Consider the following 72,089-nt stretch of genomic DNA (forward strand, 5'->3'; position numbering starts at 1 on the left):
ATGTTGCAATCAAGACAAAAAATTTAAATTAATTTTTATCCTTGATTTGTTTTCCACCATTTAAAGCCTCATTTTTTCCCATTTTTTAACCTCTCTCTTCACACTAAAACCTCCATATGGTGGGTAGTGAATTGTTTTTAGTGAATCTATATTTTATTGCAACAAACTATTTACTATTATACAAAATTTATTACATGTTATTTCAATTCAAAGTCATTTAATTTCAAGTTATATCACACATACACTTTACACGCCTACATGCCACTATGTCAAAAACACTTGGTTCAAGACCCCATTGAGCAGAAGCTCTAAATTCAGCTCTGACTTAACACAATGATTAAACTGATTAAGCAACAAAACAATCTATTAGTTAGGTAAATATCGATGGGATAGACATCCAAATCACACCCATCAATCACTATATATCAAAACATGGAAATTGGCCTAATAGGGAGCTTAAAAGCCTCCAACATCGAGTGGTAAGAAACCAATGCACAAAAGAAACGCATGAAAGGGGTAAGGCTAAGACTGCAAATATTGACGGTTTCACACGAGGCTCTCAATTGTTGGTTAAGAATCCAAGTCCAAAATTGACACCCACTGGACTAAGGTACCCATAATGGTCATTCTTGTAAGTAAAATGACCTTATATGCGGTTGTTCTAGGGAGAAACCACACCTCTCCATACCTTCACTCAACCTTGCTCACAAACTTGATCATCCAAGAGCTTGGTTGTCTAGAAGACGTCTTGAATCAAAGTTTAGGATTTGTGATATGTTATAGACCTTATAAGCTATATTCATTTTTATTTGTTAAGACGAGATTGCTTGAGCATTATATCTTAGGAAACCACACTGCACCACTGCACATATTTTTATGTCTATTAATTGTTGATGAAAAAATAATCAAATCAATAGTAAAAAAACTATGTGAAATGGTGCAATGTGGTCTTCTAACCATAAGGTAATGTTAATATAATTCAAGCAATCTCATCCTAACAAAGAAAGAGACAACATAAAGATCACCTATACCTCAAACAAGTCATAAACTACATTTCAAGAAAGTCTTCCAAACAACCAAACTCCCAAAAGTTAGAGCCACAGACAATATTGAGTAGGTATGAAGAGGCATGGTTACTTCCCGCGACTACCACTTATAGGGTGGTTTTACCGACAAGAAAGGCCACCATGATTACTTTCGTCCAATGGAGGCACGAGAATCTCAACTTTTGAATGTCAACTTCGACCCAAATTCCCAACCAATATTTGCAATCCAAGTCTTTCCCCTTCACAAGATTCTTTTTCACACCAATTTTTAAAATCTAGATGATGAAAAAAATAAAACTCTCCATTAAACCACTACATTTCAATGCATAATGATAGATGGGTGTTATTTGGATGCCTATCCCACTGATCATAGAACACAAATAGTGCATTAATCAATACAAATTTGAACTTGAAACTTACTTTCTAAAGATTCTATTTTTAAAATTTGTTGGTCATCTATTACACATTTATGTGATCTAAAAATACCATCTATTATACACTTAAGATATGCGATAAAAACAAACAAAAACAAAACACACCAATTCTTTCTTTAAAAAAAAGAATACAAAGTTAATAAAAATTAAAAAACAAAAAAACACAATTTTTTTTTTAAATCATCAAATTAATATATTAAATTTCCTCTATAAAATACATTCACATAAAGGTATTTCATTGTTATTACATTCTTTATAGATTTAAAATTTATAAAGGAAATAAATAATTATTAAACATATTCACATTAAACAATTACAATATAATGATCAATGAATGTATACTTTACTAAAAGTCATAATAAAGAAACAATAAACATAGATTAAAACTATTTATAAGAACAAAATATTATTTTAAAATAGTGAAAATGTGATGTACTAGTTTGTTAAAATATAAACAAACTAACTAGTGGCTAACATGATTAAACATTGAAGAAGTCTTCGAGATTAAAATATTTATAAGAACAAAATATTATTTTAAAATAGTGAAAATGTAATGTACTAGTTTGTTAAAATATAAACAAACTAGCTAGTGGGTGACATGATTAACGTTGAAGAAGTCTTGAAAATGTAATATTACAAAAATTAGATTCCTCAAATATTTTAGAAGTGTTTGAAGATGAAAAAATATTATTATTAAAATTTGTTGTATAAGTCATAGGACCACCATAGTTACCATATGGAAAATGAAAAATATGGTTCATCGATGTAGTATTAGATTAATTCTATCTCACCTATATTATTATATATGTAAATATAATCGATGCACTCTAACACATTAAACTAATCTCTAATGTTGGAAAGTTAAATTCCCGTGTTGATTTTGATATTGATAATTGATAGTAGTTTTTTCAAAATTTGAAATTCAATATGGGGCTGGTTTTAAATTAGCCATTTTTTTTTATAATTCTACAATGGAATTTTTCTCTAAACAAATTCTTTTTGTTGTTTGTTTACCTCCCAATAATTGATAGTAGTTTTTTCAAAATTTGAAATTCAATATGGGGCTGGTTTTAAATTAGCCATTTTTTTTTATAATTCTACAATAATTTTTCTCTAAACAAATTCTTTTTGTTGTTTGTTTATAATGGTGTATATATATATATATATATATATTCTCTTCCCCTTTAATAAATGTTACATTATTAATCACAAAGCAAAATACTTTTTGTTTTGTATTTTTGATTTCAAGATTTTATTTTTTTATTGCTCTCTTTTAGATCTATAAGTTGTCAGACACCGCGACAACGACTCAGGTCAGGGGTTGTCTTTATGATTTTCAGTTCTTCATTTTAGTTGTATCTCAACAACAGGCTATAGGGTACATCCTATGGAAATGAAATGATGAAGGATAAGTTAGGGAGTGGTCTAGCACTTGGTTAAATCTAGCAAGATTTTAAGGATTAGATTGAATTTATATATTTGAGACCAATGCCTTATGGAGTCAACGCTCTTGATTTATAAATTTAAAACAAAGTATCAGGTGTTACTAACCTATATGGAATGCAATTCCTAAAACCTATGTGAAATGCAAAGATCTTGGTTAATTTTAATTAAATGTCTAATCTAAGTATGACATTTGATCTTTATCTCTATTGAGCCTAAAATTTGTAGTAAGTGGTAGAGAGAATTCAAGGTGAAGCACACGAATGTGTGATTAACGATCCCTCTCCTTGAAACTTAACATACTCGGTGCCTCTGATGTTGCAGAGACTGTGGCTCTGATGCCTGCAAGGTCACCATTTTAAATACTAGAAAGGCTAAACTTTTCAAAAAAGATGAAAAGATGTTTCTATATCTCTATCAACCAAGCTTATGCTTGGAGGTAAGTTTTAAGATGCAATACTAGCTTAGGATGATATGCAAGGTGAAATTAGAGAATGGTTCCTCAAGTGAAATTGCTAATTTTTCGAGTACTTATTAACAATATTAAAGAGGCAATCCCAACTATGAAAATAAATGCCAAAGTGCTAACAATAGATATCGAAAAATGTAATGAAGATGAAATATATTCAATCAATCTCTTAGGAACAATTACCAAAGAACCAAAAGCTCTTTCAATAGCCAGAATCATAAAACCATGAACAATTAAAACACCTGATTACTTAGCCAATGAGATTATTTTGAATATTCTCAATATTGTATTTGCCAATTCTCAAGCCAAAACTTTAGACGCCAAATGTTTGTTTCTAATTAGCTAAGATCCACGATATGCTTTAACCAAATGGCAAGAAAGGAAATTAAAGCAGTTATTTACTTTCAACAATTGTGAAATCATTCAAATGATATGCCAATGCAATTTCCAAAGAAGCAATGAGGTATGTAAATGCTATTTCAATACAATATGTCAATGCAACATTTAGTGTCTCATAGTCAATTAAGGAAAAGAAGTTGCCCAACTAGGTTCTTAACCAATGCTAATACTGAAACCACTTGTGCACTTAGACTTCGAGTGACACAAACGAGCATGTTAGGAAACAAATGAGTTTATGACTTCATTGAATAATTTATCTCTTAAGCAACCAAATTTATTAGAGCATGAAAATTCAATGTTTTAGATTATGACATTAGCAAGTAAAATAACAATGAACATTGTGTTGAAAACATTCCATATTTGCCTAAATCCTTTTCTTTTCTTAGATCATATAGAAAATAAGGAGAAATATACTTGTGTCACTAATGTATTTTAGACATCAAGATGCAGATGTAACAACCATTAAATTTATGAAATATTTACCAATTGAGATCATACTTAACTCATCCAAGTGACTTGTCAATATATTTAACAATATGTGAATGATTTTATGTTGGTTTATATTATCTTTTTCATTGTCATAAAATGATTGGCTCGTTGTAGGTAAACAATTAGTAGAGAAGGTTAGATGATGCAAACCATTGAGTCTTGGGGCTAGAAGGAGGTTGGAAATTAGTCCGCAAATTTTCCAAGGTTTGAGATACCTGTAGCCACTGCAATTTATCCAAACTCTGCTCGAAGCAAAAATATTAGCTCATGAAATTATATGACCCCAAAATTTATTGAAAAATCAGTTTAGAAAATTATATGATTGTTCAAAGGCCTAAGAGAGGCAGATGAGGGCTTTGAGGCCTTAAAAGTCACAGCAGTGAGGAATGAGGGCGTTTTCAAGCCAGCAACCAAAAGAATGACCCGATAGGGCTCACAGCTAGGGTTGGATAAGCCTGCAGTCAAAGGTGGAAGGCCTAAAAGGCCATGACAGAGAGATCTAAGGGCAAGGAAGAGGATGGAAGGGCTTGTGGCCTAGAGATCAAAGCCAAAAGAAGTTGTGACAGGCTGACAAAGGTCCAAGGGGCTTGACGGCAAGCTAAACAAGGGTTGTGTTAAGTTGAACAAAGGAAGAAGGGATGTTGCAAAGGTTATGGAAGAGAGAGAGGCAACATTGAGGGTTTAAAGGTGCGAGGGTGAGCCTAGGGCTCACGGCAAACAAGGAAAAGGGTAACAGAAGGCAGGTAGGGGTGTAGGAGGCTTGATCGCAAGATAAACAAGGGTAGATCCGAGGGTTGAGGATTAAGAATGGATTCCACAAAGAATATAGAGACCATGGCAGAGGTATAAGTAGCCTTTAAGGCTTAGAAAAACAAAATTTTCTACAAAAGAAAAATCCTTGCCAAACAAATTAAAATTTGATGAGATTTGACTTTTCTTTTCAAATGGTCAAAAATATTCTTGAAGCTTTTTCCAAATATTCAACGTTGAGCAGGAGGATGCAAATTAGAGGGTGTATCTTGCCTTCCTAGGCCTAGATCCACCACTAGAAACCCTTGAAAAAAAATGAAACCCTTGAAATCCTTGATAATTCTTCAAATCTAGTTTAAATCTCACCTGCAAAAATCAAATTTCAAAAGCCAAAATCCAAATATATACAAAAATAAAAATTAAACCCTAAAAAACCTTAGTTGTAAACAAATATTAGAAACTAAAATTATTTACAAAATTATCATATCTAAGAAATTTACACAAAATATTACAAAAATACATAGATCTACTAGATCTGAGAAGTATGAGTACAACTCTGCTCCCAAATCAATAGAAACAAACTCTTATTAGGCAAATCTATCGAATAAGCACAATACAATTAGAGATAAATGATTAAATAAGAATTTTTAGTTTTGACCCATGATCAAGATCTCTGCAAAACAAACAATTTTAAGATAGATCTCAAAAATTTAACAAAATGGTCTCTTAAGTCTCTGGAAATGGAAATGGAAATTGGCTGGTCCAACCAAAGACTTCCCCTCATGCCCAAGATATGAATTCTGATTAGATCTCTACACACATTAAATATTTAGCTTCAAAAATGAGTAAATACACGTTAAAACCTTCAATATCTAGAGATACCTACTAGGTCAATCAATTTAGAACGTTTTTCTAAGCCCAATACTTAATTCAAGATACATATGCAAATAGACAATTCAACTTATCGCTAATGAAACGAACAACTTATAAAATTTAATTCAATAGAGAATTCAGGCACATGATTAAAAAAAATATTACCAATAGACAAAAGAGGAACACCATCATAAATAAACATCAAAGTCTTTTCTATTAATTCCAAAAAAATATTACAATAATAGAGCTTGACTTTCTCAAAAAAATTAGTAACTTGAGAAGAAAATTACTCCTAATTTATAATTAAAAACAAATGACTCCTAATTTATAATTAAATTCTCCAAAAAAAGATTTATCTATAAATTAGGAATCATTCTTCTCAAGTTACAATTTTTTTTTAGAAAACTCTGAGTCAAGCTTTGTTATAATATAATGATTTTTTTGGAAATTTTTTTTTTGTAAGCTATGGTAGTTCCTTCTTTTTCTATTTATAAAACAAGTTGTTCCATGTACAGAAATTTGGTGGCCTCAACTTGCTCAAATGGGAAACCAAGTCTGTTATATGCCATCCAGTAACAAAATTTTACCAGTCTTTCAATCCAAGCTAAATAAACTTCACATCTAGAAACACTATTCAGGTTCTGAACTAACATAAAACACAAGAAAAGAGAATGTTATCCGCTAAAAACCCAAAACTAGAAACTAGAAAACTATTCCTTTCTATCATCTTTATCATATTCTCCAATAGCCGGTGCAGCAGCAGAGTCGCCTGGCACTGGAGACAGCTTCATCAGATGTTGTTGGATCTCATCCAACTTACTGTCTTGCATAATCAAGATGATTTGTAGATTTTTCATGTCCTTTTTGATAGTGGGCATACCTTATGTTATTTCTGCCACCTCCCCCACCACCTGCTCCAGTGCTCTAGCTAGTAAACACTTCATAACCCAGTACACGTGCAAGGCTTGCCTGTATAGCGTTTTCCTGCCTCTGGTGTGCCTTGGGTCGGGGATTATATCCCCCCATTCTTCCATCTCTGGCTCAAAATCTTCTTCCATGACGTTATCCTGCATCTCCTGGATTAGCTGATGAATGTCAGCATCCGTCCCTTCTCTGTATGCGCGAGCTGCTTCATGGAAAATCGTCTTGATAGATTTTCTGCCTCTTCTATGACCTGCCGGTGTCGAAGTTGTAGGATCACTTTTAAACGGTTGGCTTTGGCGCCCTCTGCCCCCACGACCCTGGCCTCTACCCAGGCGTGCCATCTCTTCCTTTACTGACTCCTGCTTACAATTGTCAACAAAAAACGTTAGCTTTCTAGGAACTTTGATCTTCTCATAAGCTAGCATGTCCTTGTCTCTTAGCATTCCTTCCCCACTCCAGCCTCCCCCATCACTCTGGAGAATCGATGGTCTCTCCCCCCCTGGACTAAGGTTGGTGGTCAAGCCATCTGCCATCCTGTCCTTCTCATGGATTTCAGCCTTAGTTTTCCAGGGCTGGCCCTTTGCCCTGCTAATACATTCCCCAGGCATGCCTATGCTTTGTTCCTCTCGCTGCCTCACAACGCAGTCCTCAGACCCGCCCAGACACAGCCCCTCCCCTGCGTGTCCCAGCTTTCCCCCCTCCTCCAACATACTATGTGTAACAGAGTGAATTGCAGGAGGTAAGCCAAAGGAAACATACCCGGAATTGAGCTCGGCCACAGAAGATCTCGTCGCTCGCGCTGCCCTGTTCCCCTCCTTCGCTGCAATCTGGGCTCTCTTCCTAACCTTGCCACCCTCATGTACCCCTTCCCATCTACCCTACGTCCCATCCCACTACTGTCGTCGTTCTTTCCCACCTCTCCCCCCATACTTCTGCCATTATGCTTCCTCGACATTTTCATTTCATTAGCCATCAATTGGATTATCTATTGGTATGTATCTTGCATTAGATATTGGGTTTAGAAAAACATTCTATCTTGATTGATCTAACATATATCTCTAGACCTTGATGTATATCTAGTCCCTTTTGAAGCCAAAAATTTATTGAATAATCTAGCAAGTATCTCTAGACCTTGAAGATTTCAATGTATTTGGTCCCTTTTGAAGCAAAATATTTAATTTTAAGTGTGCGGAAATCTAATCAGCATTCAAAAAGCCTTTGGGCACGAGGGGAAGCCTTTAGTTAAACTAGCTAACTCCAAAGTCTAAAGACTTAAGAGCACATTGTATTAAAATTCTTAGATCATAGAAATCTTGATCATGGGTCAAAATTTAAAAAAAAAAAAATAAAAATTATTTACTCATTTATTTCCAATTGCAAATAATTTTAATTTTTTATCCTCGTTTGCAATTAGGAATTTTTTAGGGTTCTGAAATTCGAATTTTACATAATTATTCTTTAAAAAAAATTCAAGGGTTTCTAGAGGTGGATTTAGTTTTTATTAGATTTGAGATATTAATTTAAAACTAGCCAACTCCAAAGTCTAAAGACTTAAGAGCCCATTGTATTAAAAAATTTAGATCATAGAAATCTTGATGATGGGTCAAAAAAATAATAATAATAATTACTCATTTATTTCCAATTGCAAATAATTTTAATTTTTAATCAAAATTTGCAATTAGGATTTTTTTAGGATTTTGAAATTTGAATTTTACAAAATTATTCTTTGAAAAAAAATGAAGGGTTTCTAGAAGTGGATTTAGTTTTTATTAGATTTGAGATATTGAATTTTTTTCTTTAAATAAAATTATAAATTGGATTTACATGATAAATTTGCAATATGAAATTTAGTTTTCTCAAATAAAATGATAAACCACAAATTTTATTAATAATAATTAAAACTTAAATCAAATATTAACCAAAAAAAATTATAATTATAATTTAAATCTCAAATTCCATTAACAATTTTAAATGAACAAAAATTTAAAATCTAAATTATAAATTTTATTAACAATAAAAATAAATTAATATCTATGATCAAACATTAATAATAAAAGAACAAAATTTTAAATTTAAATTATAAATTCAATTAAAAAAAATTAGTATCTTAATATTGCAATTTTAATTATCACACTAAGAATTTATTAAAGATGAAAAAATTATATGATTTTGATTATCACAACAAAAAATTAATAAATTAATATTTTAATATTGTAATTTTGATTATCACACTAAGAATTTAACAAGGCCGCATACCTAGTGTTCCCGGTTGCTTAGTTTAATTATTGAGCTTGGGTTGCTTAGTTTAATTATTGAACTTTGAAATTAGTTTAATTATTGAACTTGGGTTGCTTCGTTTAATTATTGAACTTTGAAAAGTGAATGAGTTCTGACATTTGAATAAGGGCTACAAAGTAGCTTCTCTCTTAGTTTAAATATAATTAAATTAGAGTGAATAACAATAAAAACATACAACTTTATAAAGACATAAAGCTAAGATTTGTTTATATCAATGGATTGTAGATTTGATTGAGTAATTTTCATTTTATTATAAAATAAAAAATATTATATTTTCAACATTTAATAAATGAGATAAATTTATTAAAATATAAATATAATTATATTTTTAAAATTAGAATTATATTATTTTTTAAAATTTTATTATCAATGTGTGAGATTTTATTTAATAAATAAGATAAATTTATTAAAATATAAATATAATTATATTTTTAAAATTAGAATTGTATTATTAAAAAAAAACTTTTTCGCTTTATTTTTCTCTTCCAAAAAAAGATATATCTCCCCATAACACATTCATATCACAAAACATTATATTTGATTTTATATCTTTATCCCCAATCACACGTAACATTATAAAAATATAAAAAATAAATGTGAATGAAGATGGAGTTGAACAACCGTCATAAAAGTAGATTAATTGTCACATGACTTAGTCATATGCTATATTAACATGTTGTATTAAGATAATTAAATTTCTCAAATTCCATTTTTTTTAATGTTCGATCCTAATAATGCATCGGCTCAACAAACTAGATTAGGCTATTCCATTGTATTATATAAAATTTTGTCATTCAATAATGTAATCCTATTGATAACTCTACAACATAGAATATAAGTTAAGCATCTAAATCAGCGTTAATTTGCTTTCGAATTCTTCTAGATCTGCTAAAATTAAAGGTTATGCAAACACCGCCATACGAGATCGTATTAGCAAAAATAAGATTTGAAATTCCATGTCATGTTATTGATTCACAAAACTTGATCACAAAGGGTATAGAGTTATAAAACAATAATGATACTTGAAAATTGAAAACTCCACAAATACATGTTCACCAATTTTGTACAAGGGCATTTAGATTAAATAACTCTCTCTAATTAATGTCTATTGACTAGACATTGACTACTGTAATCTGTGAATTTCATTGCAATTGGAAATTTTCTCATCTAGGTAGGTACAAAATAAGCACAAATCACTGGCATAAGAGTCAATAACTAGATTGAAGGCACAAAATCAGGCGAGAAGATTAACTTATAATCAGAAATCACTTGAATAAGAACACATAACTAGATTGAGGGCAGAAGATGAGGCAAGAAGATTAACTTTATAAAATAGTATGTCATATGAGTTATTTCAAAGTAATTTACAGGAGTACCTAATGGTATCACAATCACGAATAAAATTTTTGTGTACATTTAAAATATTTCTTTTTTAACCATTATAATTAAATTTGATATTTGTATAATTTACGGGAGCGGTGAAGGAGCGTTACTATGTAAAAACATCACATTCAGTTATCACATTTAATCTAAGCATGTAGAAATTTTGCAACCTCTATAACTGTGTAAAAGCGACCTCTGTAACTATGTAAAAACATAATATAAAGAAATTTTCTTTTCATAAATAAAGTAAGATGATGTAACAAAATACATGAAAAATATAACAAGCATCTGTGGAAAGAAATGAAACAGAGCAAGGGCTAGAAGCCTATAAGCAGAAGGTCGTAGCTCAACATTAGCGTTAGAAATCAAAATAAGAGTATAGGTAGCATGTTTTTTTTAGTTTACAAAACATAATAGAAAACAGGAAAAATGCAAATAACTATTATTTATAGACCCCAAATTGAAAGTGGAAATTTTCAAAACATATATATAATGAAGAAGTTATAAATGTTGTTGTTGTAATATCAGTATCAAAAAACAATAATTATTTGTTATTGGCATAGTATTAGTAAAACCATTTTTATTGTTTTATCAAGTTTGGAACCAAAAAGTTGAAATTGTTCACTATCATGTTCATTTTCCTTTCAGCATTGGGCTCTTAAGTTCTATGATATCACGAACTCTTATTTTGAACAATGGCCAACCCTGCAATAAGAGAAATAATAAAAAACGCTTATTATGCTTGTATAAATAAAAAATTGAAAAATGTTGTTATATGACTAAACACTGAAAGTCAAAGAATGAAGTTGTTACCTAGGGAGACAAGACAAACTTGCTAGTTGAGACTATGGCTGAGTTTCTTTTGCTTGTTGTTGTGGTCGGTATCTAAAATCTCATTGTCGCCATTTAGAGTGAAGATACCCTGAACTTGGAGATTGTGCAACATATAAATTGTTGTTGTTTTTTTCTGCAAATATTCTTGGTAAGACATTTGAGCTAATGTTGGCAACAACTGCTTTAAAACTAGTCTGTTTCTAAGGCAACATCGCAATGTGTTGTTATCAGGAGTTCTTATAATGCAGTTGATACAATGCAGAAAGAGAAGCAGAGTATTTTGTTTGCATTTAGTGCAAAATATTGACATATCTTCTATCATTACAGTTGATGAGATTGGGCAATTGCAAAGTGCACACATAGGTTCAAATGGTGTGGAATATGCATTTGCAACCAGAAGTGTTCCTTGCACCTGCTAGAAAAGAAACTAGTGAGCAAATGTATAATGGAAAATAAGTAATTGTGTAATTAAAAATAAGCAGATTATTGGATATGTGCGTACTTGGTTTTATCTATCAATTAGTTTTCTGAGATTCTGTTATATTTCAGTATTTAAATTTGTGATGAATGTCGCCTGTGTTGTACGAAATGTTTTTTCCTTGAGCACTTTTCTTTTGGTTATGTTTTTAAAGAGCATAATCGGCATTTATGCATTTTGCAGCCTCTGTTTAATTTCATTGTAGATAGGCAACAAGTTTTCAAATAGTTGCAGTTGTGACATAAAGGACCAAAAAAACAAATGTTGTTATTGCATAAAGACAATAAATAAAAATTCATAAAGCTTATGGGTGAATGGTGTAAGGTAGAGCAACTTACCGAGGTCATATCATCTTGAGAACTTCCATCTTTAATTTGCAATGTATATTGCATGCCACCTTTTTGAGCTGCTATTACAAGTGATGTAATTGTTGTTGTTGGGAATGTTTCTATGCTTTCTCCCAATTGCTTTATTATTTCATTGGGAACAAATTTGTATTCTGTACAAATTGGGCTAATGTTTTCAACAGTGCTTGTGGTGTCTAATTAAAAAATGCGATCACGGTCGCTACGGTCATAATTTGTTTTTGGTAGAATCTAGAAATTTGTCACTGCAATTCCTTTTCCTAGCAAGATCTTTTGATTGTGTTTTTCGATGAGTTCATTTGGAACAACCAATGTGACTATCATCAATCCCTACTGATCAGTGAGATCTGCATGCAATATTTGACGAGTTTTTTGTGCTTTGTCAAGAAATGTGTTGTAGACAACCATTACATCACCATGGAATAATTTTCGAGTTTTGCAGATGTTCAATTCTTCAATTGATATTGGAATTGTCGATGGTGCATTTGAACTGTGCACATATCAAGCAAATTAGAGTCAATTACAAAGAAACAATGTTGATGTGTATATTACAATGTGACAAATGCAAATAAGTGATGGGCATGGCTTGACTTGCCTTGTCACTTCTTTTGTTAGTTGTTTTTCTTGCTCCAATGTTGTGTTGATTTGTTGCTCAAGGCTGCAAGGTATTTGTTTCATTGCAAATGATAATGAGTGGAAAATGGAACTAGTGATATTGGAGACATGAAAACCAATTTCATATATATATTTGGTGAATGGATATTTTCAATAGTATATGTAAATACTTGCCTTCTGCGTTTTTGGTCGTTGCAGCTTTGATCCATTTTAGCTTTATAACAGAAAAGGAAATTGCATTAGAAGTTTCTTTGGATATGGATACAATAGATGCTTGCAAAAGAACAATATTGAATAGTTAAGTTTCAACGACAATAAAAGGGGAAAGAAAATGATATTAATTGCAAATATGGAAAGAGTTCGATGTGTTTTGTGATTCATATGCATGTACATGGTCCATTATGAGACAGATTGTGTCATGGTCTGACCAATATGTATCTAGCTTGTAAATCTTGTAGTTGTTTGTTATGTTAGACCATACATGATCAATGAGTGATGTGTGCACATAGGTATTTGTATCTAGTAGGAAATTGATGTTGTGGCTATGGATATAGTCTTTTACTATCTTTTTTCTAGTGTTATGTTCACCCATGTTAACATTAAAATCTCCTACGAAGATTATTGGTTTACTAATAGATAATAATACAAAATGTTTTTTCAAGAATATCTAGTATATTGGGCAATGTGGCATAGGGTGTTGCGTAAACATTAACAATTGTAATTTGCATTCCATGTAGAATGATATTTGTCATCAATGATTCTACATTGTGTTCTTGAAATTGCATATGCTCAACAATTCTTATGTTTTCTTTGAAACATGTGAGCAATCCATATTTATAATGGCTTGATATGCAATTAAATGTTTTGAACTTTTGTTGCAATATTTCTTGTTTCAAATGTGTTTCCTGTAAACACAGAATATCAACGTCCATTAGATCATAGTCATTGAGGACATCATTGATATAAGTTTCTAGGTTGCAAGTGTTTAGAGAGAAAACTGATGTGCATAAATGTCTATGCAAAGATTGATAATTGTAATCTAGTTCCCATTTTGTAAATTGTCATAGACAGTCCATTTCAGATGTTATTTTCTGCTTGACTTTGAAATTTTCTTTCTTTAGTGGTTTTAATAGGAACAAGGATTGCATGTTTCTAACACAAGACAAAGTTGTATAGACTAATCCATGAGTTCGTATTCCAGTAGGATCAAATGCAAGGTTGTCTAGAGTGAGGCCTTGTGATCTATGGATTGTGCAAGCACATGCCAATTGAACAGGAAATTGTTTTCGTATTTTGATATAGCATGTTTTTTCTTGCGTTGTTATTGGTTTTGCTATTCGTAATATGGGGATCCAATCTTTGAAAATGCCTTCACTATAGAAGTGAGCCAACTTTTTTGCTTGGAAATGCCCTATGTTTGCATCGAAGAACTTGATCCATATGACATCAATTTCATTTGTTTTTGTATAGGCTTTAATGATTTTGTCTGCTCCATTAACAAGGTCATCTTGTGAATCATAATTTCCAACATAGATCTCAACTAACATGTTTAATTTTACGACTATCTGTGAAGGCAACGTTGTTGTATGTAAATGGGAAGGGAAATCACCATGGTTTTCTTCTTCTTGATCGATTGCATTGATAACAATCTCGTCTCCAAGAACAATTGACAACATTTTATTGTTGTGAAAAGTGACATCTATATTTTTATAATAAAGATAGGGGAAAGCAGGGCCAATAGGTGCAATTCTAACACAATTTTTGTTGAAATATTGCAAATCATCTTCTGTTTGAGTGTTTGTTCACATTCTATTCAATATTGAGATGAATTGTTCGTTTGTCTAACGCATTGTAATATGCAATTCATAGCACTTTATATTTTCTTGCCAAAAGTCATATGGGACTATTTGTTTGCAGAGAATAGGTAGTTCGAATATCAAGGAGTCTTGTATAGGTTGTGCTTCATAGGGATCACCACAAAAAATGATATTAAAATTTCCAAAATATTTTGTTTGGACATTTTTTATGTTCCTCAAACGATCATCAATGCAAAACAAGAACCGACTTCCAAGTAGGGAAACCTCATCAATGAAAACTAGTCTGGTAAAGTTTTCCAAGTGCATCCAATATTTCATTGCTAAGCAGTGTGGGGGCAGACTTGTTAAAAGGCATAAGCAGTGCAGAGTGGATTGTTGTACCACCTGCATTATATGAAGTTTTTCCTGTGAATGCTAGTATGAAACCCTTTGGTTTCAAAGGATCAGTTGAATGATGTGCATCATAACGTTGCATGAGCATTTGCAATATTACTTTTTTCATGAATGTTTTGCGAGTTCCAGCTCCTTCAATCAAGAATAAATATAGTGGTTTGCACATGACCATATGCTTCTTAATTGCAATGTCTTTGATAATTGCTTGTTGTTCTCTATTGAGCATTCTTCTTAATCTGCGATATTCTGCATTTGTGAGCAGAAATTGTTGCTCTGATAAGTGGAATCTGATATTTAGTTGTCCTTTTCTTTTATGGTGATGGGAATGTTGTAAATCTATTTCCAATCATATTTTTCGCTAATTTTTTCAGTGGTTCTTTTCTTTTTCATTATATCTGTGGGATCTATGGTGCTATTTTGGATGTCTTGAATGGCATTTTCTAAATTACCCCATGATGGGTTGGTATTATAAGTGAAATTGGACTCATTTGTTTTTATTGTGTTTTCATGTAACATATAAGTAGCTTCCCATGACAGTAAGTTTTGTATCAATGTACTTTCACTTTTTTCAAATGGGACATATAGCAAAAGCTTTTCTCTGCAATAGTTTTCATAGTCAGTGTGTTTTTTGTATTTCACGAATCATATGACCTTTGGTTTTTTCCTTTTTGAAATGGGTGTGCCATTTTTGTTGTACATTAAAGCAAATTCAACAAGGCATATATGTTTAATAGCATTAGGTCGATTGATATAATAATCAATAATGGAACTACACGACATTTTCGGAGTTGTCATCTTCATGTTTTAGGAGGAATGATGGTTTGAGGATAAATGTACGTTCATCCGTTAGTGTCATGCTTATGAATATGCATTCCCGTGAACTATGATTCAATGGAAGAGAAAGTGTTATATGGACTTCTAGTTGAGCTGAGATTTGTTGGAGATTAAGCAAAGCATTGCCCAATGAGTGTATCATTTCAATAGAATTTAGCTTGCTCTTTTCATGTTCTCTTCTTATCCTTTTAAATGCATTTGTCATTGATTTGTCAACTTTTGTCATGTAAGAAGTGCAATATGATGCAGCTGCATATGCATTAAGGACAAATTGGGCATCAATATTTGCATTCCATAGCTATGGAATATTCTTTGCAAAGCTATTATTCCAAATGTGCAAGGGTTTTCGTTCCAATAAAATCATTGGTTGCTTCAATGTACTTTGTATTGCCAAGATGTAATCAGTTTCAGTTAAATGCAATTCATCCAAAAACTCATCAAATGTGTTGTTGCTATCATATTGTTTCTTTTCCAAGATGTTATATATGAATTTTTCTTTTTCATTTAATGTCTCATCTACCAACCCAATTGGTTCAAGAACTTTTTTGCTTCTCATGGGTGGCATTGGGAAGTTGTATCTACATTGTGAGCTTTTTCTCTTTTTGCAACTTTTTATATGGTCATGTTCATGTATTTTTGCAAGCTCTGGACCAAGGTAATCTATGCTACAAGTCAAGTAATTGTCAACGAAGTTTTGAATGTCAGAGTTACTATCGACTCCATATATTGGTGCATTTTTTACCCATAACAATCCATGTTCATGTTCGCTTCCTCTATTTTGGAATTCAGTTACAAAGTAGTAATCAACTATCTCTCCGAAGAATGTTTTTTCTTCAAATATCATTTTTTTAAGGCATTAATTCTATGCCTATAATAATGAGTACAAGTTATTATATTCTTTCTTATGAGATATTCGATGGTATAGCCTTCTATTATTTCAATATGTTTTCTTTTTTTTCCTCTTGCTATGTAATTTGGTCAATGTATTGACCAATGGAGTCCATCAATGTTCAACACTTGTAAATGTGATGAAGAATGTTGGTGGGCCTTGTTGACATATCATGGAAAATATATTTTTCTTCATTTGTTGTAGGTAATGAGGAGACATTATTATGGGCTTGAAATCAATGTAACCAATGTCACTTTTAAGAATGTTGTCCAAGTTTGGCTTGTATTTAACGTCTTTTTCTAGTAACTTTCTTCCTTTTAATTTCCCTTTTCCGATTCTTATTGAAATGCATGCAAGGATTTTTTCAACTATTGTTCGTAACATTTTGAAAAACAAATTTGTTGTGTGGTAAGAGAAGTCACCACTATGGTGCATTAACTCCCATTGTGCAATTTTTTGGTAGCGAAATCTTTCTACAATGTCACCATCACGTGGGTCTCCAAAAAAGAGAGTTGGAAAGTTCATTTCTTCTGCATATTTTTCTCTGAAAATTCCAAGGGGACGTTGCCCTTCAACTGGAGAAAGTTCAATTAGCTTGTCTTGTAAATCATGGATGCATTGGGATCCCATGTATCCGTGCACCAATGTTTCAGTTGGCATTTCATTTTCTGAATCGCTACTTGTTTGATTTTTGTCTTCAATGTCACTATTTTCAATTGGAGTATTTGAAGTAGTTGATTGTAGGATGCTATCCCAATTTCTATTTATGTGTATGTTTTCAACTCTATAAAGGTGTCGAGAACATAATTCCTTCAATGCTTTCATGACAATATGCACACAGACTTTTCCTGTTTGAAATGAATTTTTATATTCCAGTCGTCTTTTCAATGCAACAACAATTGTTGTTGTGTTTTCCATAGATTGTGGAAGTGCAATTTGAACAATGTCTGTTTGGACAAGAACATTGACGATCAATCCTGTTAAACCCATTTGTGATCATTTGTGGCCCCATTGTCTTATTTGTGCAAATGAAATTATTAACGCTACAAGACGTTCTTCAAGTTCTGAGAGTGTGGGTACAACTGGCAATGGTTTGTTTCGCCTAATGTTCTCAGGTACAACAAATTGTGGCAATTTTCCATTTCGAAGTGCTCTTTTGCAAACCTTGCATATTACTTTCCTGGGCATATTTATATGGTTTTTAGATAAATTTACATATATCTGTTCCAAGGCTTGTCCAATCCTCTACATATTCTTGTGAAACTGCAATTGTTTACATATTGGACATTTTTGCTCAGGTGTGTCCTCTATCTTGGCTAAGTAAATTGTTATAGGTTTTTTCTTGGATAAGCAATTATGTTTATTATGTGATTTTTGCTTGCATAAGTTTTTATATTTTTTTGTTTGTAATCGTAATAGTTGTTTTAATCTATGTACATTGACCTTATCATTTCTATATTTTGTCATTGGCGTAATACCATATTGCAATTTGTCTTCATGCGCATGTGCAATTTTTTACATAGGTCCATGTTGTGTGTGCAATGACGTTGTTTCTATTGGAAGAATTTGACAATGTACATTGCTTCTATTGCTGACAAAGGCACATAATGGGTGTGAAATGCATCTATTTCAAACGACACTATATTGTATGCTTGACTTGAAAAGTTGTTGCATTGGTAGTAATTGACAACACTCCTAGTTACAGAGGACCATTCCTATATGTTTACCTTGAATAATATCGCTACCCGTTGCAAACAAAAAGGCCTGCCATCTATTCCACCTTTTTCATATGGCATTGCCATATTGATAAGGTATGTTTGCCAATTTGCAACTTTTTTTTTAGTTTTTATGACATCATTTGATAAATATTTTTGTAGACAATGCAATGCAATGTTTGTGTTGCACATGATCGAAATGCAGAATGATTGCACAATGTAAAGTCTTAAGGATTCTACATCAAAGTTGAGTGCAATCAAATGACAAAGTGCAAAGAACATGCTATATCCACAAATGGATATAGTGTTTGTTCCTTTATGAAATCTATGGCCTTGCATTTTATCAATCATTATTTCCCAATAGCTTTGTAGATATTTGCAGGGAGGAGAAAGGTATTCATTGCATATTACAATTGATTGAGATAATTTTTTGTACAACAATGGTTCATAGTGCCCATTAAAGGGGTTCTGATCATGGAACAATATATGCAATGGATTTGTTGTTTTGTTTGAATTGAATAGCAAATACCTTTTTTTTGTTAATGACCAAATTCCTATTGATAAATTCAACCATTTGGCTAGCCAGTGTATGCAAGAATGTGTCTCCCCATAGTCCTTGTTCATTCTCAATAGGACCATTTGAAGCAGGAAGACGCATTCTTCGCAAATATGTTTTGACGTCACAAATTCCATGAAGTTGATACATGAAATCAGTGCTAGCTTGTAATTGAATGATTTCAGTGCTTCTATGTGACCTTGTTCAAGGCACATCAAGAAGTGGTCTATTATGCCATTTCACAATTCAGTGGGCGTATATCAAAAATGCAAAAGGACTTCAATTGCATTGAAAATACAATCGCCTGGAGTGTATGAAAATGCTTGAAGTCTAAAAATATTGTTGGTGTTCAAGACATCATCAATAGTGGCATCATTGTCACATTGTTTTTTTGGTTTGTAACTATCAACATCAATTATTTCAGACATGTTTATATCGTTATTTGGTGAAGGTTTTTGTTGAAATTGGCTAGCTAAATGCAATTGTCTTGTTGTTGCAAGATTGGGAAATTTGGAACAGGATAGGGAAGTTGTATTTGCAATGAAACAAAACCAGGAGCAAAGTGGAATACAACGTGCAACTAACTTGACATTCTTACTCCCACGTATTTGCAAGGAAACTCTGCAAAAGAAGACAATGAAGTTGCCATATAAGTTTCTATATGTGGAACCAATATCTTATGACATACAATGAAAGCATGAGGGAACCTCAAGAAAGGAAAATGATGACGAATGAATGCACTAACCCTGACATGGTTTCTCATTCTCATTTGCAATCTCTTATTGCATCTTAAAAGAAATACATTATTGGGTACCAAAGGATCTTGAATTGTTTCTTTTGCCATCATTGCGATGGCAACGGATGGTGAAAGTCAATAAACGATGAAGCATAGATTCCAAATGCTATGCAAATCATTTTGATACATTACAAGATTGTAAGGAAATTCAAGTTTTCCCGTGGAATAACTATTTCTTGTTTTGTTGATCATTGTTGGTTGTATTTTCTTGTTGCTTGTACTGGTACTGTTATTGATATGTATCTACAGTAAAGCGAAGCCGTAGGAAATCACAAAATCCATGTACTTTAGCAAACTATCGAGAAGAGAAACAATGTTGTTGACAAGAACTACAAGTTAAGTGAGATGGTTCTAATTCGCCTAATACAATACTTCGTAACAATGTGATTACACATAATGTGTAGGCCATGAATATAGTTTTCAAGTGTTGTCTATGTTATATGAAATTAATGTTGAAGTTTTTTTAAAATGAATTTAGTTTAAGTATTTATTTAGTTTAAGTATTGAATTTAGTTTGACAGTAGTGAGGTCAAACAGTTCAACTCACTGCACTGCAATTATTTTAAAAATATGCCATGAAAATAAATTCTTCATTCTAAAATATTAAATAAGGGTGCATTAATACAGAAGCAATCTTTGCCACCATCTTGATCCAAACTTAAAGCAAGGAGACGGAAACTAGAACTACAATCTTCCTACCATCTCTTCTTGTTCTAAATCAAATATGGGAAAATTCAAGGGAAATTGACAACCAACCTTACGATTATCTGATTAGCATGCATAAAATCCCCTACATAATAATGGGCACAACAAGAGTACCACAACTAAACGATATCAGCATACCTACTTCCTTGAACATGTAATCATGCAATACATAATTTATCAAATTTTCCACTGGCTAAGAAAGTAAATATGGGCATTGTTCAAGAATTTAAAACTATTGCTAGAAACAAAGAAATAAGGAACTAAATTTCAATATATAAAAGTCTTATCAATTCTTAATTGTAGTATTCTCCATGCATCTCGAGGAACATTTTTCACTTTTTGAATTGATATCTAGATGTCATCTTCTAGGTTGAAGGAGACTCAAAACTGATATTTGAACCCCAATTTGTAGGACATGACAATCTTTTGCAACTAATGACGTAAAGGTATGTAAAGGTATCCTAGAAAGTCCAATAGAGGGAAGTGTTGGTGGAGTAGCATGAATGATGGTGCAATCACAATGTTTGCACATTGGAAGAAAGAGCACAATGATAAAAAAATGGAGTGTGTGGATGATGTCAACATGAGCACACCAGTGAGAGTGCAGGCTAAGCATTAAGAGGAGCGAACAAGTCGAGTATGATAGGATAGTGCAAGGCAAAGATCAACATGCTGAAGGAAGTTGAAGGGTTTTAAAAGAGAATATGAGAGTTGAACTCTCAAATTTCCTTTATTAAATCTAGTCGCAAACCTTTGATTAAACTTCAAAGATAATTGCACTTTTGGTATCCCTTGCACAATAAGAACATTAGACCAGGCCTTTGTTCTGCACCGGTAACCAGCTACAAAATTTGGATTTTTTAATGCGAATGGAGTTTTAGATATTTTTATAATTTGTTGGTCTCTTCAAGCGTAAGTTCAATTTTTTCGTTTCATGTTTGCAGACATATTGGAGAGAAGGCTAAGTTGGTGGTGATAAAAGAGTGTGGGCATTTCCTCCATTGCACATGTTCCTTAGTTGGAGAAACCATGAACTGAGTTTAACCAGACTCTGCTCAAGTTTCTGCTCTTAGATGGATAATTAAATGCACAAAAGGTTGTGTGGATAATTAAATGCACAGAAGATGGATATCATGAAGATGAATTTCATGGTTCTTTTTGCTAACAAAATTAATCAACTCGAAAATTTTGGAGGGAACAATTGATAAGGTGTGGCAACAAAAACGAATTGGTATAAGCTAAATATGATTATCGCTTTGTCAAGAGGGGTTTCTTTCAAATAGATTGGGTTTCCTAAGAAGCACAATACCAAATTCCAATATTTTTCTCCTTTTCATTTCTTCCAGTTTCGAAGCAATTTTGACCATCCATTAAAACCAAGAGTAGAAAAGAAAACAACAGGAACAAAGGAAAAGACGTGGCATTGTTAGATGCAGGCACTTACGAATATCTATATGTTCTTGACAGAATCTAACCTTTTAACCATGTTTTTTTCTGGAAATTGTAGAAACAACGAATTTTAATTCTTTATTGTCCTGGTGAATTTTTAATTTTCAAATATCAGATAATACTACTATTAATTTTATTTTTGGATAGGGGCATGTCAGAAAGGAGTAACATACAATGCTGAAAACCGAATTGAAAAGGTTGTCAACCAACTAGACTTTCCATTACAACCAAAGAAATAAGATGAACCGACTATTATAGTAACCATTTATCCAACATTAGATGTTCTAGGAGATCTGATAGCAAATAAATATTTTTATTTCTTAATTAAAGAGCAATCTAGAGAAAAAATCCCAAATGAAAAACTATGGAAGCAATTAAGACAATTATCTTTAACAAGTCGAAAGGACTTAACCAGACCTTATTTCTTGCATCAACATATAATAATCGAAGTGAATTTTAAAATATATTGATGATGTAGGCAGAGCCTAAGACAATTTTAGAACTGTATGAACTCAAAATTACCTATATTTAAGTGGACTGAAACCTAACATAGATAGACGGGTGAAATGGTTTCTTGTAGACTAATTCAATATGTGGTGAACAACTATGATCAAAAAGCTTGATACTTAGTTGAAAATTGAAAGGAATTTGAATAAAGTTAAGGCCACAAAAATCACAATGTTATGAAACAAAATTACTTCATTACTGATATCAAAAATGTTACAAATAATTACAAGAGTTTATTAGAGGATGGAAATTGAGAGATTAAACTCACTTAAAAATAAATTTAAAATTCTTTCACATGATCTAAGAGATTCTAAGGAACTATATAGTGCACATTGAGAAAATAATGTTTTGGCATTAGACAATTATAAACTAAAATATTAATCTTCCCAGATGGCAAAGGAAATTGAGGATTTGAAACAAAAGAAATTTGGACTTTAGGAAGAACATTCCCTCGCATTGTAAAAATTTAGCAAGAATTGAATGAAAATGTCTCTCAATTTGAAATTTCTCTAATATATTTCAATATATTGTTGTAAAATATGACTTTAATGTCTTGGGAGATGATGAAGATATTGTTGTAAAAGATGACTTTAATGTCTTGGGAGATGATGAAGGTGTTGATCTGTTGATGGATATAATTGAGTTAATATTGAACATTTTCATGCTCCTTGAGAAAAATAAATGAAGTAAAAAAAAACCATTGATAGTTCGAGAGATCAATTTGGCTAGATTCATCGTTTACAATTCCTTGGATAATATCAAAGGTCCCTTTGTTACATTAAGAAAATGTATACAAGAATGCCTTAATAACATAAATGCGGATCCTCGTGATGCAGAAAAGACTATGATAGAGTGCAATCTTCAGGAAACAGATATTGATCTGAAGAGAAGAGAGGGAAGTCATAATCTTTCCAGTGCAACTTCCATACGAATTCAATTGGATGACAGTGCACAAAATATCTCTTTGCTAATTGATCATACTATAACAGTTAACTGATTCACCCAATTTAATACATGAAAAGTTAACTACTATAGTATGATCCCACTCAATTGGAAAAGAGATATTTTGTGCACTGTCATCCAACTGAATTGGTATGGAAGTTGAATTGGAAAGATTATGGTTTCTCTCTCTTCTCTCCAGATCAATATCTATTTCTTGAAGATTACACTCTGTCATTATCTTTTCTACATCACAAAGATCTGCATCTCTGTTATTCTCAAGTGTAACTTCAAGTTTATCATCCAACTGAATTGGCAAGGAAGTCAAATTGGGAAGATTATGATTTCCATCATTTTTGGAACTTGTATTGCCTGAGAATTGGGGTAAAGATATTGCTTTAGTGCCATGTTTCCTTGGATAATACCAAAGGTCCATTTGTTACATTAAGAAAATGTATACAAGAAGGTCAATAGTTTACAAGTTTAGTAGGGATTTCTGGGGAGAGGTCTGAAGAAAACCTCGAAGAACAAAATGTTTTTGGTGTGCGGCTACAGCGAGACACCTCTGAAAACAGAGGCGGATCCGGGTGCTTGCCCTTCCTGCGGAGGCGCCGTCAGGGCAGCCGATGTGCAGAGGGTATGGAGGTGCTGCTTCGTGCCTGTCATTTTCCAGAAGCAGCAGGGTCTGATAGCGCATGAAGGGGCCATAGCTCACGCCGATCGTCCGCCTCTGCAACCACCTGTACAAATGAGCCCAGATCTGATCGATCCCCCTATTTGCCATGATCTGACAAGTATGGGTTACACCCAGAAGATGAAGATTGTCGACAACCCTAGGCTTGGCACAAGCGGTTTGAACGGCCATTCGTCAGGCCGCCACCAGGACATAGTTGACATCGAGAACAAACTTGGCGGGGGAGCGGTCTACAGCAATAATGGAGCCCTCAGGATGGAAAAACGCAGACTTTGTTTAAGGTATGAAGGAAAAACCCTTTTCATGGAATATCATAATGCTGATCTGTTTATTTATGGTGTAGATCTGGTTACCCACATACCATGGGGCTCTGATTGGGAGCCATTTCCATCGCTCCGCGGCACCCAGAACAGATCGAGCACCGGGCTATCAGATCTAGACCTTTTTATGGTAAATCGAACCTTTTTTATCCCGATCCTGGAGATTATGCACAGATCTAGACTTGGGACCTCTGAACTAGATCCCCGCATGGCAGATCGGACCAATCTCATATCAGATCTGGTCGCCCAACCTCTGATAGGGGGCATGCAAAAGCCACAGATCAAACTTTCTGCAAATGATCCATTGAATACTAGAAATGGAACTCCGACAGGAGGATTCCAAGTATTTATAAAAATACCTGAAGGAAAATCGAAAACTATCTGGGTAAAAGAATCTGATACTATTAAACAAATGCAAGAAATGATCATGGAACAATTAGGATTCCCCATCAGATTACAAAATCCGATATACGAGGGCAGAGCTCTTCAAGATACAAAATATCTCTGGGAATACCAGATTGAACCCCAGTCAACAATCATACTCAATCTGAGATTGAGAGGGGGAGCACCCGTCAATGGCAGGAATAATAACAGTGCTGAAGGGAGTGGTACAGGTGCAAAGAAAAAACCAAGCAACATTTCCTTCAAAGGCATCCTACAAGGGAAAAACAAAGAAGGAACAGCATCAAATCAAACAGGTACGGAGGCCAGGCCATATATTGTGGAACAACTGGATCATACCCCAGAATATAACATAGACATACCAGAAATTGAGGAGTATTGTTCTACATATGAAAGGCATGCAATAATATGCAGATTTAACAGCTTTTGGCCCAAACCAGTGGATTTATTCCATTGGATCTTCACTAACTGGACCATGCAATGCGAAATTCACCTCTGCTCCAAAGGATTTTTTATAGTAAATTTCTTATCAGCAACTGACAGGGACACAGTGTTACAGGATGGACCGTGGTTCTGGGGATCCACAGGACTTTTCATCACACCTTGGTTCCCAGAATTTGACGCAAATACAATGGTTGTTACCAAAATGCCAGTTTGGGTTCGACTACACAACCTCCCAATTCATCTCTGGACTGATCAAGTACTAGCTGGAATTGGAAATACCATTGGAAGCTACATCAAATGGGACACCCAGCGAGTGGAGGAACGAATTTACACATATGCTCGGATATGTGTGGAAGTAGACCTCAGCAAAGGCCTGCCAGACCAGATTCAGCTAAAGCATGGACAGAGGAGCTGGACCCAGGGTCTAGATTTCGAAAATACCGCTTTTAGATGTCGAATTTGTAGACAAACAGGACACCTACAAAACACATGTCCAGCAGCCAAAAAAGACAATCGAAGAAAGAAGAAAACAGAAAAACAAGCGAAGGGATGGCAATTTCCTCCACCTGATCCAGACGACGAGGAGGAAGAAGAAATGGTGTATACAAATCCCAACCAGCATAGTCAGATGAACAAAGAACCATCAGCGGAAGACAAAACACCCCAGGAACAGTTAGAAACAACACAGGCACTATCAACAGAAATTATGGACATGGGCAGAAACAAACGACAACACATATCAGACTCGTCAGACTCTGATAAAGAAAATCCACTACCTGTGGCTGAAACTGCACTTGCACTGATAAGTCCAGCAGAGACACAAGGGGGTTGGAAAAAAGTTGAGAAGAAAAAGGGGCAAAAACTCTGACTTTCCCCCACATGTACATAATTATATCTGCATAACATGCCATTTACTTGTACTCGCACACCCTACGCGGTGTTGACGGATCATTGCATTCTCATAAACACCATTTTTGACATCTGTTTACTGCATATGCCGAAAGGCATCTACAACATGTAATTTTTCAATATTAATGAAAGATTACGATTTTTCCAGTGGAAAAAAAGAAAATGTATACAAGAATGCCTTAATAACAGAGATGCAGATCTCTGTGATGCAAAAAAGACTATGAGAGAGTGCAATCTTCACGAAACAAATATTGATCTTGAGAGAATAGAGGGAAGTCATAATCTTTCCAATTCAACTTCCATACAAATTCAGTTGGATGACAATGCACAGAATATCTCTTTGCCAATTGATCATACTATAACAGTTAACTGATTCACCCAATTTAATACATAAAAAGTTAACTGCTATAGTCTGATCCCACTCAATTGGCAAAGAGATATTTTGTGCAATGTCATCCAATTGAATTGGTATGGAAGTTGAATTGGAAAGATTATGATTTCTCCTCTTCTCTCCAGATCAATATCTGTTTCTTGAAGATTACATTCTATGATAGTCTTTTCTACATCACAGGGATTTGCATCTCTGTTATTCTCAGGTGTAACTTCAAGTTTATCATCCAACTGAATTGGCAAGGAAGTTTAATTGGGAAGATTATGATTTCCATCATTTTTGGAACTTGTCTTGCCTGAGAATGGGGGTAAATATATTTCTTTAGTGCCATGTTTCCTTGGATAATATCAAAGGTCCCTTTGTTATATTAAGAAAATGTATACAAGAACGCCTTAATAATAGAGATGCAGATCTCTGTGATGCAGAAAAGACTATGACAGAGTGCAATTTTCAGGAAACAGATATTGATCTGGAGAGAAGAGAGGGAAGTCATAATCTTTCCAATTCAACTTCCATACCAATTCAGTTGGATGACAATGCACAAAATATCTCTTTGCCAATTGGTCATAATATAACAGATCATACTATAACAGTTAACTGTTTCACCCAATTTAATACATAAAAAGTTAACTGCTATAGTATGATCCCACTCAATTGGCAAAGAGATATTTTGTGCACTGTCATCCAACTGAATTGGTATGGAAGTTGAATTGGAAAGATTATGATTTCCCTCTCTTCTGTTTCACCCAATTTAATACATAAAAAGTTAACTGCTATAGTATGATCCCACTCAATTGGCAAAGAGATATTTTGTGCACTGTCATCCAACTGAATTGGTATGGAAATTGAATTGGAAAGATTATGATTTCCCTCTCTTCTCTCCAGATCAATATCTGTTTCTTGAAGATTACACTCTGTCAATAGTCTTTTCTGCATCAGAAGGATCTGCATCTCTGTTATTCTCAGGTGTAACTTCAAGTTTATCATCCAACTGAATTGGCAAGGAAGTCAAATTGGGAAGATTATGATTTCTGTCCTTTTTGGAACTTGTATTGCCTAAGAATGGGGGTAAACATATTTCTTTAGTGCCATGTTTCCTTGGATAATATCAAAGGTCCATTTGTTACATTAAGAAAATGTATACAAGAACGACTTAATAACAGAGATGCAGATCTCTGTGATGCAGAAAAGACTATGACAGAGTGCAATCTTCAAGAAACAGATATTGATCTAGAGAGAAGAGAGGGAAGTCATAATCTTTCCAATTCAACTTCCATACCAATTCAGTGGGATGACAGTGCACAAAATATCTCTTTGCTAATTGATCATACTATAACAGTTAACTGATTCACCCAATTTAATACATAAAAATTTAGCTGCTATAGTATGATCCCACTCAATTGGCAAAGAGATATTATGTGCATTGTCATTCAACTGAATTGGTATGGAAGTTGAATTGGAAAGATTATGATTTCCCTCTCTTCTCTCCAAATCAATATTTGTTTCTTGAAAATTACACTCTGCGATGGTATTTTCTGCTTCTCTCCAAATCAATATTTGTTTCTTGAAAATTACACTCTGCGATGGTATTTTCTGCATCTCTGTTGTTTTCAAATGTAACTTCAAGAACTGAATTGGCAAGGATTATGATTTCCGTCCTTTTTGGAACTTGTATTCTATGAGAATGGTATTAAACTCGGTGAATCGGAGCCTTCTTTAGTAGTTTTTCTCCTCAAATGGTATTGATTTCCGTCTTTTTTGGAACATGTATTGCCTGAGTATGGGGTAAATATATTGCCATTTGATTTCCGTCTTTTTTGGAACATGTATTGCCTGAGTATGGGGTAAATATATTGTTTCAATGCCAGGTTTCAAATTTTTATATATTAAACACGGTGAATCGGAGCCTTCTTTTTCTCCTCAAATGAGACTGATTTCCGTCTTTTTTGGAACTTGTATTGCCTGAATACAGGGATAAAGAAATTGCTTGCACTCAACTTTTTATGTCTTAAACTCGATGAATTGGAGCCTTCTTTAGTACTTCTTTTTCTCCTCAAATGATATCGATTTCCGTCTTTTCTGGAACTTGTATTGCCTGAGTATGGGGATAAAGATATTGCTTCAGTGCCAGGTTTGGACTTTTTATGTATTAAACTCGGTGAATTGTAGTTCTTTGGTACTTTGTTTGCTCCTCATATGATACCGATTTCCGTCTTTTTTGGAACTTGTATTGCTGAGTACGGGCAAAAATATATTGCTTCATTACCAGGATAATCTTAAAGGCCCAATCCAGAAAATAAGATTATCCAGAAACCCAACCACAGAGAAAGGAAGACACGATGAGACTTTCGAGGAAGGTTAGGGCCACAACAAATATGACAATTTCTTAGAGATTGAGCAAGTTTGGGCCATATCGGGAAAAAACCAACATAATTTCTTGAATTAGGGTTAGGTAAATATCGTCTGGTGCTTGTACAAATACCCTCTGGTGTTTGTACAAAGCTTAACTACCACAATTCAAACGACACTCGCATAAACATCTATCAATGTGAGCAAAGAAGACATTGTAGGGACAAGAAACGGAATATGAAAGTTGACAAAACAGAAAATATCGATAATTCAAATCAATATTGCGACAAGTCATACCTTCAATCAATTGCACAGATGCTATAACTGTTCTTTCGCAGCCAGTTCTTGTTACCGCTGTGTTTTCTGGTGATTTCGCTCAATATCAGATCCGCTACTTGCTACAGGAGTTCTTTAGTAACAAGTCCCTGCTACCTCTGTTTTTCTGGTGATTTCCATCCACGAAAGGTAAAAGAGTGTTAAGTCAATAATCATGCATTTAATTACCAAATTTACACCAATGTACTGTCACAAAAAAGATAGATCTCCTCATAATTTCAATGGCTTCAGAGCATTAAAGCCGAGCAAGAAAGGAAGGGCGGGCCGGCTGGGCATTTAAGTTTGTAACGGAAACAAAGGTGTCGTAAATATATTATTTATTATGCCTAACAAACATTGGGCAAGAGCTATTTCCAACCCCATAACATATTTATGACGCCTGACATGTTTGGGAGATAGCCGTTTATAACGCGCAGCGTTTTCTTTTTTTCTATAATTATCCGGACGCGATGTTATAAAAGGTTATTTCCGGCGCATGTCAGAGTGTCATAAATATGTTATAGGATTGGAAATAGGACTCGCCCAAACATTGCGAGCTGGCTAGGCATTTAAGTTTGGCGTAGTTTTTAGTGCTATTTTTTTTTTTTTTTGGAGGTTTTGTCAGTGGGTTTTTGTAGTCAAATTTTTCTAAATTTCGGTGGTAATTTATTGAAATCTCAAGTTTGATAGGTAATTTCTGCACAATCAAAGGGTCCTAAGGGTTTTTCAGGATGCTGAATCCAAATATGCCGTCAAAAAACCATTTTAATTAATACAAATTAAGATTTAACCTTAATTTTTTCTGCCGGATTCCGTTACGGGAATCTCCAAAAAAATCGCAACCCCTTTAAATTTATAATCGAAACAAAAGTATTGTAAATATATTATTTATTATGCCTAACAAAACCTTTTTTACAATTTTGACCCTCTACGCCTCCACAATTTCAAATTTACTGTGTCGAGTTAAATATAGATAAAATTATCATGAAATTATGATAAGAAATAAATGAATAAATAATGATGTGTGTAAACTTTTATTACAGAATTATATTTTTGTGAAATGAGAAGAAATTAATGAATGAATAAAGATGTGTAAGCTTTTATTACAGTATGCTGGAGATATATTCTTTATTATGCCTCTGCACTCTTCTGTAAATGTCCAGTCCAGTTCAAGATACATGACGGTTATTTATTATTTTTTAATTATATAATTAAAACCAAAAAAATGATAAGATAAAATAAGAAATATATATTTATTAATTAGAATTAAACACAAATCAAATTAAACTTTAAATGAAAATCACAGCAGAATTCTAGAAAACGTGGCTTCAAATCTTTTATAATTAAAAAATATTTCACGAGATCTCTTATATTAAAAAAATATCGCGTTTGAGGAGTAGGAGTCGGTGAACCAAAATATTCTCAAGATTTGAATTGATAATCCGGTAAAAAGATAGGATAAACTCCCACATTCGGTAAATGAAATACAATTTTGGATTTTGTCGACCTTTTTGCTTTCCTTAGTAGTTAAATTGTTTATATTTAAGTTTTAAACATTTTTAGCTTAATATTTGTATTTAATATAAAAAGTGGCGCTAAAAAATCTAAATATGTAATAATATATTATAAAATGCAAAAATATTTGTATTTAATTGAAAAAATAGAGTTAAAAATATAAATATGTAATAATATATTATAAAATGCAAAAATATTTGTATTTAATTTTAAAAATAGAGTTAAAAAATCTAAATATGTAATAATATATTAAAAAATGCAAAAATATTTGTATTTAATTTAAGAATAGAGTTAAAAAATCTAAATATGTAATTATATATTATAGAAAGCAAAAATATTAGTTAATGTAGGTCTATTTTTTTTATAATCTTGATTCTTGCTCCGCCACCATTGCATATTTATTGCCTGTCGAGTTCACATAGATTATGGTTATTTCTCTCTGACACTTGGCGTCATTTCACTGCTGGCAAATTTATTGCCTGTCGAGTTAACATAGATTATGGTTATTTTTCTCTGACGCTTGCGGTCATTTCACGGTGTGGTGTTTAATATATATTAGCTTTCCTTTGGATGAGTTTTTTCATTGACCTTTTTGATTCTCTTATTGACATCACGGTGTGGTGTTTAATATATATTAGCTTTCCTTTGGATGAGTTTTTTCATTTACCTTTTTGATTCTCTTATTGACATGTGGCATTTTCTTTGGATGAGGTTTTTCATTTATCTTTTGATTTTCTGATTGACATGTGGCATATTCTGATTTGATTGACATGGCGTCGTTTCACCCTGTGGTGTTTAATATATATTGGTGTTTAATATATTTAGGCCGATAGGCCTTTCTTTGAAAGGGACCTTTGGTCGTCCTTCTCATTCTCACGCTGACACCTGGCCTTTTGTTTCTGACGTTGACACCTGGCGTTCAACAGGCATTACACTTTGTTTCTCTGCTCCGTTTCAGCTCCCTGATCTTCTGTTTTCATCCACGACCATTTCTGTTCTTCCTGTTCCGCTTTCCACTCTTCCTGTTCTCTTCCACGCTCTTCCTGTTCCGCTTTCCACTCTTCCTGTTCTCTTCCACGCTGGGTTGCAATAATGTTTTCCTGCTCTTCCATTAACTGCTGCAATGATGTGTCCCGTTTCTGCAATGTAATCTGTTGTGCACGACCTAGCCATCGCAGAATCAGGGCAAGTGCGATTACCGATCAAATCGAGGCCGAAAACCAGGAGGGCATGCTTCACATTAGCATGTGTAAGTGCAGCTCCAGAAATCCCTAAAGAATCCATGGAATTTCTCGCTCGCGCCTGGAGTCTCGCCCCCTTGGAGCTCTCAAAGGCCTCAGCCCCATTACATCCCCATGGTAAAGATAATGATTCAACGCTTGCTCAACAGAATAGTAATAAGGAAGCACGGGATTCGGCGCCTCCTGTAATGAATTCCTTTTGCTCAATTCTTTTCATTTCAAATAATTCTTTACAGTCAGTTCAATTTGTGTTTCTTTGCCTGTGGATTGAGTTAGATTATGTTATGGATATCTGGATGCGATTAGCCATGGCTTGGAGGTTACTTTTAATGCAAATTAATTAGGTCGGAGTTATTAACAGGATTCATCATCCCCACCGACGATAACGACGACGCCATCATCATTATCATCATCGGGGAGGCTATCTGAAAGTAGCAGCGATCCACTGATTACTGCAAAGAGAACTCGTTCGCTCCCCGGAAGTCCTCCAAGACAAACGGTTCATCTCCACATTTTCCCCCCTTTCTCTGGTCACCTGAATTGTTCTTTTTTTAAATGTTTCTTAACCCTTCTCCAATTTGAGAATATTAGTGCCAGCATGTCCTTTTCGTGCTCTGAAATAGTTGGCTTATGATACTGTACTACTCAAGAAACATAAAGCTCTTCGAGAAGCTTTTGATTAAAGTGGTGTATCCCAGTATTCTTTATTTTACTTTTTTCTTTTTTTAATGTAACTATCACCCTAACCTCCAACTGGTAGCAAAGGTCAAAATTCAAGGCTTTTTAAAAATCACCCAAAACTTATCTCTGCGCGACTCATTTGATCAAAGAATTAGCAAAAGGTGAAATATATCTTTGATATCTGAAACTGTTTGGAAAAACAACTCTTACCTACCCATTGAACTAAGACATGGCAGCTTCAAAGGTCTTTTCTGTGAAAATTTGAAAACAATAATTATATTTATTTTAAACCCTAAATAATCTGCTCTGTGGCAAATTATTTCAAAGCAATAATCATAAAACGAATGGAAAAAACCCTAGAAAGTTCCCGACATCGCAAAACTTGAAAACAAGATTTATAAAATTTCTGATAGCATAGCTTGATGCATGTCAACCTTTGGTTTTGTAGGGAGCTAATATAACAGTACCTATTTCATGCTATTCAACCCTATTCAGATCATGAGTTTGCTATTTCACAATTTGTAGGCGCAAGAAAGCCCAACAGGGCGAAACAATCTTAATGGAGGGATTAAATTACTCCGCTTTACCATCCTGTCAAGATCCCTTTGGCAATAATTACTAATTTCGATCTTTTGGTTTTCAAAGATTCTGAATACTGGAAACCTTGTTAGGTACAGGCACGGTGAAAATGAATAACAAAATATCGTAACTAATGCGATTTCCCTTGCATCGAATCGAAATGCTATGAATGTAAACTTTTCTGATATGTAGAGTGAGAAAAATGTGCAGAAAGTTACCAGCAATAAGCCCAGAACGCAGATGCTGTCCGATACGATCCAGAGAGTAAATGACAGAGATATGTGAAAAGCGACTCCGCAATGGTATGCCTGAGAGTCTGACCTGAAAATTGAGCACGAGCAATTTGTGAAATGTAAACTTATTCTGCATATTCGAGGGTATCTTGGATAATGTAGCGGTGTTGAGACAACGATATGGTCTCAACAAATCTGCAGATGAAGTGGCGATTATCATAGAAGCTTATCGGACTCTCAGAGATAGGGGTCCTTATCGTGCAGATGAGGTCGTTAGAGATCTATTGGGGAAGTTTTCCTTCGTTCTTTATGACTCCACTTCCGAGGCTCTCTTTACAGCAGTTGTACGCTTTCTTTCTCATCCTTTCCTTTTCTGTGCTTTATTTTCTATTTTCCATTGAAATATTTGACATAAACACTTCTATTGTTCCCATCTCAAACCTGCTTCATCGCACATTTCCTTCAATCCTTCATGCTACATACCTTGCTCAGATAATAAATGAGGGATTCCAATATTTCTCCTTTCGTAGTCGTTTCTAGGGAATCGATTTTCTTGATCCAGCAGTTGAGAGGGGATAAGGGGCGTTTTGAAAAATTATAAGACCGTCCTGCTTGTTTTATTTAGTCCATAGATTTACCATATTCTAGCCTGGGCATGCTCACACTGCAGACTCTTTCCAATCTGGTCTGTGTTTTTGGAGTATCTTCACATTCGTAGATGGCATATGATGATTTCTTGATCCTGTAGTTGACAGAGGATAAGGCTCGTTTTGAAAAAATATAAGACTTTGTTTGTTTGATTTAGTCCATAGATTTACCATTTTACTATCCTGGACACGCTCACACTGCAGAGTCCCTTCCATCTGGTCTATTTTCTGGAATACCTTAACATTAGTACATGGCGTGTGATGAGATGAATTTCACAGAGCACATGGGAAGCTTATGAAACCCCCCCTTTGATAAGATTCTTTTAAGAAATTCAAATTACCAACCCCAAGATAAAGTATTATGACTCTACAATTAGCTTGTGGCCTAAGGGTAAGGTGGAGAATTTACCAGGCTTCCAGTGAATTCGTGGTCTTTAGGTTCCATCCTCACTGGAAACAGTGTGGCAATCCATTAACCTGCGTATTAACCTGCATTCTAGATCTAGTGCTTTGAAAGCGTTGACTTTCACAATGTGGATATTTCTGAAATGAAGTGGCAGTTGAAGTTATGTACTCTGTTTTTTAATTAGAGAAAGTATATATATATATATATATATATATATTGTAACTTGTGGACAATTTACGGGACAAATTGCCAAATTCATGACTTTCTATCTGATTCCAGAGTCCAGATGACAGAAGCTATCCATTGTAAGATCCTATGAAAAATTCTATCCATGGTAAAACATCATCTGCATTTGTCATCATAACTAAAACTATCCCTCAATGATCATTGTTGATTCATGTAGCAAAGTTGGCCTTTTCTAAAGAAATGTTGTAATCTAAAGAAATATTTACTTAGTGGTTATCGTTACGGCCATTATTAGAATATTGGGTTGACCAATAATGACTGTAATGACATTGGGCTTATCCCATTTATTTTACAACAAACTACCCCTCACCGATCATTGTTGATTCATGTAGCAGAGTTGGCCTTTTCTAAAGAAATGTTGTAATCTAAAGAAATTTTTACTTGGTGGTTATCCTTACAGCCATTAAATGGGGTTTCAATAGGAAGTTTTAAGAATATGAAGTTTACTTCTTTTATTTTTTTAAGTTATTAGATTTAGATTTTTTCCCAAAACAGTATCTGAATCTTTGAATTGTATTTTTGAATTTATATATGGATTTACCTTCTTAAAAAAATTATTTCAGCAAAATTTGAATAACAATCTGTTAAATTTGAATCAAATTTAAAGAAATTGCAAAAAAAACTTGAAAAATCCCAAATCCTACCGTGTTTAATCTATGGTTTTCTTTATTTTTATGCGGATTTTGATAGGTTTTGATTCAAACTACTGGTGTGGACCTCCGCAACAACAGTCATAACATTAGTTCCGGTTAATCATGGAGTCCTTCACCTACTAAAAATTCTTTGTTTTCTTAAGCCTTTGGAAGAATTATAGGATTGATGTCCCTTCCGACTGAGCGGTGTAATGAAAGTTTGATTCAGTCCAGTAAGGGCAGATTCAATAATCTGGTTTTTGACCTGCAGCTTTTCGCAAGATAAGCGATCTCAGGGTTTCCTGTTTGAAAGCTATGTGCGTGTATATGTAATCTTTTATAATCTTTTATAATACTTTATATTCCTTTTAATATTATTCCAGGGAATGAAGGTAGCGTGGTATTTTTGAAGAGTCTGGTCATCTCTTCCATAACTTCCGTTTTACAAAAAGAATGGTGCATTTGCAAAACGGACATATTTAACTCACATAAGTGAAAAGGATTCAGAGCTCACTCGTTCTTTGTCTATATCTTGTCTTGTAAACTTTGCATATGCCACATTTTTATGAATACAGTAAGAAATTGAGAGGAGTCTATTCTCAGATGCCCATATTGTTCTAATTTAAAGAAATGTCGTTGCAGATTCACCGGAGCTCAGGAGATTGCAACCTTTCTTGCTTCATCTGGGTTGCTCCCCAAGGCTTGGAAAGAGTTGCTCCGTGTTTGCGAAAATAGCCCATAGAGTTTTACTCTGACTGAGGATGAAGATGTTGTATATGTTGCCTTCCCTTCGTTTCACAGATTAGAAGCTTTTATTGTCAAAGAGGGCAAATATGGAGAGGGAAATCTCCCAACTGGAAATAAGATATTCTCTGGTTGCCTCAAAGGTAATGATGGTCAACCAGCACGCGTCAATCAGGGAGCTCTGAAGTTGTTCCTGCTTATTATGGAGAATACACATTTAGAAGAAAGGTAAATTAATTTATCTACATGTAAAGTGACCTCGGATTAGTGAAAAGAGGGACACAGCCATGTGTTTTGTGTGAATTTTGAACGGATCCATATCTGGAAAATGGGGTTTCAATAGGAAGTTTTAAGAATATGAAGTTTACTTCTTTTATTTTTTTAAGTTATTAGATTTAGATTTTTTTCCAAAACAGTATCTGAATCTTTGAATTGTATTTTTGAATTTATATATGGATTTATCTTCTTAAAAAATTTATTTCAGCAAAATTTGAATAACAATCTCTTAAATTTGAATCAAATTTAAAGAAATTGGAAAAAAAACTTGAAAAATCCCAAATCCTACCATGTTTAATCTATGGTTTTCTTTATTTTTATGCGGATTTTGATAGGTTTTGATTCAAACTACTGGTGTGGACCTCCGCAACAACAGTCATAACATTAGTGCCGGTTAATCATGGAGTCCTTCACCTACTAAAAATTCTTTGATTTCTTAAGCCTTTGGAAGAATTATAGGATTGATGTCCCTTCCGACCGAGCGGTGTAATGAAAGTTTGATTCAGTCCAGTAAGGGCAGATTCAATAATCTGGTTTTTGACCTGCAGCTTTTCGCAAGATAAGCGATCTCAGGGTTTCCTGTTTGAAAGCTATGTGCGTGTATATGTAATCTTTTATAATACTTTATATTCCTTTTAATATTATTCCAGGGAATGAAGGTAGCGTGGTATTTTTGAAGAGTCTGGTCATCTCTTCCATAACTTCTGTTTTACAAAAAGAATGGTGCATTTGCAAAACGGACATATTTAACTCACATAAGTGAAAAGAATTCAGAGCTCACTCGTTCTTTGTCTATATCTTGTCTTGTAAACTTTGCATATGCCACATTTTTATGAATACAGTAAGAAATAGAGAGGAGTCTATTCTCAGATGCCCATATTGTTCTAATTTAAAGAAATGTCGTTGCAGATTCACCGTAGCTCAGGAGATTGCAACCTTTCTTGCTTCATCTGGGTTGCTCCCCAAGGCTTGGAAAGAGTTGCTCCGTGTTTGCGAAAATAGCCCATAGAGTTTTACTCTGACTGAGGATGAAGATGTTGTATATGTTGCCTTCCCTTCGTTTCACAGATTAGAAGATTTTATTGTCAAAGAGGGCAAATATGGAGAGGGAAATCTCCCAACTAGAAATAAGATATTCTTTGGTTGCCTCAAAGTTTATGATGGTCAACCAGCACGCGTCAATCAGGGAGCTCTGAAGTTGTTTCTGCTTATTATGGAGAATACACATTTAGAAGAAAGGTAAATTAATTTATCTACATGTAAAGTGACCTCAGATTAGTGAAAAGAGGTACACAGCCATGTGTTTTGTGTGAATTTTGAACGGATCCATATCTGGAAAATGGGGTTTCAATAGGAAGTTCACTGTAATGACATTGGGCTTATCCGATTTATTTTACAACTTTGATGCAGGAAAATAAGACTGTCAGTGACTTGAAACAGAACAGTGATTTAAATCGGATCCCTTTTAAATATATCTCTTTGCCGAAAACTTTTAACGTTCCAGTCTGATAGTTTGTATTCCTTTGCAAATGTGCTAAAGCAATTTCCCAAAGATTTGCTCACATTCTTACTTCGTTGAAATAAATTTAAGTTATTTTCCCATAGCGTTGCTCTAATTATTTGTTTTGGGAGAGGGAAGGGGGAAGATTAGTTATTTATAATCAGATGGGCTACTGGCACCTGTTACCCCAAAAATTCTGCTCATATGATCTATCATTGGCTTCACTTCCAATGTCCCAATAGCAGATTGGTGCCCTGAGTATTTATTTGAACATATTTTTTTCCCATATAAAATATTAAGCATTCCTTGAAATTGTGGGTTTCTTGACTTTTGACCAATAACTATTTGTTTTGCTAGGATGTTGATGGTTCAGTGCCTTTCTTTTGGGGCACTGCAGCTGATGATTACCTTGTACTATCTGATGAGCCAAACGTCTTGAAAAAGAATGTGGAAAATCTTTTTCTCCATTTCCCCAAGGTAATATAGGACTGCTAAATTAGAGCTTATCTGTTTTTTAGCTATATCTGGCACATGACAGTGTAGTTGAATGTTGGCTATAGAGCCTCTAATGTAATATCGGTTGTTGCATTTGCCTTCGCAGGTTGTTACTTCTCTACATCAGGTGGATTGCATAGCTTTGAACATCCTTTCAATAAGCTGATGCCAATGCTTCGTGTTGATGGTGATGGGCAAATGTGTGGGGCCAACTTCAAAGTAGATGTGTGTTCCAAGAAGCAGACTAACATACCTAGGGTGGGTAGTGAGGCCAATTGGGCTAACCAATTCTGATATAATCAATTTGGTGTTAGGATTAGATATTTGTCCCATTAGTGGTCATATGGGAGGGGTTGGTAAGGACGAGTAGTTTGAACCTGGATTAGGATTACCTCATTTCATTCCAAGGGCCAATGAACTGTTCATTGGTATTTAATGGTGTTTGGTTATTTCCTCTGTCATTTCTGATGTAAAAGTGTAGGACAAAGTCTGTAAAAGTGAAGGGTTGGTAAGGATGAGTTTTGGTATTTAATGGTGTTTGGTTATTTCCTCTGTCATTTCTGATGTAAAAGTGTAGGACAAAGTCTGTAAAAGTGAAGGGTTGGTAAGGATGAGTTGTTTGACGCCGGATTGGGATTACCCCATTTCATTCTAATGGTCAATGAACTGTTCATTGGTATTTAAAATTAAATTGTGGTGTTTGGTTATTTCCTCTGGCATTTCTGATGTAAAAGTGTAGAACAAGGTCTGTAAAAGTGAATTGAATTTGTTAAATATACCATAAATGTGTAATTTTTTCGTTTTCACAGATCAATAAACTCTATTTTAAAATCAAGTTTACATATTGGAGAGATGGGTTTAACCATATCTCCTTGCGGAATGTTGTTCTTTTAGTTAATGATATAATTTTTTTAGCTTAATATTGTATTCAGCTTTACTCTAAAGTATTTTATTTCCTCTGGCATTTCTGATGTAAAAGTGTAGAACAAGGTCTGTAAAAGTGAATTGAATTTGTTAAATATACCATAAATGTGTAATTTTTCGTTTTCACGGATCAATAAACTCTATTTTAAAATCAAGTTTACATATTGGAGAGATGGGTTTAACCATATCTCCTTGCGGAATGCTGTTCTTTTAGTTAATGATATAATTTTTTTAGCTTAATATTGTATTCAGCTTTACTCTAAAGTATTTTATTTATTTTTTTTTTTTTATTTTTTTTTTCAGTTAGATGAATAACTGGAACTTTTCAGTTTAATTAGATAAAGGACTTGCATTGTGGGGTTCTTAGTTTAAAAGCCTAATTATTTAATAGTTAAGATTTTAGAGAACTATAATTTCTGTACTTCGTCTTTTCAATCTTTGGCATCCATATTCGATGTATCTTTGAGAACCGTGTATATATGCTTTCATTCTTGTACTTTGAAAAGGTTTTTATTCTTCTGTCTCAGAACAGTCTGTGTCATTCTTATGTACATGTGAGTTTCTGAGAGCCCTGTATATATGCTTTCATTCTTTTACTTTGAAAAGGTGAACAGCCTGTGTCATTCTTATGTACATGTGAGTTTCATTTGAGGATCTACAAAAATTATAGGTCTCGGAACAGTCTCTGTCATTCTTATGTACATGTGAATTTCATTTGGATGCTGCCCTTGTATTCTCTGTCATTCTTATGTACATGTGAATTTCATTTGGATGCTGCCCTTGTATTGGAACTCATTTAATAGATGGCCAATAATTGCAATAAATTTTATTCGTGAAAAGGAAAGTGAATTCCCAATTATGGGAGGCTACAACTTGCAGGTGACTTGAGGTGTTCATTAACGTACTTTGAAATGAATAGAATGAAGTCTTTGATAGTAAAGTCATTTGTTTATATTTACATATATATGAAAGATAGAAATTACAAACTATAGTTGAATGTACGAAATGTCGGGTTATATATGATCAAACAAATTGCAAAAGAAGCTGCAGGTGACTTGAGGTGTTCATATATGGACTTTGAAATGATGAATAGAATGAGGAGTCTTTGATAGTAAAGTCATTTATATTTATATATATATATATATATATAAACTATAGTTGAATGTACGAAATGTAGGGTTATATATGATCAAACAAATTGCAAAAGAAGTTATAGCAATGTTGATCGTTATATAGGTAAAGGTTATATGTTTTTATTGTCAGTTTTTGGCCACAATTTCTTGGACTTGTTATATGTTTTTATTGTTATAAATTTTTTATGCAATTGAATTCAACAAAAAAAGAAAAGAAGCTACTTGAAATGAGATGTTGGAATGAGATTTTTACATGCAGTGACATCATATGTAAACAAAATCCAACCACATGAAATATTTCATTGGTGCTTGGTAAGGAAGAAGAGATGTATTCTTGATATCTTTGTCTTTGATTGTTATTGTTTCTTTACATCCAATGACTATGAGCTCTTAACCAATTAGATATATAATCTTAGGTCATACCCCAGGGATTGCAGGGTAGTTTTAGTGTAATCTCCCTCTTGGAACCCTTCATTCTTCCCTAATATAGTGCCCCTCTGTGTCTCACCATTTTTAGATTTTAGGTATGTTTTCCAATGGCTCTGTTTGGCTGTTCCTTCGTGCCTCCTTTCAATGAAGACCTTAGTGGATAAGAGCCTAAGCTTCGGAGATGCTGGATTTTCCAATTGGCTCATGTCCATGATCTTGGAATGAGATGTGATTAATGCATCTATAAGTAAATTGGGAAGATATCAACTTTCAATCAATAAGCATTTATCAAGGTTAATTGCTTTGTTCAGATAATAAGTATTTAGCAGGGTTGATTGCTTTCTTCAGTTTTGTTATAAGCTCTATAAGCTCTGATTCCTCATGTTTATTGAGAAAGAGGAAATTGAAGTGTAAATTTCTGGATAAGTTTTGATTCCTCATGTTTATTGAGAAAAAGAAAATTGAAGTGTAAGTTGAGTATAACCCCCTTTATAGAAATAGTTATAGTTATTGAATTAGTTAAATATCTTGAACACAATAGATTGAGGTAATCTTTTACCTATGTCAACTGATTTGTATTCCTCAAATGTATTTATGTTTATTGAGATGTTATTTCTAGCGGCAAAGTGGACTGGGCCACCTTGATGTGCTCAATTCTGAATGATTGATTGGATTTTATTATATAAATAATTGAGAGAAACGAAGAATAATAATTTATATAATTTTGATTGAGGATTTATTTTATTTTGGGCAATTTATTGACTAAGTTTAGTTTGAATGATTTGATTATTATAATATTTATTTTTTGAACCAAAATACAATTCTTTCAATTTAACATTTCTATCGGCCTCTCTTTGCACCTTTTGGGGCAATTGCTAGTTTTTATTAGGTCGATAGGCTTTTCTTTGGATGAGCTTTTTCGTCTACCTTTTGATTCTTTGACATGTGGCATACTCTGATCTGATTGATATGGTGTCATTTCACCATGTGATGTTTAATATATTTTTTTATTAGGTCAATAAGTTTTCCTTTGGATGAGCTTTTTCGTCTCCCTTTTGATTCTCTGATTGACATGTGGCATACTCTGATCTAATTGACATGTGTACATCGGGCACTGTTCTGAAACTTCCCAATATATTCTATGAGTTATGCAACTTACAGGAATGGTGGCTATGAGTTATGCAACTTGCCGGAATGGTGGCACATTCTTCGGACGTAGTGGCAATTTCAGTGGTGCCATTATCAGTTGGTATGGTAATTTCAGCCACATCTGCATTTCAGTGGTGCCATATTTCAGCCACATCTGCATACGTGGTGCCATCAGTGGGTGTGGTAATTTCAGCCACATCTACATACAATTACTACGCGCACTACGCGCAGATGTGGCTGGAAAGGCAGCGGCTTGGTACAAGTTGTTCCAAGTTGTTTCTTTACGTTTCCTGTATTAGCTGCCAACATACTTCATTCATAGCAACGAATATTTTGATTTTACTATTATTTACTTTCAACTTTAATATTTTGATTTTAAATTTGAATCATATATTTAATTTTATTGTAAATTACAATTTTTTTTCTAGATTAATATATTTTTTATTTTGCTATAAAAAAATTATGCCATTTTTTTTCAACATTAAGAAATATATATATATATATATATTTAATTTCAATATACATTATATAATTTAAAATCATTTTTTTTATTTCATTCTACATTATATAATTTTTATTTCACTCTAAATTATAAGTTCTACATTATATAATTTTTATTTCACTCTAAATTATAAGTATAGATATTAAATTTTATATAACTTTTTAGGTAACATAGGTATTATTGTTGTTAGAGATTATGAATATCAGTTATTAATAACATGGTTATTGTGTAATTATGTTGTTAGAAATTATGAATATAAATGGTAAAAATCATGGTTTTAGTGTAATTCTATTGATAAGTGTGTTTATTTTAAAATGAGATTTTTAGAATTTTAATTTAATTATTAATAATTAAATCATTACAAAATATTCATGAGATATTTTTAATAATTTCAAGTTGAAAGATTGAAATTAATTTTTACTCTTCAAATTAATATACAAAATATTATAAAATTAAATTAAAACAAAATTTGTGTAGAATATGGTATTGATAAGGTCTAATATTATAATAGAGGCTAGCCTACTTACAAGTTAAAATAAATCATCATAATTGAAAATTAAATCATTTTAAAATATTCATGAAATATTTTTAATAATGAGTTGAAGAATTGATTTTTTTTTCAAATTAATTTACAAAATATTATAAAATTAAGGCTATACGAAACCCTCCTAAAAAAGTCTTTTCCTTAAGCTCAAATGCCACTTTGGGATCGATATCATAGATTGTTGATTGTTGTGCTAGAGGGACATTCTAGGCCCAATATGAACCGCCCCCCATGTGTAAGTATGTAAAAATAAAAAATTAGAAATCTAAATAATGTTTATGTTTGTGTCTCCAATAAATAATAATAATAATAATGAAAATAGAAAAAAATAATGTTGGCCCCAAACAAAAAAGAAAATATCCATATAGATATATATAAAAAAATAACTATATAGATAAAACAAAACAAAAAAACCTATGATACAATTTCAACAATTTTTTTTACCACATTAAAATTCCAAATTACAAAAAAAAATAAAAATCTTTAATCTTTACTTAAGCCACTATTATTTGTTAAACCAAAGTAAAAAAGTTAATTCAACACAAAAAATCCAAAATCTTGTTGTAAAATCTTTTAATATTTCTTTTAATTAATTATTTGTAAAATGAACTTGTAAAAAATGGAAAAACACTATTTACAATTCAATATAGAAAAACTACATGTGGTTAATTGCATTTTACTTACTATCTCAATTCTTAGGAACCTATAATTAAATATAGATGCAATGTTTTTGCATAGTGATTTGATTCATGTCTTTGCATAGTGATTTGATTCCTAGATGCATATTTTCTACCTTTGAATTTGAACTTTTAACCTTTTTCAATAAGCCATGTATTAACAATACAATTTCGCAATGCTAGAAATTCTAGTTATATTTGCAGTTGTCTATAACGCGACTTTTTGAAAGCCTTTCCGGCGGGTTTTTCCGGTCAAAATCCGGTAGGAATTTATTGGAATCGCAAGTTTGATAGCTAGTTTCTGCACAATGAAAGCGTCCTAGGGGATTTTCAGGGTGTTGAATCCAAATATGCAGTTAAAAAACCATTTTAACTGCAACAAATCAAAATTTAAACCTCAATTTCTTCCGTCGGATTCCGTCACCGGAATCTCCAAAAAGTCGCATTATAGACAACTCCGTTATATTTAGAGAAAATACAGCAAGGATTTTTGTAAATCCAAGTTATAGTTGTTAAACTTCAAAATTTTAAGTGTTCTAGATGTTTTTGATGGTGTTGAATCCATTTTCACCATCAAAAACACGATCTCTACAAGATTTTTTGAAATTTTTTTACTCAGGCCAAAAGTTTTTACTCGGATTTCGGCCAAAAGTAGCCATCTACCTCATTAGACAACTCCATAAAATGTTAACCCAAATTACAATTTCTTTTTTTTATAAATGATTTTGCACGCATAAATGGATCTGTGACACTCAATTTATAATTTAATTTAGTTAATTTTTAGAATGCATTGGCATTTTGAGTGTCTAGTATTTAATGTTTTAGCCTGCAATTGTAATGACATTCTAGAATGCATGTTTTTGTTAACAAACTCTGATATACTTACAAATTATAAACTTTGTAAAAAAATAAACAAAAAAAAATTAAATTTAATGTTTGAATTGTTATTATTTGATTATGAAAATTAAAATACATGTAATATTTGAATTGTTATTATTTGATTATAAAAATCAAAATACATGATTTTCAATTTAAAAATTCTATCGGCTTCTCATTGCACCTATTGGACCAATTGCTAATGTTATAACTTCTAAAAAAACTATAATATATAATTTTGGTTCTTTTAAATTTATAATAAATAAGTGTATTAAAGTGGATAAATGACAAATAAAATTTGTTTTTGCCTTGACATTTGAACACTTTATGTCTCCCATCATATAAAGTGAATAAATATGACTAAAATAGAATTTGTTTCTTGTCTGATATTTTAACACATTATGCCACCCATCAGAATGACTTGCCATTATGTAATGGTAAATTTCAAGTAATGATTACCAAATAAAGATCATTTTCCTCTTCAACAATAAAAAGAAATTAAATAAATTCAATTTAATAATTAAACAAATGATAAATTATTTGTAACTTTTAATATCATCTCACTCTAATCATAAAAGTCATTTTTCTTTGCACTAATAAAAAAATTAAATAAATTTAATTTAATAATTTGAAAAATAAATTATTTGTATTCTCTAATGTCCACTTAAATGTTTTTTATAAAAAATTTACTTTATACTCTAAGAATAATAAAAATAAAAAATATATATAAATAATTTTAGTTATTACAACAAAAATTTAGGGAGATAGCTTACTCCAAAGTTTAGAGGCTTGGCAGCCCATTGTATTAAATTTTTGAGATCTATCGTAGAAATCTCGATTATGGGTCAAAACTAAAAATTCATATTTATTCATTTATCTCTAATTTTGTAAATAATTTTAATTTTTAATTATAATAATGGTTTGCAATTAGTGTTTTTAAAATTCATATTTATTCATTGATTTTTAATTGTAAATATTTTTAATTTTTAATTATAATAAAAATCTCGATTATAAGTCAGAACTAAAAATTCTTATTTATTCATTTATCTCTAATTTTGTAAATAATTTTAATTTTTAATTATAATATTTGTTTGCAATTAGTGTTTTTAAAATTCATATTTATTCATTGATCTCTAATTGTAAATAATTTTAATTTTTCATTATAATAATGGTTTAATTATTTAGTGATTTCGGGTTTAATCTTTATTTTTGTATAATAATTTTTAATTTTTAATTATAATAATTGTTTGTAGTTAGTGATTTTGGGTTTAATTTTTTTTTTATAATAATTGTTTGCGGTTAGTGATTTTGGGGTTAATTTTTATTTTTGTATATATTTGGATTTGGGCTTTTGCAGTTAGTGATTTTGGGGTTAACCTTTATTTTTGTATATATTTGGATTTGGGCTTTTTGAGGTTAGTGATTTTGGGGTTAATCTTTTATCTTGTATATATTTGGATTTGGGCTTTTGAAATTTGAATTTTACAAATAAGACTGATTGAAAAATTATTCTTTCAACTTTTTCTTTTCAAGTTTGAGCTTTTATTAGATATAAGATATAAAATTTAGTTCTTTAAATAAAATCAAAAATTAGAAATTTAGTTTTTTAAATGAAATTATAAATTATAAATTAAACTTACATAGATTTAGTTTTTATTTTGCAATATAAAATTTATTTTTTTAAATAAAATAATAAATCACAAATTTATTTTTAAAAAATTGAAACTTACCAAACACTAACAATAAAAACACAGATTCCAAGAGTAAATTTTTTTGTCCTGCTTCGAGCCTCGGCCCTTGGCCCTACCCCTTGCAGGCCCTTCCCCCTGCGATCCCCTCTTCCTCTCGACTCCTTGATCTCTGAACGGATCGGTCCTATCCTGAGCGGGCCTTCTCTTCGCTGAGGAGAGCGTGCCCTGACTTCCCCTTCGAGCCCGGCGCCTGGATCTGCCTCCTGCAGGCCTTCTCCCCGGCGATCCTCCCTGATTCTCTGTGGGCTTCGCGGCCTCAGATCAGATCGGTTCCTGCCTGATCTTTTCAGCCTGATCGGATCTTGATTGCAAGTCGTCCCTCTGGCTTTGGGGCGTTCTCTGTTGCGCTGCCCCTGAGGCGGCCGGCTTTAAGTTTGATGGAGTCCCTGGGCCATGATCCTCCCCCAGGACCTGCCGCTGAGGCTTTTAACCAGCTCCTGGCAGGCTTGCCACCGAAGAAAAGAAATGAAGCCTCCAGATTCGTCAAGAAAATAGATGAGATTCCAGAGATCTCTTTACCCCCGGAGACTCCCATGCAGGTCGCTCTATCTCTGGCGGAGCGGGGTCTCATTGGCCAATTCACAGGACTGTGGCCATCCCCGAAAACTACAGAACAATGGGTAAACAGGAACTGGGCACCTCTGATCAGCCAAAGCGTTACCTCTTACTTTCTAGGGCGAGGTTTTTTCCTTTTCGAATTCACCTCCAGAGAAGACAAGGACCTGATCTTTAGAAATGGACCGTACTTCATGGGTCCTCAGGGTCTCTACCTGAACAAATGGACACCGGATTTCGACCCAGCAGTAGATGTCCCCAAGGCTGTTCCAGTATGGGTTCGTCTCCCAAATCTGTCGGTTCACTGTTGGAACTGGGAATCCTTGAAACACATCGGCAACTCCCTCGGGAAATTCATTGATCGGGCAAGCAACAAGGATCAGTATGACTGTGCCAGGATCTGCGTGGAGGTAGATCTAGAGGAAGGTTTACCAGAAGCAGTCAAAATTAAAGTAGGCAGCTGGTCCCACGTGCAGATCTTGGATTATGAACAGCTGCCTTTCAAATGCAGGAAATGCCATGTGTATGGGCATTTTGCTAGAAACTGCCCGACCAACCCAGAGCCAGAGAAAGGAAACGAAGAAGGATGGAATCAAGTAAGACGAACTAGAGCCAATCAAAAGGGACAGAAGCAGGGTGGGCTAACAGGCAAATCTAATGCCCAGAAACCCCCTGCAAAAAAGACGCAAGAAAACAAATTTATCCTCCTAAGTCAACCGACAGAAGACACTCCAGAGACAGAGACCCAAAAGCCAGAATCCTCAAGGAAAAGCTCACCTCCAACTTCTCCAAAAGAAGCTGAGAACCCCAAAGACACGGACCCAGAAGATGAAGAAGAAGATCAAGAAATAGAGGAGTCAGAAGAAGAAGGCGAAATAGGAGACTCCCAAACCTCGATAAGAAGATCAACAAGAGGGCGCAAAACAGATAAAGAGAAAAGAGAGCAGCAGACCTACAAAGACAAGCTACAGGGCAGCCAACCAACGCTGGAAAAGCTCCTCGCTTCAAAGCCCAAAATGATGAAAAATCAGCCCCAAGGCTCCAAGGGAGCCCACCAGAAACATAAATAATGAAGGTCATCTCCTGGAACTGTAGAGGTCTGGGGAGCAAAGTCAAGGAAGAAGCCATAAGGAATCTAGCAAGAACAGAAGCCCCAGACATACTTCTCATCCAGGAGACCAAACTGGAAGACAAACTCTTCCTGCAAATTAGCAAAAATTTATGGCCCAGAAGCGAAGCAAGAGCAATCTCAGCCAGGGGTGCTTCAGGAGGGATCAGAATCCTATGGAACCCCAACATATATGCACTCAGCTATGAAGCAAGCAACACCCACTGGTTGATGCAAAAAATGCAGAATCTCGACACAAAGGAAATCATTACTCTTTTCAATGTATATTCTCCAGTCAACATAAGGGAGAAAAAGGAATGCTGGGAAACTATAAAACACCAAGCAGATCTGACAAGTATGGAAAATGTAATCATTGCTGGAGACCTAAATCTCACTCTCCACTCATCTGAGAAAAGGGGAGGAAGCACTGTTCGAGACCCGGCAAGAGAATGGGCGGAGGATCTTCTGCAAGATTGGGACTTGCTAGACATCAAACCCTCATCAGGTAAGTACTCTTGGTCTAACAAAAGAGTAGGTCCTGGTCATATAGCTGCCAGACTTGATAGATTTTTCATCCAAAGCTCCTTTTTGCTGCTTGGTCTAGAACCTAGAATGCACATTCTTCCTTGCAGCATCTCGGATCACAGGCCGGTAAAGCTAGAGCTGTTTGCCCACTCAGATCTGGGACCCATCCCCTTCCGATTCAACCCCCTCTGGATAATGGAGCCTCTTTTCATGCAAACAATCAAAGAATGCTGGAGCCAACCAGTTAAAGGCTCACCTTCCTTCATTTGGGAGGAAAAACTCAGAAGGGTAAAAGGAGTCTTGAAGCGCTGGGCAAAAACCCTTTCAAATCCAGCAACAGAAAGGAAAGTCATCAAATCCTCCCTTGCCTCTCATCAATCTTGCATGGAGAGCGCCATAATTACAAAGGAGATGATGGACCAGGAAATAAATCTCCAGCAGCGTTACCACAAAGCCTGCCTGGCCGAAGAAGAATATTGGAGACTAAAATCGAGGAATCTCTGGTTAAAAGCAGGAGATAGGAATACGAGTTTTTTCCATAAGCAAGCTCAAGCTAGGAAATGCTTCAACACTATTTCTGAGATCAAGGAAGATAATGATACGCACAAGGAATTTCCAGACATCAAAAAGGCAGCCTATTTACACTTCCAAAAGCTTTTTACTGAAGATCAGGAGCCGCTCCAGCACCAAGAGCTGCTAGGCATTATCCCGCAAGCAATCTCTCCTCGTATGAACGCGGCACTAGAGGCTAAAATCACAAAAGAGGAAGTTAAAAAAGCCCTCTTTGACATGGAGCCGGACAAGGCCCCGGGGCCAGATGGCTTCTCAGCCAGATTTCTCCAAGTCTGCTGGCCAATTGTGGAAAAGGACCTTCTTAAAATGGTTCAAAAGTCTCAAAATTCTCATAAAATAGGAGGTAGCACAAATTCCGCTTTCCTAGCACTCATACCAAAGGAGAAAGGAGCCAACAATTTCAGCAGATTTCGTCCGATCTCGCTTTGCAACATTGGGTACAAAATAATTACCAAGGTCATTGCAAACAGGCTGAAGCCCATCCTGCCAAAAATTATCCCGGAAAACCAAGGAGGCTTCATTCAGGGAAGGCAAATCGTGGACAACTACACACTCGTTCAAGAGGCAATACATTCAAGTCTCCACCGAAAGGAACAAGGTATGGTGATCAAACTCGACCTAGCAAATGCCTTTGATCGAGTCAATCATAGATTTCTATGGAATGTCATGTATAAATTTGGTTTTGGGGAAAAATTTATAAAGTGGGTCCAGGCTGCCATTTCAGAGCCTTGGATTGCCCCCCTAGTAAACGGAAGAGCCACAGAATTTTTCAAAGCCTCGAGGGGCCTCAGGCAGGGATGCCCTCTCTCCCCCCTGCTCTTTGTCATCCAAGCCTCGGTCCTCAGTTTCCTGCTAGATAAAAAAATGCATGATCAAGAAATCAATGGCCTGTGTATAGCTAGAGGAGTCAAAAGTTTAAATCATGCCTTATTTGTTGATGATACCCTGCTATTAGGCAGCGCCACCTACTCCACCCCCTCCAAGTTCAAAGTTGTCCTGGATGTCTCCATCAAGGCCTCTGGTAGTGCCCTTAATAAGAATAAATGTCATATCTATCGCTGGAATACCCCGCCTAGGGTCCTCTCTGCAATATCTCTGTGTCTTGACTTTGCTGCCTCATCCACTGTTCTGGTGAAATCTGTGCTCTCCAGTCTTCCCATATTCCACTTTGCAGGTCTCATTGCCCCTCTAACCATTTTGAACAAGATGGAGGAGCTCATGGACAGATTTTTCTGGAAAGGAGGAAGGCAAAATGAAAGGAAAATCCCCCTCATCAGTTGGGAAACAATAGCCAAGCCTCTGTGGGAAAGGGGACTGAATTTCAAAAACATTATTCATCAGAACGTGGCCATGGCTGCAAAGATCATTTGGAGGATCATTGCGCCCAAACCAGGCTGGGCACAGATCGCCTTATGGAAGAAGTATTTCAGGGGATATCGGCTAAGATGTCTAGAAAGTGAATCTCAAGCCCAGAACTCTACTCTCATCAAACAGAACTCAGCATTCCACAAAATTCTAGCTAAAGCAGGCCCTCTAATCAGAGAGCAATCTTATTGGGTCCCCGGAAACGAGAGAAGGATAAACATATGGACAGATCGAATTATGAATCAGGAGTCTCTGGAATTTACGCTGGTCTCCAGGGAACTGCGCAGTTGGATGGATCACAAAGGACTGCGCACACTCTGGGACATCTCACGGTGGCAAGATGAAAAATGGCGGGTTGGAAAACTGAGACGGTGCCAGATCACCTACGAACACAGTGGAAGGCGCTGACAAACCACCTGCATGGTTTGGCCCCCACACAAATGAGCAAGCAAGATAAAAAGGGATGGGGGACGAATGTCAAAGGATACACAGTCGCCAACGAATACATAACACTGCGTGAGAAACCTCATGTGCCGATCGATCCAGCACCGTGGCATGGGGTATGGCGCATACCATCTTGGCCGAAGACTGATACATTTGCATGGCAGCTGTGCCATGAACGCATCCTCACGCAGGACATTCTCCAAAGAAAAGGGATCTACGGCCCCACTATTTGCCATCTATGCAAACAAATTCTGAGACAGCAGTGCATATAATGTTGGAGTGTAATTACGCCAAGCAAATCTGGAGCCCCTTCGCGCAGAACCTGGGCCGCACCTTCTTAATGCCAAACAACATTGTGGAGATGTTCTCAAAATGGACAGACAGATCTCTAGGTCAACCGCTAAGAAACCAGGGAATTAAAATAGCCTGGGGCATTCTATCAAAAATAATTTGCTAGCAAAATGCCTGGCTGACATAAAAGATGATGCAAATCATATATACTGGGGCACATAAGGAAATCAAAAGATGATTTTAAAGAATGGCTCAAAGCAATGTCAAGACACACTCTTCTTCGACAAGGCAGCAAAGGGAAACCCAAGCAAAGCTGGGGCAAGAGGAGTCATAGTAAACCCAAATGGGGAAATATCTCACTCCTTCGCATGGGGGCTGGGTCACACAACCAGCGTGCAAGCTGAGGCTCTAGCTTTATACCAAGGCCTCAAGATCCTCCAAGAAACAAGTATTGAGACAGCCAATGTAATCGGAGACTCCCAAGTTATTATAGATGCATTGAAAACCAGCACTGAAGTGAAGGATCTTAAACTTTCTAGGCTGATAACCAGAATCAAGGGAATAGGAAAATGCTTCCAGAGTTTAGACTATTTTCATGTGCTAAGAGCACTCAATAGAGAGGCTAATAAGGCCACTCTCCTCTCAGCAAGAATCAAGCAGGAAAATAAAGAAGATTCATGGGATCCCATTCCCTACCCTGTAGGCTCCAATGCTTTATTGCCTCATTTTAAAGAAATTCGTATGTATCTCCAATTGGGGGAAAACAACAAAAATTATACATCATAGATCAAAGAAGAACTTTGTAAGAATAAGATGCAGGCTCACTCACAAAAGTGACCCACATCAGAATACAGTGACCTCATTGTAATACCTCATTAATACCTCATTGTAATAACCTCATTGTAATACCTCATTAATACCTCATTGTAATAAGTTTACTGGCTTTCAATCCAGCAGGAATATAAATATCCCAATACCCGTTTTCGTATTAAAAAAAAACAATAAAAACACAACTAAATAACTTAAATCTCAAATTCCATTAACAACAAATATTTAAGATCTGAATTATAAATTTTATTAACAATAAAAATGTAAATAATTTTGATTATTATAATAAATTTAATAAAGATGAAAAATATAAATAATAATCATGTGAATTAAAGAAAAAATAGTCTAATAAAGTTATAATTTAACTTGGAAAATAGTAAAAAATTTAGCAAAAATATTGAGAATTTAACTTACAACTATCAAAATTCAAGATTCAAAATTTAAAATACCTAAATATTTTTTTCAAAACTCAATTTATATCAAATGTCTATAAATTTTTGAAGATTTTTGAAGTTTTAGCAGAAATTTTGAGAAATCTGATTTACAAATATCAAAATTCAAGAATCAAAATGCCTAAAGAATTTTTTCAAAATTCAAGATTCAAAATTTCAAATGCCTAAAGATTTTTGATAGTTTGATAGTGGTTTGATGGTGCTGAATCCATTTCATAAATAATAACACTATTATGATCAAATTTCTTGTTTCATCTATAACAACACTATTAAGATCAAATTTCTTGCTTCATCTATAAGCACACTACTATGACCAGATTTCTTGTTTCATCAAGAAGACTAATGATCAAATTTCTTGAAGAAGACTTCAGATTTCTTGTTTCATCTGTAAAAAGAATTATGATAAGATTTCTTGTTTCATCTGTAACAAAAATTATGATAAGGTTTCTTGTTTATCCATAACAACATTATTATGTTTAGATTTTATTATGATTTATGATCAGATTTCTTGTTTCATCTCTAAGATTTCTTGTTTCATCTGTAAGAAAAATTATGATAAGGTTTCTTGTTTATCTATAACAACATTATTATGTTTAGATTTTATTATGATTTATGATCAGATTTCTTGTTTCATCTCTAACAACACTATTATGGCACTATTATGATCACACTATTATGGCACTATTATGATCAGATTTCTTGTTTCATCTATAACAACACTATTTCATCTATAACAACAATATTATGCTGAGATTGATCTTGTTTCATCTATAACAACACTATTATGGTTATGGTCAGATTTTATTATGATTAAATTTTATTATGATTAGATTTCTTGTTTTTATAATGCTGAATCCATTTTTAGCTAAAAAAAAACACCAACTCTGCCATTTTCCCTAAAAAAACACTGCCATTTTCACTAAACAAAATGACAAAAAAAAATTATAATCTCAATCACTTTAAAAACAAAATAACTTTTAAAATAAGTTAAAACAAAATTGTGATCTCAGTAAACAACACTGAAAAATTTGAAATCTTCATATTATAATTTTGATTATAATAATAATAAAATTAACGAGAATAGAAACATATAAATAATAACCCCAAATTATGATCAGATTTTTTTGAGAGAGAAATCCGATACTACAATTTTAATTATAATAATAATAAGATAGAAACCTATAAATAATAACCCTGTGGTCTAGAAACAGATAACATATAATTAATAAGCGTATGGTTTAGAAATGAGTAAAATAATCACGAGAATATGAAGTGAAACTCTCAACTGCAATCAAAATTAGTTTATCAGTTAATTACTCAATCTCAAGCAGAAATTGAGTTGAGACATTTTAAATGTTCGATGTCAAAATATTCATTAGCCAAAAATGAAACAAAGGCTGCGAAGCAATAAAAGAAAACAAAAAAATCATGAAAGAAAGCAAAAAAAAAAAAAAATCATGAACCACGGCAACATGTGCTCTTCTGGCACATACGAGTGCATAGGGATGCTGCAGTAAAATATTGACGTGCATATATCCAGAGCTTCTCCTATGACTTAGCCACCCACAAATACGAAGCATGATAGCCCATTTGTTGTACAAAGATCAAACATATTAAGGGATCACATACAAAAACATATTAACCTTGAAAGGCGCCATATCTGACGCCCCCAAAAAACAGATAAACCTTGAAAGACGTCATAATTGACTACCCCCAGTACCCATTAACCCTACAGATAAATTCTAAAAAACCTAGAAAGAAAGCGTTTTTTTTTGGGACCGAGAATGTTACAGGGTCACATATACAAACCCTCACCCACATCATCTGAAAGAAATAAAATCCTAACCTTTAAAGACGCCAGATCTAACTACCCCTGGAACTTATCATCCCTTCAGATAAATTCGGGAGTAGGGCTAAAAGCCCAGGGTCACATATACAAACCCTCACCCACATCATCTAAAAGAAATAAAATCCTATCCTTTAAGGACGCCAGATCTAACTACCCCTATAACCTATCATCCCTTCAGACAAATTTGGGAGTAAAGCTAAAAGCCCAGTAGCAGTCTTCGGAATCGGAACCAAAGAAAGGGGTAAGAACCAAATCAGTCAAAGCAAGAATTTTTTGAGTGGAATAGCTCTCAGACATGGCCAGTTTGTCCGCATAGAGGAAGTTACGGCGTTCACTAGTTTGCATCAAAACCCTCACCTACGCCAAGTTGCCACCTCTCTGGTAAACACCAGACGACGACCATCAAGAATTTACCAAAGAGGATCTTCCAACTTCGCGAGGATGAGAGTTTAGCCGCAACAGCTTCGGCCAGCCCCTGTTTCGGTGTGGTTAAGACAGAAAGTCATCATCGAGCCAATACACTATCGTTCAGAAAAAACCAAGAACACCTTTAGCAAAACACATAAACAAAAACCAGCAATCTTACACCAGAAAAGACGAATAAATGACCACTGTACTTGGATTTAGAAAATTAAAGTAAGGACCCGAGGCCCAGGGCATCAGATACGATCACCAACACGGCCAATTTGCAGCGCTACACCTTTGGGTGCAGGGCGTCTGATACCATCACCAAGACAGGTAATCCACAGCACTGCACCCCTGAGCACTAGACCATTAAGACGCAGGACGTTTGATACCGTCACCAAGACGGCCGATCCGTCCGATCCTCAACACTGCACCTTTGAGGCGCAAGGGGCCTGATTCAATCAACGATATGGCCAATCCAGAACACTGGACCTTTGAGGCGCCGGCCTCGCCTATTTATAATTACATAACAGAAACCCGAAACCCTAGATCTATTTTCATGTGAAACCCTAATCAAGGCTTGAGTCAATCCGCTAACTCTAGTTCTTAGATTGGACTATTACTTGTTTGGGACATAACTCTCCTTCTAATCTTAGCAAACATAAAACGGCTGGCTTTCCCACTTGTTTGGTCCTTTTCACTAATTTTACACTTAAGCTCACAATCTCATTTCAATTTTGATCCTTCTTACGAGACTGAAGATTTGTCTTCCTATATGTTGAAAGTAACATTGGATCTTTCTAAGTTTGAAAGCCCTTTGTTGCATTAATCCCTTTTTGAGGAATAAAATTTCTAACTTTTAAATCAAGTTGCTAGATGAGATTACAGTACACAAAGCATAATTAACTTTACTTTGCTCAACCTTCTTCCATGCTCATTGATATCTTTAAAGGAAAGTAAATCTAACTAAGGAGGAGTTCAATGTTGAAGCATTTGATATATGGTTGTGAAATCTCTAGGTCTATTTTTTTGGTGATCTAATACTTTAGAGACACAAAAATTATCCTTGTCGTGTTCAAACAAGCACTTAATATAATCAATGTGTGAAAATCTCACAGCAAAGAGTGATAAAACTAGGGAAGTCAATCACAAATCACAATTGGGGAAATTTTGTGGAGGTGATGCATAATGAATATTATCCTCGAAAGAAGCAGTCTTGTTTGCAAGAAAAACCCCATGGGAAACCCCCTCTTTCTAAAAATATATGGATGGAATGCAGCTCAACCTCTAGCCACAATAGAAATTGGTAAGCCAATAGGACTTAGCCACACTCAAACCTTGGCAATAGTAAACCTAGAGACCTCGTGATGAACTCCACCTTGAAACAATCTATCTAAATTAATCATCATGAACTCCACCTTGAAATAATATAGTTAAATTAATTCATGATAAACTCCACCTTGAAACAATATATCTAAACTAATTGAGTTAAGCCACACGGATGGCTATAAAGTAATATAGTAACAAAGATATCCAAATTAAGCTCAAGTTCCTTACCATCCACTCTTCTAGGGACACATATTTCTTTGTGACAAATATTGAAGAGAAAATTTGTTGTTGGAACTACAATGGAAATCCTCCTTGTAACCAATATTTGAAGTCAAACTTTTGATAAAGAATCATTATGCATTGAAGAACTAACAACAAAATATTGTCATTATATGTAAAACAATCAATAAAAAATTACCTAGAAATAATGATCACATTGTAATCAATGCCAAAAATAGCTAAAGCAACGTGATAAATGTTGTTGATTCCATAAGTTAGACACACTCTTGGATGACAAGTGCTATGTGCACAAAATCATTCTACATATCACCATATAAGTTTGAATCCTCCAATGCAACATCTATTACTATGTAGAAAAAATCAATGACAACCATTCCTCCTATATGGAGGAAGAAAAAAAAAACATGTTCCCTAGTGGATATCGTTCACTAACAACTTCTCCACTCATCATTAACAATAAAAGTCAGAAGAACCTAGTTTTGTTAATATTGTCAAGTGTGTCAACCTTGTAACCATGCCATACCCTTCATAATACGCCTTTAGTTGATGAACTTGAGTCAAAAATTATATGTGATGTAACAACTTAACCTCCAACATAATGTCAAAATTGTTTAAGGGTGCTTCAATGGCATGGCCTTGATGGACATGTGTGGCATGCTACTGAATAAAATCTTTATTGTGGGAGTGTGTGTTATACCCAGAGAGGATAATTAATATAATGTGGTCATACTCACAAAATATGACCCACTAAGTAGTCGGTGCATGAACACATTAACTATGTGGTCATATTCACTGAATAAAGCCCACTAGGTATAGTTTGTGAGTGAGAATTTATGAAATGTAAACATGAGGGGTGATTGGCATAGGCCCTCGGAATATACGTTAGAGAGCATATATACACATGAATAAAATTGAATTGCTATGTTTGGATTTGTTTTTAACAAGTAAAGCTTGTGGAGTGATTCCTTCCAAAAGACTAATTGTTGATGTTACTCAATCTTAAGGGCATTCTTTATAATCTCACATTAATCGATTATGTTGAATCATTTTTTATTTTGTAGAATATCCCATCAACAAAGGATCATAACAAGTAGTATCAAAGCACTCAGTTGGGCAAAGGGAAATATTTATTTTCTTTCTACATATTTTATTGTGACAATTTTTTCTCTCAATCTACTCAATCTGTAAATTGTCATGGGGTTGGGAGCTTGACAATATTTGGGGAGGGTGGTGAATCATTATTATATCGATGGATCACCTATTTCAAATTTCTAGCTTTTCTTTACAACGATTAACTTAATCATCAATGAGCATCACAAAATACAAGTAGCAGATCTAAACATAGCATAATCAATGCATAAACCATGAGTAGCATATAAAACATATAAAGCATGAGAGCATCAACTAACACATCAAGTAAACATCATTAATCACATGAGCACACCAAATATTAGGTGGGAACCCTTCCTGGAGAAAAACTATCATACTTTTGTCTTCTTCTTATTATTATTAAAAAAAATATTATTTTACATCAATATTGGGCACCACCAGCGTGCAAGCTCCAACTTGCGATATATGTGAGCAACCACCCACTCCAGGCCACTACCTAGTGGAAACCACCACTTCTGCAACTATGTGTAGGTCCCAACCTCCAAATAGTTTCTCAGACCACCACCTAAAGGAAGCCACTACTCCCTAAATCAACAAGCCACCACTTGCCACTTAAGGCCCCAACCTTCAAACCCTTATGGTCCTTGTTTCATATATTTCCAGACTGGGCCCACCAAACTTACACCAGAAAATTCATATACCAAAACCACCAATTTACACCAGAAAAGACGAATCAATGGTCCAGGTGGATATTGGTGGCCACCCGCCAATTCCACTTGGACCCCCACCATTGTTTCTTTCAGCTTTTCAGTTCCCTTAATTGTAGCACAGTTTACTATTTTTAGCAGTTTTTTCAGATCCTAAACTTCCAGAGCTGTTTTGAGGCCCTAAACGACGTTTTTTGGAAAAACTGGGAGCAACATGGACTGATGTTGCTCTTCCCAAAGTTGTAGTTCTTGGATAGATCTTTCTAACGAGATATTGTGCACGTCAAACGGAGATCATATGCCAAAGTTATGACCCCGGGAAGTTGATGTACCAATTTACCCAAACGGGGCCCACAGTTTGGCGTTTCATCTTCTAGGGTTAGGGTTTTGGATGTTTAGGGTTTTCCATTGTTTCTCAACAATAAATAGGCCTTTGAGCCTCATTGTAACACAGTTCAGAGGCATGTAGCCGCCACATCTCTTCTCATAGATAAGCTACCATCACCTAGCTGGTTTATTTCCATTTCTATTTGTAAGCATATTTCAGTATTTGACATTAATGAAATGAAATGAAGAAGCCCTCGAGCGACAAAGGAACGCAATGATGGACATCTTTGCTTAGATCCTTTAGCGGCTACCCAGGGGCGACGCATTGGCTTCCAACAGCTACTCTGGAAATGCCACACCGTTTAAGATACAAGTTAATTTTGAAATCCCCATATTTGAGAGTCAGATAGACGCAGATGCCGTCGATAAATGGTTAAATCTTATAGAGGGTTATTTTTCTATTCACGATATTTCCAGTCGGAAAAATATTATTTTCGCTCTTCTCAAAGCGGCCCCCCGCGTCAAGGACTAGTGAGAAACCTACTATGAGCAAAAGGACGAAAGTACAGGCTCACTATTTTCAGCCGCACCCACTTGGAATTCATTCTTGGATGCCATCAAGGAGCAGTACTACCCTGTCGGAAGCTATGAGGATCAATACATAAAGTGGACCACGCTATGGTAGGGACCAAGATGTGCCGGAGTTTACCAATTTTTTCCATACCCTTGGCACAAAGTTGGGTATCAAGGATTTGGAGCAACATTTGGTACTCAAATATCGCGACTGCCTACACAAGTACATCCAGGAAGAAATAGAATTCCTGAACATATCCTCACTTGACACTGCATACCGATATGCCGTCAAGGTCAAGAAAAAGTTTAAACAAAAGAAGCGAGACTTTGGATTTGTGAATCCGAAGCAAGGGAAAGGTGCCCCCAAACTGTAGAACAAAGGACAAAGCCAAGGCGAGGCGGCCCTAGACAACCCACCAAAGTTGCAAGAAAAGAACAGTGCCGCGAAGCCGAAAAAGGACATGGGAAAGTGGTGTGAGTTCCATAAGAGCTCCACTCACAACACAAGTGAGTGTCAAGCCAAGCAGTCACTAGTGGCCGAGCTAAAGGTTTCAGAATCAGATGCATGTTTCGACTCTAAGTCAGAACCTGACAAGGGGAATGACAAAGGGAAGCATATTATCGATGCGGATCCCGACACCACCGTTGCACCACGAAGATCCATAAGGAGGAACTTGAAGATCCAGAGGAGGAGGAGCATCTCTTCCACTCCTAGATGTGGGTAAAGGGCTCCTCGCTACAGTTCATCATCTACAACAGGAGCCAAAAGAACCTCATTTCGGCAGAAGTCGTGAAGCAGATGGGCTTACCGACCATAACATATCCACAACCATACACCATCAGGTAGCTTCACCAAGGACGAGATCTTCGCGTGACCCAGCAGTGTCGCCTTCCATACAACATCAAGCACTTCACAGATGAGGTATTGTGTGACATTGCTCCCCTTGATGTTTGTGATGTATTATTAGGACAACCATACTTGTGGAAGCGACATGCTGTGTATGAATCAAGGCCCCGTGATGTTATTGTTACTTTGGGAAATAAGTTATACAGGATACCGGAGGTAGCACCGCCTACCGCCATCTCTTTGGTTACTGCAAAACAATACAGTAAGCTCATTTCCAAAACCGGGAAATTTGTTTTCCAGATGATACGCCCTCAAGGAAAGAAGAAGACGGTGGCCATGACCTCCAGATAGGGCCCCTCCGCACAACAACTACAGATGGACAAGGTCGTGGAGGAGTACGAGGACATCTTCACCTCCCCCGCAAGGGTTCCTCTGCACTATCAGGTCAAACACTCGATCAATCTGACCCTAGTTGCGTCGCTGCCCAATGGACCAATCTATCGGCACTCCGTTTTGGAGAACGATGAAATCAAGAGGAAGATTCAGGAGTTGCTACAAAAAGGTCACATCCATCCGAGTTCATCGCCGTGTGGGAGCCCGATCGTGTTGGTACAGAAGAAGGATGGGACTTGGAGACTCTGTATTGACTATTGGGCACTGAACAAGACCATTGTCCATAATAGGTACCCAATCCCATGGATTGATGACCTCTTAGACCAACTAAAGGGGGCAAAATATTTCAGCAAGATTGATTTGAAGTCAATATATCACTAGGTACCAATCAAACCCTCCGATCTGTGGAAGACTGCCTTCAAAGCCAAGGAGGGCCTTTTCAAATGGTTGGTGATGCCTTTTGGTTTGACGAATGCTCCTGCAACCTTCATGACGTTAATGGATGACATCGTGCGGCCATTCACCAACTCATTTGTAGTGGTATACTTGAATGACATCCTGATCTTCAGCTAGATTTGGGAAGAGCACCTCCACCACATCCGGTAGGTTCTCCAAACACTGCGGCAACACAAGTTATGTGCCAATTTGGAGAATTGCACTTTTGGCATGACCCAGGTTCAGTATCTGGGATACATTATTGATGAATAGGGGGTGCATGTGGATCCAGCCAAGATCCAAGTCATTCAAGATTGGCCATCTCCAACCACTCTGACAGAGCTCCGTAACTTTCTAGGTCTTGCCAACTTCTACCGCAAGTTCATGTTGGGATTTTCTCATATTACTTGGCCCTTGAGTCAAGTCACTAAGGGAGGAGCGAAAGCAAAAATTCTTTTGGTCTGAATCTCAACAAAAGGCATTCAGAGAATTGAAAGATCGCCTCTGCTCGGCACTAGTGCTCGCATTACCATACTTGCAACAACCATTTGAGGTCAAGGCAGATGCCTCTGACTATGCTATTGGGGCAGTCCTTACTCAACACGGGCATCTAGTGGCATATCACAATGAGACACTTTCAGACACAATCCAGAAGTATCCCACTTATGGCAAAGAAATGTATTCCATTGTGCAGGCCTGCCAACAATGGAAGCATTACATTTTGGGAAAGGAAATGGTCATCCACACAGACCAATGACCCCTGCAGTTCATATAGACCCAAGGAAAATTGTAGAATGATCGCCATCATAAGTGGTCCACATACCTGCAACAGTTCCATTTGTATATCAAGTATAAGAAGGGCAACACCAATAATGTTGCAGATTGCCTCAGTCGACCACCGATCATGGCGTTAACCACCGTGTTCAATTCTTGTGGGCATGAGACTTCTGATTGGCCACTTCTCTACAAAAGCGACCCAAAATTTGGCCACACATACCAGACACTCTTGGAGGGTCAGCATGTTCCAAATTTTCACCTCCAGGATGCCCTGTTATGCCACTTGGGTCACCTTTGTGTTCCTTCAAGCGAGCGTGCCAAGATGATTTTGGAAGCACACTACAGTCGGATTGTTGGGCATTTCAGGGTTGAAAAAAATGGTGGCAGTACTGCAGAAGTATTTCTATTGGCCGAATCTTCAACAAGATGTTGGGAAGTACATCAGATCATGCACTGCCTTTTCCATTGCCAAACTGACCATCAAGAAGCAAGGTCTCTATACCTCGTTGCCTACCCCTAGTCGAACTTGGGAATCCATCTCCATGGATTACATGTAAGGCCTTCCTTCCACTAAGCATGGAAACTGTTATGCTCCTATACCAATAGGTGTCATATTTCATGATTGACTGAATTAGCTCTGCAATATGTTCATACCTTTCCTTTTTTATAAAGGTTTCCATATTATGAAGATTTCAAAAAATTAAAAAATTAAAAGAGGGTATACCCTAAAAGAAAAATCAAAGGGTGAAAAGATAAATGGTCAAAAGGAAAAAGTGAAAGAAATGAACCCCAAAGAAGAAGGACCAGGAAAGTGTGCAAGTCCAAATGCCACTACTATTTCATGTTCTGTAAATAAAGTTTCGTGTACAGCTTGTGGAACTCTTTGTCACAACTGATGAATGGTCAAATACTTCAATCTTGGCCAGTTCATGTTTGAATTTCCTGTTTAGAAATAGAGAATAAAATCTGTCCAAACTGTTTAAACTTGGCAGATAAGTAGATAGGTAGATAAGCGAAGGAGCTCAACAGTTTAATCTGAGCCCTTGGAAGAAATAAGTGTAGATCTAGATAGGTTTATCATGCTAAGAAAAGAAAATTGATGAGGGTTTGCCAATCCAAATGCAACCAAAAAGAAGAAAAAATGTTAGGTACAGTAGGTTGGGTAGGCAGTTTTGGTGTTGCTGAAAGAAACTTGTGATAGGTTTTGTTTCTCAAAATTATTCATCTTACTATTATCACAAGTACCATGGCAGGTGGTTGCATCCAGGTCAAGCAGAAGCATGATTAACTCCCCCTTCATCTTTTCCCAAATCACTTACTAATCTCCCCCCAAATATATTAATATCTGCTTAATATCCCTCTTAAATCACTTCATCTCAGTTCATAAAAGGCCTAAATAAAACCACATTTTTACTTAGGCACAAAGCCACATTTTTTGTGTAAAACCCTTTTCATTCCCTTAGCCTAAGTTTCTTAACATTAGACTTAGCGCTTGCTTTCAATCATATTCATATTAACCAATAACCTTATTATATAAATCCCTTGTATAAATTCCCCTTTCCCATATATTATTAATACATTAAAATCCCTATATTCTAATATTCCCGCCCTCGGTTGATATACAACCATATATCTATTTATCGGGATTTGAAGGTTTATTTGAAACTTTTAAAGACCTAACCCGTCGTGCCCGCAAGAATTAATTAACATCTGGTTAATTAATAACTTAAAACACAACTTGATAACCAATAAAATCATGCCCGATATCGTTAATTTAACGTTAATACGAACGGGCCCTCGTGCATTAACCTCCCTTTACCTCCATTGACCGCCAACCTTCAGATCTCGGCCCACGCATCCGACGGCTGAGATCTATATCGCGACCCCTTCCACCGCCAAAGTTTACCGCCCGGGGAAAGGGTGGTATTGCGCCCGTACTCAGGACGCGTATCGGTTTCCCGCCTTGCTCGCTGCCCTCCCCATCAAAACCACTTTAGCTCATAAGCGGTGCAGGGTGAAACCACTTGCTGCCCTCCCGCTGATGTCACCACCACGTCACCATTGATGTCACCCTCCGTACCCTCTGCTACGTGACAAAGTGTCCCGTCATGATGACGTCATCTGTTCATTAAACGCCAAAATCACCCCGCCAAACCAAAATTTCGCTAAAAAACATAAGAAAAGGTCATTTTCGTTATTTTTCTCTGCGAGCAGTCTTCCATGCAAATTACGTCTGGTTGATTGCGCGAGCGTATAGTCCGCCACCCTGCCAGAGAAACCATGGCGACGCGCTCTTCCATCAGTCATTTCAACCTGCAATTGCACAATTCATCTCCTTAAGCCAGGTATTTATCCATTCGACCAGTTACCCTGTAAATTCCGCTTTTCGACTGAAATTTCTACCTGTGAAACCAAACTCGAGTCAAGAGCAGTCTGTTTAGCCCACAAAAACACTCCCAGACCTGTTGTTCAGTCCAATTCTCCACAACAATTCTAAATTCCAGTTTGAAAACACAAGAACCAAACATGGAAGCCCCCGTAGCCCTCAATGTCGCACCCATCAATGCACCTCATAAAGACTTGAACTTTCTACCCTTGGCCGACAAATATTTCCAAATAAAAGACTTAACTGGTGACAGGAATCATCTGCAAAGCTTCTGCCAAATCAGAGACAACCATCTAAGCAACTCTGACATTTTTGGACTATGGGAATCAAACCTTCCCATGTACTTTCTTCCCTCAGTCAATGTCTTCCCAGACATTATTCACCAGTGCTGTGCCAATTATGACCCTGTTCATAGAGTTGTTATGTCTCCTTCAAACATTGTCCTTTTCTCCATAACTGTTGAATCCATCAATGAGATGTTACATTTTCATTCCACTGAGCCTTTGGCTGCTCTTTCCATGGGATTTTTTCTTGAAAAAGCTTCTCAATTACCCAACTCAGAGATAACTCGCATTGCCCATATTTTCATGGTACCAACGCACCAACCTATAGGCCCTCCTCCTTATTTGCGCGCCTTTTTCACTGAGACTGGAAAACTCATTCTTAACATGATATCCTTGATTTTGGGATTTAGATCCAGTGAATTTGTGGATGATATCACACTGGTTCTATTATCTATCTTTACTCCAGGACAGCCCCCAGCTGTCAAGTATAACTATGCCACTTTCATTGCCAATAAAATCCATGCTCAGTTCATGAATTTGGAAAGCGAAGGTGTCTTCAAATACACATCTTATATATACCATTTGTTGTTATATTATCAGCGAGACAGCTTTCCATTTCCCATCAGGAAATTAGGTTCAAAAGGAAACCCGAGGTCTGTGATCTTTTGGAGCTCAATCTTCCATGACTGTGACTTCCCTTATACCTATGGTGAATTCATTGACTTATTTGTACACCCAGCCTCCACTCTGTCAATAGGAGCTCCCCCTCCTAGAATTTCTGGTGATATGAAGAAGATTTTGCAGCTTTCCAAAAACTACATAATAGGTGACTGGTACCTATACCAGAATCACACAGAAATCAGAATATATGGATGTCAACTTTGCCCCTTCAAGTTGCCTAGATATGTGTCCATGAGGTTATTTTCATTAGAATATTTTAGGCAACTCATCCATGCAGATTTAACCCACTTTTGTAATGTAAAGAAGAAGGCTCAGCTGAGAATAAAAAACCAGTTAGGCCCTTATGTTATCCATGATAGGGATGCATGGAAAGATGCTGAACAGATCTTAGAAGACCACCTCAAATTGAAGAAGAGTTTTGGGTGGGTGCCATATGATCCATGTAGTTTTGTAAATGACAGAAGGGTGAGGTACAGGATGTCAGTGTACATACATCATAGGATCCCAGAAATTGAACAATCTGCAAATCAAGAAGAATCGGTAGAAGGGACCTTAGTTGAAGAAATTACTGAACAGGAAAAAATGGAAAAAGCTATGAAAGATCTTGAAAAAACTCTTGACTTGGACTCTTTTGGACAAGTATCTTTCAAGCTGCCTCAACAACCAGTAGTTGGAACATCTTCTGTTGGAACTTCTCAGCAGCCTGTACAGGGAACCAACACACCAATCACGGGCACCTCAAAGGGCAAAGAAGTCAAAACTACAGAGCAGCCAATAATGACCGATCAACCAAGGGGGTCTAGAGAGTAGGAACAAGTGAAAATTCCTCCACCCCAATCTAAGGCAGCTGAAATCCTAGCTCTACAAACTCCTCTAAATGAGAAAAAGGGCAAGAAGAGAGACAGAGAAAAGGCCACACCTATCAGTGGACCTGCAGAGCAACCAAATGCAAAGAGGTAGAGACTGGATCCTCTGTTAGAAGAGGAAATCATTGAAGAAACAACAGACAACCTAAGAGGTGAGAGGGTAATCAGCCAACAGACTTCCCTAGTGGTAGATACATCAACTAGCTCACGCATGCAAGAGCTAGAAAGGTAGCATAGTGTTGAGGTGTCATCTACCAGGCCACAAGGCAAACAACCCTCTCACATCAAACGGACCTTCACAGAGATAAAGGTCGGGAATGATCCCATGAGAATTGAAATTTATAATCAATACTTAAAAATGGCCCCTTCAACCCAGCAAAGATTGATGTCTGCATATGACATCAAAGAAGGCAAAATGATCATGAGTTATTTTAAGTCGAAGGTGCAGCAACCCCGGTCTGCAACAGATTATATCAGGACAAACTTAGAGGTCCTAGCTAAAGATATTCACCCCTTGGACGAGATTGAGCTCCACAAGCAGACTGGAGAAATGGTTTATTCTACACTGGCTGACAAAGCAATGCTGGCCCACCAGTTGCAGAGTTCCTTAGACAACACAACTGCTCAGTTAGATTGGGAAAAATCTTCTTCTGTGGCCAAAGATAATAGAATAAAATCATTGGAAGAGATCATTATGGATCTGGGACATGACCCCAAAGATGCCAAGGGCATAAAGGCACTAATCTAGAAAAAGGAAGAGCAAATTGCTGCCCTGAGGAAACAGTTGAAGCTACCTCCTTCAAGACACCCTCAGACTGCAGAAATAATAGGGCAAAAATTAGAGGAAGACATGATGGACCTACTCATGAAACTCAATTAAACACTGACTGATACTGAGCAGGCACTTGAAATAGCATTAAAAGTGAAACAGGGAGAGTCGACCTCCCAGCCTCCTGAGGTAATTCCTACAGTTACAAGTGCAGTCCCCTCAACAACTGGAGCAGCATTAGCCCCAAGTGTCCTAGCAGCTACAGCAACAGTAATCACAGGTACAACATCAATAGGAGCAGCACCAGGCAGTAGTACAGGTATGAGCACAGAAGAATTGATAAAAGCCATGGAAGGATTGAAACTCCAAGTGTCAGAGCTAAAGTAAGTAAAGGAGAAATGGGAAAAAGTAGAACAAAGTTATGATAAATCCAAAATTAATGTGGTAGAGAAAACAAGAGAGTTTAAAACATTGCAGAATAGAGTTAGAGCATTAGAGAAGGATCTCACTATGGACAAGCCTCTAGCGAAATTAAAGGAATCCTTTGGACCAACATCACTCAATCCCTTATTGATGTTTGGCCATCTATCCAAACTATTTATGAGCAGATTGACTTGGTGAATGCAGCACATGGTGAAATCCAAAAAGCAAGAGATTTATTAGGACAAATGCCTAATCAAGCCAATAGGCTCATTCACTTTTTGAATTATAGAAACAGAGAACAGCTGGAACATCTCGGCATCCCAAACAGGACAGGCACAATTTTGGATATCAAAAGAGTTCTAACCAAGAAAACTTTAATGCAAAATTTACAAAAAAGATGCCATGATATGCAAGTAGAAATCAATTATTTCATGCAAAGATTTACAATTTTGCAAGATAAAGCACTGCCAAGTCTTTTAGGGAATAATGACAGGCTAATGAGACACACAGATTAAATACATAAGTTGAACACTTATATTGTTGATCAAGTTAATACATCAACAAGTGCTTCAGGAGGAAAAGCACTCCCCTCAGGCCAAAGTCTCTATGATAATTTAGAGAGTTTATTTTATATTGAGCATGAGGTGAAACATATGTTTCATCTGCAGCCTAACTTTTTCAGGTATACGAAAACTGATGAAACCCTAAGGAAGCTTCAGAGGCATAAATTTCCAGATCAACAATGGTGGGAAGACATGTTGGGGATGTTGGGTCCCTATAATACTAGTGATTACCCCATTACTATTGTAGTTATACCCCCTATATATATTGTTGTGCCCCTATTACCCCCATATTGTTATTTCTGTGCCCCATAGAATCCCTCTATTGTTATTTTTGTGGCTTTATATTATTATTGTTAGGTCGGCTGGATTATATTGTGACTCCTTAGACTCCTATATATAGAAAGGAGGTTTTGTCATTTGATCATCCAAGAATTGTTCATTTATGTAATGTAAAGGAGGTTGCCCCCTCGAAGAGGCTGAATTCTAAGGCGTGGATCTCTCTTTTCTATCTTTTTGTGAGCTGGTTTCATAACATTTGGTATCAGAGCTTTGGATTCTAGGGTTTCGCTGCTCCAAACAGGTCATCGTGGCATTTTTGCTATAACTTTTTTCTGTGATGTTTCAGAAGTCGCAAAAAAAACCCATTTGAGAAGAAATCACACTGAACCCTGGGTCCGAATTTCAGAGCTTTTTGCGCGATATTTGCAGAGATATGATCTGAGGAAGTTGGTCTTTTTGCAGACTCCTGAATTACATTCAAAACAGGTGACCTGGGGAAAATCGTCATAACTTTCTCTCTGGGGATCGGATTGAAATTTCGTAAGAAGGTACAGAAAGAGGACGGACTGTAGTTTCTTGTGGGTGTTTTTCAGATCCAAAGGTCGAAACAGTGACTCGTGGCACGTCGTACAAGTTCGCTCTACTGAACTAGTCTATAATCAAGTCACTGTGGGAGATTTCACATAACTCTTCCTTGGAGAATCCAATTTGGGTCAGACTTGTGGCATTGGAAAGAGGACACAGAGGGCTACTACAGGTCACAAATTCAGAACTAGATGATCAGAAAGTACAGAGATACATCAGAGGCAATATCAAGCTCCTACAAAGTGAAAAAAGGTGTGTAGATTTTCTTAAATTTTTGCTTAAGCTTGGTTTGAAAATTTATTTTGAAGGAATTCAAAGGGCATAGTAGAGCATTATTATCGGTAACTGATGCCCCGAGGAAAGAAAATGCAAACACCTAGTAAGGAACCTGAAAGCTCTAGCATGACTCATGAAGAAGAGGAAGAAATGCTACATGATATATCAAAATTACAAGAACAAGTGCAACAAATGTCCCTTACACAAAAAGGAACAGAATCTAAGGTTGATGGTTTAAAGAAAGGTGTAGAAGCTAAGATGGACTGTTTAAAGAAAGGCGTAGAAGCTAAGATGATTGAAGTGGAAGCTAAGATGGATGATTTGAAGATAGATTTGAAGACAGACATGGAAGAATTGAAGAAGTTGCTACAAGAAAGGGTCACTAATGGTGAAAAGGTAGTAAAGGAAACTCATGATGAGAACAAAAGAAATGTTAATCATGATTCCATAGACTCTAATGTTGGATCGAAGACTCACCATGTTCCAAAAATCGATATGAGGAAGTTTGATGGCAAGGATCCCGCCACATGGATATTACAGATGGAGCAATTCTTCGATCTCAATAATGTGCAAAACACACAAAAGGTACGTATGGCAACTTTATATTTGGAACCAAATCAGTTTGTATGGTATCAATGGCTTTGTTCTCGTAAACAATTTATCACTTGGGCAATTTTTACGGAAGAATTGATAGCACATTATGAGGATACAAAAAGCAACACTTTTTTTAGCCAATTGATAAGTCTCAAACAAAAGGGTTCAATAATGGAGCACATTGAGGAGTTCCAAAAATTGAACATAAGGGTAAAAGATATTCCAGAGGAGCATAGGATTGATGTGTTCATAGGGTCTTTAAAGGATAATATCCAACATGATGTGCGCCTTTGGGAACCTGATTCATTAGAGAAGGCATTCAGGTTAGCAAGAAAAATGGAAAGCAAAATTATGGCAACTAGGAAGCATACCATTCACAACTATAAAGACGGAAGTGTTGTTGCCCATAGTCTTCCACAACCTACAAGGTTGACACCACAACAATTGGAAGAAAAAAGAGCAAAAGGGCTTTGTTACAATTGTGATAGCAAATACACAAAAGGTCATAAGTGTGCTGAGAAGAAATTATTCTACATAGATTGTGAAGAGGAAGAAGAAAAGGAGCAAGAAAGGTCAAAAGAAGAGGATATATTCCAGGAACAAAGCCTAGATGAAGAACAAATAAATCCGACCATATCTTGTAATGCATTGGCGGGAATTACCACTCCTCAAACCATCAAGATAGAAGGACAAATCAAGAAGAAAAAGGTAATAGTGTTGATTGATTCAGGAAGCACCCACAATTTTATTCATTGTAGGGTAGCAAAAGAATTGAATTGCTTCCTATATCCAGCACCAGAGTGTCAAGTGATGATTGCAAATGGAGGAACAATAAATTGTTCTGGAAAGTGCCATAATATCAAGCTATCCATGGGAGAATATGTATTGACTAGCCCAATGCTTTCCATTCCAATGGGAGGTGCTGATGTTGTACTAGGAGTCCAATGGCTACAATCCTTGGGTACAATAGCTTTTAATTTTCAAGAACTTTTCATGAAATTTTCTGTGGAAGGAAAGGAAGTTGAATTAAGGGGTATTGCAGGGAAACCAGGAAAGATAATCAGCTCTAATGGCATGACAAAGCTTCTAAAAAAGGAGCAAAGAGGTGTAATTGCACAATTATGTTCGCTAGATGTTTCCACATTGGAATCATCTATTTCTCCAGATCTCCAAAAAGTCCTGGACAATCATTCCAAGGTATTTGAGACTCCCAAAGGTCTCCCACCTATGCGTGATCATGATCATGCTATTCATCTGATTCCAGGAAGTGTTCCTCCAAACATCAGGCCGTACAGATATCCCTATGTCCAAAAAAGTGAAATTGAACGTATGGTTGCAGAAATGCTAGAGGCTGGTATAATTCAACCGAGTCAAAGTTCTTTCTCAGCTCCAGTAGTATTGGTGCACAAGAAGGATGGATCATGGCGCATGTGTCCAGATTATAGGGAGCTCAACAAGCTCACTATTAAAGATAAGTTCCCCATTCCTGTCATTGATGAATTACTGGATGAATTGCATGGATCAATTTACTTCACCAAGTTGGATCTTCGTTCGGGATATCATCAAATCAGAATGAAGATTGAAGACATTCCAAAAACGGCATTTAGAACTCATGAGGGTCATTATGAATTTTTGGTCATGCCTTTTGGCCTTACCAATGCACCTTCAACATTTCAAGGTTTGATGAATTCAATTTTCAAACCATTCCTTAGAAAATTTGTGTTAGTATTTTTTGATGATATACTAATCTACAGCAAGTCTTGGAAGGATCATGTTGAACATGTTGACAGGGTGCTACAACTATTGGAGGAGAAACAATTATATGCAAAAAGATCCAAATGTTTCTTTGGAGTCCAGGAGGTGGAATATTTGGGTCATATTGTATCTCATGAAGGAGTTAAGGTAGACCCTAGCAAAATTAAAGCCATTAAGGAATGGAAAATCCCCACATCCATAAAGCATCTGCGAGGATTTCTTGGGTTGACAGGGTATTATCGCAAGTTTGTTAAGAATTATGGGAGAATAGCAGCACCTCTAACAACATTATTGAAGAAAGATTCATTTTCATGGACTTCGGAAGCAACAAAGGCCTTTGAACATCTTAAAGAGGCAATGTGCCAAGCACCGGTCTTAGCTACACCGGACTTCACAAAAACCTTTATTGTGGAATGTGATGCTTCAGGAAATGGAATTGGTGCTGTTCTAATGCAAGATGAAAGACCCATTGCTTTTGAAAGTCGTCCAATCAAGGGAAAGTTTTTAAGCAAAGCTATTTATGAGAAGGAAATGTTGGCAATACTCCATGCACTTAAGAAATGGCGACCCTACCTAATGGGAAGACACTTCAAGGTAAAAACGGATCATGATAGCCTTAAATACTTTTTAGAACAAAGATTATCCTCTGAAGAGCAACAAAAGTGGGTCACAAAGATGTTGGGTTATGACTTTGAAATCATCTACAAAAAAGGGAAGCAAAATGTGGTGGCAGATGCACTCTCAAGAAAGGATGAGGATGTGGAAGCATTGTTGTGTGCCATTTCTATTATCCAACCAGATTGGATAAACGAAGCAAGGGAGGAATGGAAGAATGACGAAGAAGTGTGGGCACTTATTCGAAAGCTACAACAAGATTCCAGTACTTCTGATACATTTAGCTGGCAAAATGATTCGTTATGGTACAAAGATCGCTTATACCTCTGTAAGAATTCCCAGCTAAAACAAAAGATTCTTATGGAATTGCACACTTCTCCCTTAGGAGGGCACTCAGGATTTTTAAAAACTTACCACAGGGTTAAGAAGGAATTTTTTTGGGATGGCCTTAAATCAGATATTCAAAAGTTTGTGG

The 72,089-nt window shown here is 35.5% G+C and overlaps 2 protein-coding genes across 2 annotated transcripts; both read left to right on the plus strand.

Moving 5' to 3' along the window:
• Positions 1 to 31,774: 31,774 nt before the first annotated feature.
• On the plus strand, positions 31,775 to 39,255 carry LOC149143055 (uncharacterized). Its single transcript, XM_089447611.1, has 3 exons — positions 31,775 to 32,165; positions 32,342 to 32,479; positions 38,527 to 39,255. The coding sequence occupies exons 1-3, from the start codon at positions 32,022 to 32,024 to the stop codon at positions 38,584 to 38,586; spliced, it is 342 nt and encodes a 113-aa protein (XP_089303737.1). The 5' UTR covers positions 31,775 to 32,021; the 3' UTR covers positions 38,587 to 39,255.
• Positions 39,256 to 46,782: 7,527 nt separating this feature from the next.
• On the plus strand, positions 46,783 to 50,939 carry LOC149143056 (uncharacterized). Its single transcript, XM_089451663.1, has 2 exons — positions 46,783 to 47,830; positions 48,364 to 50,939. The coding sequence occupies exons 1-2, from the start codon at positions 46,783 to 46,785 to the stop codon at positions 50,937 to 50,939; spliced, it is 3,624 nt and encodes a 1,207-aa protein (XP_089307789.1).
• The last annotated feature ends 21,150 nt before the right edge of the window (positions 50,940 to 72,089 follow it).

The sequence above is a fragment of the Pinus tabuliformis genome, chromosome X, assembly GCF_031772625.1.
Source record: "Pinus tabuliformis cultivar Carrire ecotype Pingquan chromosome X, CPIR1, whole genome shotgun sequence".
Classification (NCBI taxonomy): Eukaryota; Viridiplantae; Streptophyta; class Pinopsida; order Pinales; family Pinaceae; genus Pinus; species Pinus tabuliformis.

Excerpts from the sequence above, each read along its gene's own strand:
- LOC149143055 (XM_089447611.1), top strand. The coding sequence starts at position 32,022 with ATGGAATTTCTCGCTCGCGCCTGGAGTCTCGCCCCCTTGGAGCTCTCA. Across the intron at positions 32,166-32,341 it reads CACGGGATTCGGCGCCTCCT|GATTCATCATCCCCACCGAC; the intron begins GTAATGAATTCC and ends AGTTATTAACAG. Across the intron at positions 32,480-38,526 it reads GAAGTCCTCCAAGACAAACG|GTTGTTACTTCTCTACATCA; the intron begins GTTCATCTCCAC and ends TTGCCTTCGCAG.
- LOC149143056 (XM_089451663.1), top strand. The coding sequence starts at position 46,783 with ATGGAGTCCCTGGGCCATGATCCTCCCCCAGGACCTGCCGCTGAGGCT. Across the intron at positions 47,831-48,363 it reads AGAGGAGTCAGAAGAAGAAG|TCAACATAAGGGAGAAAAAG; the intron begins GCGAAATAGGAG and ends TATATTCTCCAG.